Source organism: Peromyscus californicus, unplaced genomic scaffold (genome assembly GCF_007827085.1).
Source record: "Peromyscus californicus insignis strain IS unplaced genomic scaffold, ASM782708v3 Scaffold_4__1_contigs__length_199733344, whole genome shotgun sequence".
Lineage (NCBI taxonomy): Eukaryota > Metazoa > Chordata > Mammalia > Rodentia > Cricetidae > Peromyscus > Peromyscus californicus.
In genome coordinates this window covers 178239120-178296590 of record NW_026294562.1, presented here as the reverse complement: position 1 = coordinate 178296590, position 57471 = coordinate 178239120, and the positions used below count along the sequence as shown (strand labels likewise).

General features: G+C 42.1%; 1 pseudogene; it reads left to right on the top strand.

Moving 5' to 3' along the window:
- Nucleotides 1-14964: 14964 nt before the first annotated feature.
- Nucleotides 14965-52077, top strand: LOC128095151 (uncharacterized protein C2orf78 homolog; annotated as a pseudogene).
- Nucleotides 52078-57471: the final 5394 nt, after the last annotated feature.

The following is a 57471-nucleotide window of genomic DNA, read 5'->3' as shown; positions in this document are numbered from 1 at the left end:
TGTTTGTTCCAAGCTTGGAGCAGGAGGCAAGGGCAGGAATTCTGAAGGACTGTCGATGGGGGCAGTTAATGAAAAGTCCCCATGGACAGGTGGTGTCTTCATCTGGATATCCTGGGTGCAGGCCCTGCAGAGGTCTATATTCTGCAGCAGACAGAGTGTATGGCCTGAAGCTGTCAATCCCAGGGATGTCTCCATTTTCACCACTGAAAAAGAGTCAAGGAAGAAGTCAGTGCCTGGTAAGTGAGGTGCTCCCCACTTTTCAGTTCACCTCAGTACTCAGACCCCTACAGCAGTGGGGAAGGCATTCCTATGAGCTCTGCTTGAGAAGCACAGGTGGCACCTCTGTTGGAAGACTTGTGACCACTGTCTTATTTCTGGTGACCATGTGATACCATGTTTTCTCAGATGTTTGTGTTTTCCTTGGTGTTTGTGTGTTGTGTGCATGAATAGTGATCATGGGGAGGTGACAGAATTTCCTTGGGGTGTGGTCCTCCCTTTCCTTTCCCATGTCTCTGTAAGAGTGACCCTCATTTCCATGAAAGTTTGCTATCAGGCAGGTTGACTGATCCACAATTTTCAAGAACTTACCCTTGTCTTCCAACTCTCGGCATTACTCAAATGCCCTCAGTTGCCTGACTTTCTAAATGGGTTCAGGTAACCAAACCCATTTCCTCACTCCTGCAAGGCAATAATTTCTACAACCCTGGATTTCCTCCAGATCCACATTTCACAATCTTGTTATTAATGATGTGAAAATTGGTTTAAGAAGGTGAAATCTTTAGCTTGTGTTATGTTTGTAGTTTAGAACATATCCTAGTGATCATGCATAGCCTTGGATCACCTCTGAATAGCCATAGGAAAAGAAAAGGGGAGAGAGAGGGAGAGGGAGAGGGAGAGGGAGAGAGACAGAGCGAGTGAGAGTGAGAGACTGAGAGAGAGAAGGAGGGGCATGGTGAGTGGTAGAGGGAGAGAAGAGAGAAAATCTTTGCCTAACTTAGCAATGTACACTGCAGACAGAGACAAACAGAGAGAGGAAAGAGAGAGAGAATGACAGACAGACAGAGAAAGAAAGAGAGAGAGAGAGACAGAGAGAGAGAAGCTTTGCCCAACTTAGCAGTTGTACACTGTACACCGGGTATACTGGACTCTCAATGCACTTATGCTTGTAAGATAATGGCAGGGCCAGCACTTGGAATCTGTGAGTAATACTTCTTCCAGGACAGATTTAGAGTTGCACTGCTCTAGAGTCAGAATTGAACCCAGAGAAAATAAAGTGTTCCCAAACAGAAAGGCCTTGGTGTCCTACTCAGACTCGAGGAATAGATTAGCAAGGAGGTGATTGCTGTTTAATGGTGCATGGGACTGATAAGCTAGGTCAGTGATGTGTGTGTCTGTGGTTGTGTCCTTGGACTTGTCTTAATGGAGGATGGGTGCCACTCATTGCCCTGCATTGTCAGTCAATACAAAAACTGAAGATGGGGATGGTGAGCCAGGCCAAGGCTCAGCTCTCAGGACTCCCATCCTTTCTCCCTTAGGACATCCACTGCTGAAAGGTCAAACTGTGTCTGCTTTGAGTGCTGATCTCACTCCTCCCCTCCTAGCTTTACTCACCTTGAACACTGGTGTCTGGCATGTCTTGAGCAGGTGTGGGATAGTAGATGGCAGAGGTGGTGAAGGGTATTTGGACATTCATTGGCTGAATCTCCTTTGGCATCACCACCATCCCTCGTTGCAGGGCAGAGGCCTGACCCCCAGAGTAGGACACGGAGCCACAGGCCTGCAGGCACTGCCTGAGTTCTTCAGCCATCAGAGGACCCAGGCTGTTGCTGTCATTGTAATAGACCTGGCTGCCCTCCTGGTAGGAAGGTGCCAGGCTGTATCCTTGATTTGGCACCAGTGGTGGTGTGGCCTGAACAAAGCTGGCAGGTAGTACTGGATACGAGAGGACTAAGGAATTGGGATCTAAAATATTATCACCCTGGGCTGTCATAGACAAGGAGGAGAATGTGGTATTCTGGTCAATGACAGTTACAGTGAAGTCCTGGAGTGTAGCTACCCTCCTGTCAGTGCTTCCTGTGGGATCCCACTGGAGAACACCTGGATAGGAGAGTGCTGAGGCAGAGCTCTGTCCCTGGCCAGTCAGTGCAGTCACCATGGTTGTGCCAGCTGGTAAGTAGGGGTAGGCACTGTCCATGAGCTGCTGGCAACAAGTGCTGGAGTCTGATGGCAGGAGCCATGCTGAATTCACAGCTGGGGTGGAGACCCTGGAGAAGTTGCACACACTTCCTGCAAATTGTGGAGCATTCCTCAGCACAGGTGCAGAAGGCTGCAAGGCACATTCTGTCCCAAAGAAAGGTGCACGTTGGAAATTTTCTGTAGGAAGGAAGAGGAAAGTGGGAAGAACAGTGAGATGGAATCTATGTGGCTTCCCATGATGAGTTTTGTTATCTTCAGTTTGTCCTGTCTGGGAGAATCTGAGATCTATTTTCCCTCACATATCCCAAACAAATGGTTCAGAATGATTCTTGGTAATGGATAGGATGACACTCATTTGATGAGCTGCCTGTTCTTCCTGTGTGGCATGCACTTCCTAGTTAATCCACGTTGACCCTTGCTCTGACTAGACAACACCCTTCTTTGCCCTGCTTTGTCTTGTTCTCACACCTGTGTCTCAGAACAGAAGTGTTTGAAGTAGGAGAACCTTAGACAGCTTCTCATGCCTGTGCCTTTGTCCTGTTCTGTGCACATCTTCCTCTATTCAGAGAGAGAGAGAGAGAGAGAGAGAGAGCGTCTCTGTACCTAGATCAGTCTGGCCTTGAAATCACACAGACTGGATTACCTCTGCATCAGAGTGCTGGCATTATAGGTTCTTTCCATGTTCACCAGGCTTGGCTCTACTCTGAGCTTTCTTAATGAAATGATGTATCAGGATTTTCATAGATAAGAACTGTATTTAACGAAGAAACCCTTCATCATCTAGCTCCCCACTACTTTTTATGTAAGCCATTCCTTCTTATTTTTGTATAAATTCAGTACACATCCAATATGACTGCATGAATACAACCTGCTGGTAACTTTTCATGTTGGGTACCTATGTTTCAAGTGACATTTTGGGATTTCTAATGCAGTAAGGGTTCATCTCTGAATAAGATTGTTTCTTAATTAAATATTTTTCAATTGATTCTTCAATGAACACTTCTTAATTAAAAGTTGGTTAAATTGATTCTTCAATGAACACTTCCACAGTATTGTTAATTTCTTGTAACTCTCCTAGTAGGGAATCCTTGTGAAAATTCCTGCACACCCTGGTGTGTCAGTTCTTGTCCAGGGAACAACTGACTGTGGAGTACCCCGCCCATGTTGTTAACATCCAAAACTACCAACAGTTGTGGAGAATGCTGTGGAAGATGGGCTGGATAGAGTATAAGAGCCAGGGACTAGAGATGGATATTGATTTCTACATGTGATAGGAAACCATTACCTAGACTAATCTCAACAGTGTGGCTGCATAATAATGGGTTGGGATATGATAACGTCTCATGCCTTTTTATTTAATCTGTGGTTGTCTGTAACATTCAGTTCCTAACTGCCTTTGTGTACCTCCAGGGTCATATCTGCAATTTGTCCTTTTTTAATATCCATATTTTCTAACCCCAGTAAGAAAAAAAATCTAAATGTGACATTCAATACCAGATATCTCTATCATCATCAATAATATACCCATTACACAAAAATTTAAAAGTTAAGTAAAAATAAGGGAGAAGTGATGTCATATTTTTTTAATGTCTTAAAGTTTCTTTCCTTACCTGCGATGGTCGGAGGGAGAGTATCAGCAGTCCAGAGTACAATGGAGCAAGAGATTTGGTTGTCCTTGTCTGATCAGCTGACCTGAGTCGCAAGTGTGTCTGGTATCAGACAGCACTTACTGGTCACTGGTCACAGGTGACCTGTGATGATCCAAATTTGTTTACAGGCATTGCCATGGCAACCCCAAGAACCTACCAGAGTTGGTAGGTTGGGTTGGAGGGAGAATGATGTCATAAACGGGGCAGCAGCAAATGGGAAGGTGGGAATCTGAGCTAACAGATGGGATTGGTTGGAGAGGATGCCAGGAGACCAACAGTAGCCATGGAGGATGAGGTGTGTGCTAGGGAAAGATGGCAATCCTGACATGGAAGTCCCCCTTTCATGAGGTTTAGTCCAGGGTATTGGCAGAGCTTCTTATAACGATCATCAATGAAGCTGTGTCTATTCTTCCTATGAGTTGTCACCTTCCAGGAGTGAGTGTGCTTTCAGCATACACTAGACTTACAGTCAGTAGCCTTGGGCAGAAAGAGAGGACCACATGGGAGGAGGGAACTCGGGTGAGAAACTGTATCAGTTGATCTGGTTTATGAGCCATCATCATCAGTCCATGACCCAAGGAAGAGATCAAAGGCTCCATTGTGAGTTTGTTGGACAGGGCTGAGTGTAATGATATCACATTGGATGATGAACTCCAAGAATCTTCTCTTTGGGTTTCATCTCCTAGATGCCTTCCTTAATCTGTGTTGGTCCAGGTAGGACTCACATATCCCTTCTCTGCTTTTCATCCCTTTTTGGTAGGGTTTGCTTCTTGGACTAGGTTGAACCTATATCCTTAGAGTGGTGGGAAGTATCATGGTGAACTTCCAGAAGCAGTGGTCTTCTGTTCATCATGAAGATGCTTGTAAATTGGGGCTAGGGGTAGTAGCAAGCACTTGAGGGGTATCCCCTTTTGATTGGGAGCTCATCATGTTTCTCACTCTGGTCTCAGAAATGTGGTAATTCTTTTTATCTTGCCTCCCTTCTTACAGTATTGAGGATGTTTGCCATTGAGTCTGGCCGTCTTCTCTCTTCATCCACAAGTATAGTGAGTGTGACAGTTACTGAAGCTTCTTCCTCCTGGCAACAGTCTCTGCAGAATCCTGGGCTTCTAGCATTCTCTGCCATGCTTTTTTCTGAGAAAGGGCTAAAAAGAGCCTGGAACACCTGGAGGAGGAGGGCGTTTGTTGGTATGTGGTGGTGGTTTACATGAAAAAAGCAATGTAGGTGTATTTGTAAGTGTTGCAGCTGGATGGAAAGGGATCTTGGCTGTTGAGAGCCAAGGAATAGCACAAAGTGAACTTAAGCATAGCAGGATACATCCCTGCTCCAGGGAAAGCTTTCCCTAATGTAACAACCCTTCTCTTTAGGGGAATGTTTCAACCAGGGAAAGTGTTACAGTTCTGCTCTGCTCTGCTCTGCTCCACTGTGGCTCCACTGTGGCTAATGTTCACTCTCTGCTCTGCTTACTTCTGACACAAGATGGTCTCACCCAAACCTCATTCAAGTGATTATTTTCGGGGAAGAATCCAAGAGCATGACTGCCTCTGCCAGAAAGAAAAAAAGGCATTTACCAACTGAACAGGTAGAGGACTTATGTATGGCTTCTTAGTGGGGGAGTTTTTCCAGGGTGAAGCTTAGCAGGGTGAGAATTGCTCAGATTCCAGTCCCTGAGTTTGGACAAACCCAAAGATTGGTTCGATTATGTTGTGTAGGTTTTCCTGCTTAGGGATTTTTGGGTTTTTGTGCTGAGTGGGTCATGGGCAGAGTGTGTTTCTCTGACTCTGGTTTCAGGGCCAAAGTGTGTTTTTTTCACAGGCCCTTTTTACCGTTTTCATTCTGGTCTCAGGGCTAGGGTGTGTTTCTTTGGCTGATTCTTTTATCCTACAATTTCACTTAATATTTGAAAAGAAGATCAACCCATTTCCCATCTCAGTGTATCTTCAGAGACAGGAATATGATATTTTGTTTACATATGGGTAAATCTTGTGTGTTCTCTCATTTTGTTTGTGATTGTTATCATTCTCTTTGGTCATTCACTGGAGGTTTCATAGACTGTCTTATGACATGGGTGTAGTGTGCATTTATAGACATTTCTTACTCTAACTGCCTCAACAAGCACTACTATGACAGTGTCTGTCAGTCCTCATTGAAAATGACCCTGGAGCCTGTTTAGCTCTCCTCCTGCATTCACATGAGCTGTCAGCACTTTCCCTTGGGACCTCTTTTACACTGAGCTACTGCTGTAGTTTGCATTTACAAGCCCAGCTCAGTAGAACTGTTCCTGCATACAGATTGTTTCATGTTTTATAGTGCTTGGCAAAACTCTGCAATAAAAATGTCATTTTTCATAGGTGACAAGGCTGCCTATGTCTTTCACCCTTGCAGTTTCCTTCATGACTGACCAATTGTCAGATAATGTGACACATTCCAAGTGGTAATTGCTGAAATTCAGAAGGTTCATCCAGGCTCCTGGTCAAAGACCAATCTGAAAAAAGTGTCCTCTTATAGCAGCATAGACGCAAGTGAGCAGAGCATGACTGGCCCTGTGTTATTGAGAAGTCTGAGAATGGAGAAAAAATGAGAAATACATAGATAAGGTATATATATATATATATATATATATATATATATATATATATATATATATATACATATACATATATATATATATACATATATATATACACTGTTCTGTGTTTAATTTCCATCTTTTCTGTGCTTTTTTATTTTTAAACATTTGCACATTAATTTTTATTCAGTGTAATAAATAACTTCTTTTCTCTAAACTGGTTTTAGTTTCTGTACCCTCGAGGCCTTTTAATTCTTTTCCAAGTCCCCAGTTCTCAGTTGCTACTATCTTTCTGTTTGCTCTCTAGAAAAGAAAGAGCTTTCAAGAGGTAAAAAATAAATATGGTAAAATAAAATTTTGGGACAGCATCTCCAGGAAAATAAATACAAATTAATTAATTTGAAAGATGGTATCCTGCATGGGTGAAAAAATGGCACTCCCTGAAGACATATGCCTGCTAAATGCTAAGTGCCAAGGGGGGGCTTAAGCCTCAGGAGATGTTGGCCAAAAAGGTCCTTAGGACTTCCCAGAATATGAAAACTATTTCATTCCTGTTTAAGTCATGAGCCCAAAGTAGAATAATGCTGAATTGATTGAGTAGCAAGCTACGAAGGAGTAAGACTTGTCTCAAGCTGGAATCCCCTTTTTGACAGCGGACTGCCTTTCATAGACCAAGCTAGACTCTTCCATCATTTTGCGGGAGAATTGTCTGGTATTTGCTATTAGGATGTTGGCTGTTTCTCCCACATACTAAAATGTCAAGACAGATGTATACACTGGTACAGAGAAGGCAGAGTTGCGAGGTATATTCGAAATAACTCTCCGAATTGATATGTGTACACATGCACAGAAGGGAATTCTTATCTTGTACTGCAACCCACCACAAAAATCTCTGGTGACTGAGGAGTTCCAGGTCTAGAGGGAAGACAACTGCTCTTGTTTTGTTGACTGGAATGGTTGGGTAATTGAAGAGATGGATGCAGTGATAGACAGGTCTTTGGCAGTGAAGCTTTACTGTACATAGTAAAAGGAGCCATGGAGGTTCATGAAAACTTGACTTGTCATTCTAGGCATTACTTGAATTTGAACACCAGGCCCATTAGAAAATGGTCTTTCTTGATGCTAGAGAATAGAAATGGAGAGTTAACTGAAAGTAGGGGGATTCCCAGTATTTCTTCCATAGGAAATACCAATAAATTGGTGGGTATAATGTGAAGTATTCTACCCTCTCTCTATTTCAGTATGGAGTGACTTTAAACACCAACACCAGGTCTATCTCATTATCACTTTGCACATCAGTACAGATTGCAGCATTTTTTCAGGAATATCTATGTTAGCTGATCTTGCTGTCCAATAACAGAGGAATGGAGAAGGAATATGTGATGTCTACACACAACAGAACTATTTCAGCTAAAGTGATGAATATAGTCAAAGTGATTGCAGGAGAGTTCTTGTAACTCGTGATAATCCTATTATACCATATGTATCTAGTCCCAGACAAATATCTCCCAATGCTGTCTCTATATATGGATGCTAGATTACTCACATCTTCATGTTCCATTCCTGACATTGAAGGCAATGCTGTTGAGCATACGACCAATGCCTAAGATTTTTGGTGAGAATTAAGGAATGGGTAGGGCTTGGTCACAAAATTACTGGGCTCAGTATACAATGTATAGTTTTAAAAGAATGTGTTCAATGAATAGTACAATGATAATTAATGACATTGAGGATTCAATACAATTACCGCATTGTGTGAATTGCTTTAATATGAAAAGTGCTTCCTGAGCTTCTTTAATAAGGATTATTTTACAAGACCCTTAGTTTGAATACATAAAGATTAAAACAATAATTTCAAGGTTAGAAGATATCCATCCAAATGTGTTTCCACTACTCCTAAGGTGTAAAGTGAAGCACAGTAATCTCATGTCACTGTGCAAATCTGTTATTAAAACTACACAGAGAGAGTTATAAAAACCAGAGGTCTCCCCAAACCATTGCTTTCCATTATTCTTGTGTACTCAAATTTGTCCCTGTGAGGATGATTGCATACAGGTAGTAGGAACATTCCATGCTGGGTTTGTTAACATTTTCTAGATGGGTGATTCTGGACATAGCTCTTTTTAGAGCGTACACTTTTGGGCCTGCACATTAGTTGCAGGTTAGATATTGTGAAGAAAGATATACCATGAAACTCTATTTACAGGTTGAATACAATTCCTTCTTAAAAATCAGATGCCCCACTTCATAGAAGTAGAAAAACAATCATAACTTTAACATAAAAGCACTAAATATCCAAGATAGTATTAGCACTACTCATATGAGGCTAGTGATTCACAGGTATTGTAGCAAGGACAGCCTACAACTGAAACAAGGTAGATTGCCAGAAAAAAAAATGAATCTGAGTTAAGTTCCATTTGGAAATACATGTGGTTTAGTCTCTTTGGATTTTAGGTATGTTCCAAAAATGCACCCTGGAGTACACATGGCCTCTTCATCAAGTCATGCACTGAAACGTGGTTATCCACCTTACAGAAAGAACCTGGATTCCACATGTCTTCTTGCTGCATTCCTTTAGTCTCAGCCCTCTTGAGGCAGGGGCTGAGGAAGAGGCAGAGGTGGACACAGTAGGGGAGGCTGAGGTTGACATGCAGACAAAGGGAGAGGGGAAGGCAGGCGGCTCTTTCTGAGTTCAGTGTTTGCCTGTTTGATTTAGCAAGGTCCAGGACAGGCTGGGCTATGGAGAGGGTCTTTTTCTCAAGAAACTAAATGTGAGTTAGTAAATAATTGAATTCTGTTTACTATAATTAACCCTGGACAAAGATAATTACTGCCCAATGCCTCAGAGGCCAAAGTGTAACAAATTCTGATACTGTTAGAGTACAGAGTAGCACAAAGTGTTGAAGGTTCAGGAGATGCCAGTTTTCTTCTCTTCCTTCTTCCACAGTGAGTGACAGACCTTCACAGACTCCAGCATGTGCACGCTGAGGTGGGTTTGAGGCTTGTTAATTCTATCATGGCTGAGCTCCAGTAATGCCTGCTTCCTCTTGGTGTTGAGGACAGTGAATTGATGGCTTCAGCTCCTTCAGCTTTCTTGGAATTGATTTCTCTAGTTCTCTTGATCTTGTATTGTATGATTCTTAGGTCTGCTGGGCCTGCAGAGTGTGGCTTTCTGAGCTTTGCTCTCCATTTGCTGGGCCATGTTATTAATATCCCCTTTTCTGGCCACAGCACTGACCCCAGCCTCTCTTCCTCTACCATGTCCTGATATTGGATTCTGACCAGAGAAGGTATGTGAAGAGGATTAGAGCCTTTTTCTTCCATCTTCAACTGGTTTAAGGTTGTGCTGAAGACACTGTACCTTTACCGGGCTTGATCGCTCCTGATGACTATGGAGTCTTTGCATTGGGTGGCTGTGGGAACCTGGAATTGGTTTAATTCAGAGAGGGAGTTGATCATTTGGGGAGGTGAACTTCTGCCACCAGTGTAGTCATGTCTGCAAAGTCCATGCTGGAGGCCAACACACTGTGCACGTCCCAGGCTCATCCTGACCAAGACTGCTGCTTTCCCTGGTGGCATTGTCAGAAGCAAGCTTCTGCCCTAGGCTCCCAGCATCAGTGAAGTGCAAGGGATGCTGCATGTCGGGGTGTGCTAAAGGGAATAGAGATGGGTCTTGGTTTTCTTTCGTGCACTCATAGGCATCCAGAGGCATTGACATATTTGCTGCCATCTCATGCAGGTTGTCATTTTCTGTTCCAGTCATGGAGCTTGTGACAATACCAGGATTTCTGAAGGTTGTGGATGGGGGCAGTTAATGACTTGCCCAATCAATATTTGGTGTCCTTATCTGGGAATGCAGGGTGTAGGAGTAGCAGAGGTCTGTTCTGCAGCTGAGGGAGTCTCTGGCTTGTGGTGTGATTCCCAGGGAAGTTTCCCTTTGCAACACTGAAAAAGAGTCAAGGAAGAAATCAGTCCCTGGTAAGTGGGATGCCCCCTCCTCTCAATGCACCTCTGCACTTAGGCCCCTACAACAGCTGGATGACATTGTTCGGATCTCTGCCACAGCTGCAGATATTCAGAAACATCAGTCTGAGTTGAGTTCCAGTTGTAAACACATTCATTTAAGTCTCTGGGAGGATTTGGGGTAGGTACCAAAAATGCACCTTGGCTTACACATGTCCTCTTCTTCCAGTCATGCTGGGAAACCTGGATATCCACATAGACAGAAAGAAACTTGATTCCATTTAGTTTGTGGGAGCATTTCTTTAGTCTCAACACTCTTGAGATAGGGCCAGGATCAGGGGTAGGTCCAGGGCTATTTTAGAGGCAGAGGCCGAGTCATAGGCAGGGGTAGAGTTAGTGACAGAGGTAGAGGCAGTCTGATGTTAGTAAGTTCAAGGCTAGCCTTACCAACATAGTGTGGTGGTATTGTGTTCCCCAAAATATTGTGCACCATAGTAAACTTATTTAGGGTAAGAGAACAGAACAGCCACTAGATACAAAGGCTAGAGAATGGTGGCACTCATTCCTTTAATCCTAGCATTCCAGAGGCCGAAACCCCTCTGGATCTCTGTGAGTTCAAGACCACATTGGAAACAGCCAGACATGGTGATACATGCCTTTAATCCCAGAAAGTGAGCCCTTAATCCCAGGAAGTGAGGGTAGAAACAGAAAGGTATATAAGGCATGAAAACCAGGAACTAGGCTGCTTAAGCATTCAGGCTTTCGAGAAGCAGTTCAGCTGAGATTAATCTGGATAAGGGCTCAGAGGCTTCCAGTCTGAGGAAACAGCATCAGCTGAGGAATTGATGAGGTGAGGAAGCTGTGCCTTGTTCTGTCTCTCTGATCTTCCAGCATTCATCCCAATACCTGGCTTCAAGTTTGTTTTTATTAATAGGACTCTTTAAAATTCATGCTACAACATAGTCAGTTCATTAACATTCAGGGTTATGGAGAGAGAACCTGGTTCAATAAATTAAAAGCAAATTAATAAATAAATGAGTTATATTTCCTATGTGTCACCCTGTAAAATGAAATGCCAAATGCCTCAGAGGTCATAGTGTGAGTAACCCTGATAGTATGAGAGCACAGAGTATGCGAAAGAGTTGAATGTTCACAGACAGGCCAGAATGGAACAACACACCAGCCACTCAAGAAATCCTGGCTGTAGTTGACAGATGGTCTCTCAGGGAAGTAAAGCATTTGTTGCCAGAATAAACAAACAGTTATTTGAGAGGAGGTCCTAGAGAACAGGAGGACATCTTTGCTATTGCTACCTCAGTAGGATGATTAATATCTAGATTATTTAGAATTAGATAAAATACATAAATCATAAGAAAGAAGACAACCCAGGTAGTAAAGGACAAAGAAAAAGACAGTCCTCCCCAATTTCATAAAAAGGAGAGTGAGGACATACAAAGGTTCAGATTGAGGAGGAATTAAGGACATACATGTGAACCTCCTAGATGCCATCCAAGGCCAACTAGAAAAGAAACGACAGCCACCACTGAGAGAGTTCACAGAAAGGAATGCTATACAGTGCTGGAGGGGATGGGAAGTTTTCCTGCCTGATTGGAGGTCAGTGTGGCAGGTCCTCCAACATCCAAAACCTGGACCATCACATGGTACATATATGCCTTTCCAAAGAACTCAATATATTAGAGATGTACTTTCCCATCAATGTTGACTGCAGCACTGTTTGGAGAACAAACGTACTGTCCAACAGCATTGCCATGGGTGAAGAAAATGGGATGTCTGAAGAAAGTAAAGTGTTTTCAGCCATAGGGAAAATGAAGTTATGTTGTTTGCAGTATGTGGATTCAACTCAGGCTCCATGAGATGGCTAAGTAGATAAGAACACTGGAGTGATTGCAGAATCCCCGGGCTTGCTTCAGAGCACCTCCTGGTGGCTTTCTAACTCTCTTATTTCCAGACCCTAGAGATGATGCCCTTTTCCGGCCTCTGTGGGCACTCCACACATGTGGTCCACATGAATTCAGGTGGATGACACACAGACTAACACACATGCAAAATAAATTAAAGTATTTAATGGATGAATTCAAAGATGGAAACAACTTGAGATAAACATAGTTATGAAATGAAACTCTTCTCAAGAAGATGGTCAGCCTTATATATTTTCTCTTTAAGGTGGGTGCTTGATAGTGTATACATGGAATCCTGTATTTCATTTCATGAAATTTCAGAAGGAGATTTGTCCCAGACCCAGTAATGATTAAAGGACTGGGGTTAGTGGTTTTAAATGGGAGGAAGTGTGGTGAGAACAGGAGTGTGTTTACTATAACAGTATACACTATAGGAAACATACCAAGTTCAAAGACTTTTATTTTATTTGAAAATAAAAGTCAAAGAGAATAATTACTTTTACCTTAAATAAACACTACCAGTGATTTATAGTATATGATATATTTATGTAACACATATTTCTAGTTTGGCAACATGAATAGTAGCAAAGGTATGAAGAAAACATCAAACCCTTCTATATATACTTACTCGTGGATGATATAACTGACTTTAGTTTCTTCAGTCACTTTTAATGTCTTCAGATATTTACAAGTATAGAAACTATGTCTGACAGTTATATATATAAATGCTTGCATCTACCAATTAGTCTCCTTAACTACATATGTACCTACTTATCTACACATTCACCCAGATCTTTAAATCCAATGTATAAATGTATAAGTGTATCTATATCTCCCTTTGTCTATGTTGAATAGTACTGTGTTCCAAAATCTAGGCCACAACTTACATGAAATAGCCAAAATAGTAGAAATTTCCATATCCTTCTGCCTCTGAAGGAAAGGCTGTGGTTTTCCCAGAGAGCATTCTCTCTCTCCCGTTGAGCCTGCCTCTTCATGGCCTCCCACTCTGGTCTCTGCTCTTCTGTGATTGGCTGTCAGATGACTGGCCCTGGAATGTCGTTTCCTCCATGGAATTGGTTGGTGGCTGAAGTCTTGCAGTAGATATTGGATTTGAGGCTTGGGAGATGATGGGGCCTTGTTCTTGTCAGCAGAAGCAAGCTCCCTCTGTAGTGAAGTGTGAGATGATGCCCTGTGGATTCTGGCCTACAGACAGCTGGCTGAGGCCTGGGACAAGACTGGATGGGGTTGGTTATGTTAGCTCATGTGGCCCTGGTCACAATGGGCAGAACTGGTTTGTCAGAGGTCAACAAAGAAGTGCTGGCAGGAGTTGTTTGGGGTGGCTTGAGTATGGTAAGCTGAGCCAAGTGGGAATGAGGCCTCACAGGGTGTACTGCAGGGGGCCTGCGTGAAGCCAGGGAGGGAAGCTTTCTAGAAACCAGTCTGGCTTGAGGCTTGTCCAGGGCTGGGAAAGGCAGAGGTAGTAACTTGACCTTCCCATGTGGGGGCAGCTCATAGTGGGATGGAGAGAGCTACTTGCAAACACTGCTCTCTGGTCTCTGAGCATTGCCCATCATTTTATCAGGGCCTCAGCCATCACATGGCACATCCTGTAGTGATGTGGTGCCTGGGTGTGTTCTGGGATCTTTGTTGCACTTGAAATTTAGCAGAGCCTTGGTGGATGAGTTGCCAGTTTTTTTCTCACTCTTCTTTTCCAGTGTGTGAAGGACCTGCATGGAGCATGTGCTTTCTGAGGTGAGTTTGAGGCTTTTTAAAGCTGTCGTGGCTGAGCTCATGTATATTTTCTTCCTCTTTGTCTTGGGGATGGTGGGCTTCTCTTGTGTCTTGACTCTGTGACTTGATGGCTTCAGCTGCTGTATTTTGCTGAAATTGTTTTCCCTAGTCCTCTTAGTCCCATCTTGCCCCTGCACCCTAGTTACCCTGGGCCGGCTGGGTGTGGCTTCCTGAGCTTTGCCTTCCAAATGTTTGTTGTTCATGTTCTCAATAACCCCTTCACTAGCCGCAGCATTGGCCCCAGCCTCTCTACCCTCCACCAGGTCCTGGTGCTGGATTTGGGCCTGAAGAGCTCCATGAAGCAGATGAGATAATTTCTTTCTTGCTCACCTGTTCAGAAAGTCCTATGATCCTGGAGTGTTCTTGAAACTTATTCCTCCTGATGACTGTGGAGTCTTTCGAATGGATTCCTGTGGGATTTTCCCAGTAGTCTAGGTCAGTGAGGGAGTTTAAGAATTGAGGAAGTTGAATATCTGACAGCACTGTAGTCATGTCTTCCAAGTCAATGCTTGAGACCATGACACTCTACAAAGACCCAGGCTCTCCTAGACCAAGGCTATTGCTTCCCAAGATGGCATTATCAGAAGCTGGGTTCTGCCTTAGTCTCCCATCATCAATGTAGTTCAGGGGCTACCGCATGTCTGGGTGTGCTAAAGGGAGGAGGGATGAGCCTTGGTTTTCTGTACTGCCCTCATAGGCATTCAGCAGCTTTGATTGCTCAGCAGTCATCTCTTCCACATTGTTATTTTCTGTTTGTTCCAGGCTTGGAGCTGGAGGCAAAGAAGGAATTCTGAAGGACTGTGAATGAGGGCAGTTAATGTCCTGTCCCCATCAACAGATGGTATCTTCATCTGGGTATCCTGGGTGCAGACATTGCAGCAGTCAGGACTCTGTAGCAGACGGAGTTTCAGGCCTGAAGGTGTCAATCTTCAGGCTGTCTCCATTTCCACCACTGGCAAAGAGTCAAGGAAGGAGTCAGTGCCTGGTAAGTGAGATGATCCCCTCCTTTCAGTGCACCTCAGCACTCAGGTTCCTTCAGTAGTGGGCCAGGCATTCCTATGAGCTATGCTTGAGTAGCAATGGTACCACATCGGTTTACAGACACTTAGTAACTACTCAGTTTTTCCTGGTGAACATTCCCTGTCCTGTTTTCAGAGGAGTGTTAATCTAAGTATTTCATTGTTATAATAGATCACGGCCCCAAAAATTCATAGCTATATTAGCCACATATGGTTTTAATTTTCCTCTCTGTCCTTCTGGACATATACATTCAAGCGATCTTGTGCTTTGTTTCACTTGAGATAATGTTCCAATCTCTAACAGCTGAATATTTACCTCCTGAAGCAGCCAATTTGGATGCCAAAATTCTGGTGCAATTATTGTCACATCTGCACCTGTGTCTACCAAACCATCCAAAAATGTCATTTATTCCTATTTTTAATATTGGTCTTTGTTCATTTATAAAATTTTGCCAAAAAATTTGCTTCATGGTTTCACCTGAGTTTTCTATTCTCTCTGCCTCAACTGTTCTATCACCCTAAGCAGCCTGGTTTATTCCAATAAGCATTTCGTTATTTAATTGCTCTGAGAAGGGGTTTCTTCTACGATGGCAGGAAAGGTCAGAAGTGAATTTTCTGTGGGGGCCTGCATGAGGCCCCTCTGGGAGTTTCCTGAGGACTGAGGCAAAGGATTACCTTGTCTGTCCCTTGTTGATCTGCATTCATTGGTCCAATGTTTACCCTTACCACACCTTCTCCATAATCCTGAAGGGAGGGATATTCTGTTGCCATTGTTCCTTGAATAAACCTTCTTTCTAGGAATGCCTTGTTTATATTCCCTTTTCAAATGACCTTCTTTTCCATACCCAAATCATATGACATGTTTCCTCAAAACTTTTGTAATTGCTTCTCTTATCCACATATGATCATGGTCATGAGACTGAACATGGCCCCACGTTGGGTCCCAAATGTAGACAAATTTCTAAACAGTCTTATTAAATAAGAAACACAGTGCCAAATACAGGGGTAAAATCCATAGAGATCAGAGTGATAGCCACCAACTAACCTTAGCTCACCACGTCGCTGTAGCTTCCCAAGAGATACTTTTCCTGTGTAACCTGTACGTTTATTGCCTTGCTGTTTTGCCTTTTCATTGGCTCTTAACCCAGCCACCTCACTTCTTCATCACTGCCTCTATATACAGACCTCCAGGTCTCTGTGGTTGGTAGTGGGATTAAAGGCATGTGCCACCATGCTTGGCTATGTCCTTGAACACATAGAGACTGTCTGCTTGTGATCAGATTAAGGCATGTGCCACAACTGCCTGACTTCTGTTTATGGCTGTCTATGACCTCTGATCTCCAGGCAAACTTCATTTATTAACATACAAATAAAATATCACATTTCAGCACAAATACAATATCACCACACAGCTTCCCTCCTATAAGTGGTTCCTGTGGGATCCCACTGGAGAACACCTGGATAGGAGAGTGGCAATGTAGGCTTCTGTCCCTGGTCAGTCAATGCAGTCACCATGGTCATGCCAGCTGGTAGGTAGGGGTAGACACTGTCCATGAGCTGCTGGCAACAAGTGCTGGAATCTGATGGCAAGAGCCATGCTGAACTCACAGCTGGGGTGGAGACCCTGGAGAAGTTGCACACACTTCCTGCTAAGGGCGTGGCATTCCTCAGCACAGGCTCAGAGGGCTGCAGAGCACATTCTGTCCCAAAGAAAGGTGCACTTTGGAAATTTTCTGTAGGAAGCAAGAGGACAGTGGGAAAAAATGATGAGATGGCAGCTTTGTAGTTTCCTGTGGGGAGCCATGTAAGGAAATGGGACCAAACAAAGAAACCCATTCTAACCTGGAAATCAGAGCTAGTGAGAAAAACACACCCTGGCCCTGGACACATGCCAGCAAAAGAAACACTTTAGCTCTCAATACAGAACCTAAGAAACATATCCTGACCCTGATACCAGAGCAAAAGAAACACACTTTGTCCCTCAAATCAAATTCAGTGAAAGAATATGCCCTGGCCCTAAAATTAGATCCAAAATGCTTAAAAGAATTAATGAGAAATTCCACCCACCCTCTGAGACTGCAACTGTTCCCTGAGACAGAGCCTGCCACCACCCAATTGGACTAAAAGGTTAGTCTTTATCCTCATACCTGAACACTCCAGCCCCTAGGCTTTGGGCCCCTGGGGCACAACCCTACATCCCCACACCACCACCCATTGCAGTTCCAGTTACAGTCCAGTGGGCAGACAGACCTCCTGCAGGCAGGTCAGACTACCACCATCCCCTGTCAGGCCCTGTAACCTACAAGCCCCACCTCACACAAATCCCACCCACCTTCTGAGACTGCAACTGTTCCCTGAGACAGAGCCCGCCAGCACTTGATTGGACTAAGAGGTGAATCTTTATCCTCATACCTGAACACCCCAGCCCCTTGGCTTTGGGCCCAGGGTCACAACTCTGTGCCCCCACATGACCACCCATTGCAGTCCCAGTTATAGGCCAGTCAGAAGGCAGACCTCCTGCAGACAGGTCAGACTACCACCATCCCCCATCAGGCCCTGTAACCCACAAGCCCCACCTCACTCAAATCCCACCCACCCTCCGAGACTGCAAGTGTTCCCTGAGACAGAACCTGCAGGTGCCAGATTGGGCTAAGAGCTACTCCCTGACATAGAGCCCACAAGCACCAATTGGACTAAGAGCTGCTCCTTGAGACAGAGTCCACTGGCACCAATTAGACCAAGAGCTCCCACTGTACCAAGAGAGGCTCCCTCAAGACAGACACCACTTTTACCAAGTGCAGAAAGAGATGGGTAGACTCCAGTGCAAAAATAGAGTCAACAACATAAAAACCAATATGGCACCATCAGAACCTACTTCAGCAAGACCTGAACATCTGAACACAGAAGAAAGAGAAGGAATTGACCTTAAAATGACCTTAAGAAGATGATAGAGATCTTTAAAGAGAAAATGAAAAATTCCCTTAAAAAATTCGAGGAAAAGTCAAACAAAAAATGGGAAGAAATCAGTAAATCCCTTGAAAGCCAAGAGAAAGCAATTAAACAAGTGAGGGAAGCAGTTCAAGATATGAAAACTGAAATCGAGACAATAGAGAAGACACAAACTGAGAGAATGGTGGAAGTGGAAAATATGAGTAAATGAACAGGAACTACAGATGCAAGCATAACCAACAGAATGCAAGAGATGGAAGAGCAGATCTCTGGCATTGAAGATAGAGGAAATAGAATAATCAGTCAAAGAAAACACTAAAGACAACAAAGTCATCACCCAAAATGTCCAGGAAATTTGGGACACCATGAAAAGACCAAACCTACGAAGAATAGGGATAGAAGAAGGAGAAGAACACCAACTCAAAGGCACAGAAAATACATTCAACAAAATCATAGAAGAAAACTTTCCCAACTTAAAGAAGGAAATGCTTATAAAGATTACAGAACATCAAATAGACTGGATCCAAAAAAATGTCCCCTCACCACATAATAATCAAACCACTAAACATACAGAATAAAGAAAAGTGTTAAGAGTTGCAAAGGAAAAAGGCCAAATAACATATAAAAGCGGACCTATAAAAATAACACCTGACATCTCAATGGAGACCCTAAAAGCCAGAAGGTCCTGGACACACATTATGCAGAAACTAAGAGACCATAGATGCCAACCCAGACTATTATACCCAGCAAAACTCTCAATCAACATAGACAGAGTAAACAAAATATTCCATGATAAAACCAGATTTAAACAATATCTTTCCACAAATCCAGCCCTATAGAAAGCACTACAAGGAAAAATCCAACCTAAGGAAGTTAGATACACCCATGAAAACACAGGCAATAGGTAGTTCCACACCAACAAATACTAAAGAAGGGAAACATACAACACTACCTCCAAAAAATAACAGGAATTAGCAATAACTTGTCATTAATATCCATTAATATCAATGGTCTCAATTCACCTATAAAAAGACACAGGCTAACAGAATGGATACAAAAACAAGATCCATCCATTTGCTGCATACAAGAAACACACCTCAACTTCAAAGACAAACACTGCCTCAGAATAAAAGGCTGGGAAGACTTTCCAATCAAATGGATTTAAGAAGCAAGCTGGTGTAGCTATCCTAATATCTAATAAAATAGACTTCAAACTAAAATCAATCGAAAGAGATCGGGAAGGTCATTACATATTTATCACAGGGAAAATCTGACAAGATGAAATCTCAATTCTGAATATTTATGCCCCAAATAAAAGGGCACCTACATTTGTAAAAGAAACATAACTAAAGCTTAAATCACACATCAAACCCCATACACTAGTAGTGGGAGACTTTAACACCCCACTCTCACCAATGGACAGGTCTGCCAGACAGAAATTTAACAGAGAAATAAGGGAATTAACAGACATTATGGCTCAAATGGACTTAATACATATCTATAGAATATTCCACCCTAACACAGAAGAATATACCTTTTTCTCAGTACCCCATGGAACCTTCTCCAAAATCAAGCACATTCTTGGTCACAAAGCAAATCTCAACAGATACAAAAACATGAAATAACCTCCTGTATCTTAATTGACCACCATGGCCTAAAGTTAGATTTCAACAACAACAAAAATTACATAAAGCCTACAATCTCATGGAAACTGAATAATGCCCAATTGAATCACCAATGGGTCAAAGAAGAAATAAAGAAAGAAATTAAAGACTTCCTAGGATTCAAAGAAAGTGAATGTACAACATACCCAAACTTATGGGACACTACGAAATCAGTATTAAGAGGAAAATTCATAGCACTAAATGCCCACATAAAGAAGTTGGAGAAATCTCACACTAGTGAGTTAACAATACATCTGAAAGCTCTAGAACAAAAAGAAGCAAACTCACCCAGGAGAAACAGATGCCAGGAAATAATCAAATTGAGGGCTGAAATCAATAAAATAGAAACAAACAGAACAATACGAAGAATAAATGAAACAAAGAGTTGGTTCTTTGAGAAAATCAACAAGATAGATAAGCCCTTATCCAAATTAACCCAAAAGCAGAGAGAGAGCATCAGAAATGAAAAGAGAGATATAACAACAGACAACAAGGAAATCCAGAGAATCATCAGGTCATGCTTCAAGAACCCGTACTCCACAAAATTGGAAATTCTGAAAGAAATGGATGATTTTCTGGATAGTTACCACATACCAAAGTTAATCAAGACCAGATAAACTATTTAAATAGACCAATAACCCCTAAGGAAATAGAAACAATCATTAAAAGTCTCCCAACCAAAAAAAAAAATCCCAGAACCAGATGGTTTTAGCTCAGAATTCTACCAAATTTTCAAAGAAGATCTAATACCAATACTCTTCAAATTTTCCCACACAAGAGAGACAGAAGGAACATTACTAAACTCTTTTTATGAGGCTACAGTGACATTCATACCCAAACCACACAAAGATGCAACAAAGAAAGAGAATTACAGAACAGTCTCTCTCATGAACATTGATGCAAAAATACTCAATAAAATACTGGCTAACCGAATCCAGGAACACATAAAAAAAAATTATCCACCATGACCAAGTAGGCTTCATCCCAGTAATGCAAAGATGGTTCAACATATGAAAATCTGTCAATGTAATACACCACATAAAAAAACTGAAATAAAAAAATACATGATCATCTCATTAGATGCTGAAAAAGCCTTTGACAAAAGTCCAACACCCCTTCATGATAAAGGTCCTAGAGAGATCAGGAATAAAAGGCACATGCCTAAACATAATAAAGGCAATTTACAGGAAGATAACAGCCAACATCAAATTAAATGGAGAGAATGTCAAAGAATTTCACTAAAATGAGGAACAAGACAAGGCTGCCAATCTCTCCATAATTATTCAACATAGTACTTGAAGTTCTAGCTAGAGCAATAAGACAACAAAAGGAGATCAAGGGGATACAAATTGGAAAGAAAGAAGTCAAACTTTCACTATTTGCAGATGGTATGATAGTATACATAAGTGACCCCAAAAATTCTACCAGGGAACACCTGCAGCTGATAAACTCCTTCAGTAATGTGGCAGGATACAAGATTAACTCAAAAAAATCAGTAGCCCTCCTATATACAAATGCTAAATGGGCTGAGAAAGAAATCAGAGAAACATCACTCTTTAAAATAATAGCCACAAATGATATAAAATACCTTAGGGTAACTCTGACTAAGCAAGTGAAAGACCTGTATGATAAGCACTTTCAGTCTCTGAAAAAGAAATTGAAGAAGGTATCAGAAAATGGAAAGATCTCCCATGCTCATGGATAGGTAGAATTAACATAGTAAAAGTGGCAATCTTACCAAAAGCAATCTATAGATTCAATGCAATCCCAATCAAAATCCCAAAACAATTCTTCACAGACTTGGAAAGAATAATACTTAACTTTATATGGAAAAACAAAAAACCTAGGATAGCTAAAAGAATCTTTTACAATAAAGCCACCTCTGGAGGCATCATGATCCCTGACCTCAAGCTCTATAGAGCTACAATAATAAAAAAAAACAGCTTGGTACTGGCATAAAACCAACACATGGAGCAATGGAATCAAATTGAAGACCCTGACATTAATCCACATGCCTATGAACATACAAACAAAGAAGCCATAAAAGTACCATGGAAAAAAGAAAACATCTTCAACAAATTGTGCTGGCATAACTGGATATCAATGTGTAGAAGGCTGGAAATAGATCCATATCTGTCACCATGTACAAAACTTAAGTCCAGGTGGATCAATGACCTCAACATAAATCTGGTTGCACTGAACTTGATAGTAGAGAAAGTAGGAAGTAGTCTTGAATGCATTGCACAGGAGACCACTTCCTAAATATAATACCAGTAGCACAGACTCTGAGAGCAACAATAAATAAATGGGACCTCCTCAAACTCAGAAGCTTTTTTAGAGCAAAGGATGTGGTCAATAAGACAAAATGACAGCCTAGACAATGGGAAAAGATCTTCACCAAGCCCACATCTGACAAAGGGCTGGTCTCCAAAATATATAAAGAACTAAAAAAGCTAGACATCAAAATACTGAACAATCCAATTTAAAAATGGGCTACAGAGCTTAACAGAGAAATCTCAACAGAAGATTCTCAAATGGCTGAAAGGCATTTAAGGAATTGCTCAACATCCTTAGTAACCAGGGAAGTGCAAATCAAAACAATTCTGAGATACAATTTCACAACTGTCAGAATGGCTAAGATAAAAAACTTTGAAGACAGCTTATATTGGAGAGAATGTGGAGCAAGGGGAACACTCCTCCACTATTGGTAGGAATGCAATTTTGTACAGCCATTCTGGAAAACAGTATGGTGGTTTCTCAGAAATTTGCGAGTAAGTCTTCCTCAAGACCCAGTTATACCTCTTGGGCATATTATAGCCAAGGAATGCCCAATCTTACCACAAGGACACATGCTCAACTATGTTCATATCAGTATTATTTATAATAGCAAGAACCTGGAAACAACCTAGATGCCCCTCAACTGAAGAATGGATAAAGAAAATATGGCACGTATACACAATGGAGTACTACTCAGCATTAAAAAAATGATATCTTGAAATATGTAGGCAAATGGATGGATCTAGAAAATATCATCTTGAGGGAGGTAACCCAGACTCAGAAGGACAAACATAGTATGTACTCACTCATAAGTGGATACTAGATGTGAGGGAAAGGATGGCCAGACTCCAACCCACAGCTCCAGAGAGGCTAGCTAACAGGGAAAGACTCTAGGAGGGACACATGGATGGCCCAGTGAAGTAGAAGTGGATGAAATCTACATGAGCAGACTGGGAGTGGGGGTGGTGGAAGAGGACGAGTGCAGCATGGGAACATAGGGAAATGGGAGGGTCGAGCTGGAACAGGGACAGAGTGGGAGGACAGGGAGGGAGAGATCATGACAGATGAGGACATCATGGGAATAGGAGGAGGTAGGGTGCCAGGGAGGCTTTCAGGAATCCACAAGGATGACTCCACCTTGGAATGCTGGCAGTGGTCTAGAGGGTGCCTGGACTGGTCTACTCTGGTGACAAGTCTAGTGAATACCGTAACTGTCATCACAGAGCCTTTGTCCAGTGACTGATGGAGGCAGATGCAGAGATCCACAGCCAGGCACCAGGCTGAGCTCCAGGAATCCAATCGATGAGAGAGAGAGAGAGAAGAGGGATTCTGCAGGTGAGAGACATCGAGATCATGATGAAAGGACATGCAGAGATGACTGGCCACACTAGTGGGATCCCATGAACTGTGGACTAGTGGCTGTGGAGCCCCCATGGGACTGGACTAGGCCCTCTGGATATGGAAGACGGTTGTTTGGCTCGAAGTGTTTGGGGGGCACCCAGGCAGGGGGATCGGGATCTGTCCCAGGTACATGAGGAGGCTTTTGGGAGCCTGGTGACTGGTGTGATGCCTTGTACAACCTTGGTGCAGTGGGGAGGGGCTTGGACCTGCCTAGGCTCAGTGTGCCGGGCTCTGCTGACTCCCCATGGGAAACATTGATTTGGGGGATGTGGGGATATGGGGTGGCTTGGGAGGGAGGGCTGGAGGGTGGCAGGAGGGAGGAGGTGGGAATCTGAGAGTGGTATGTAGACTGAGTAGAAAAATTACATAATAAAGAAAAATGAAAAAAACAAGTAATGAACAAAACACAGTTTGGCCCTGAAACCAGAGCTAGCTCTGCCAGTGAAAGAAATATGCCCTGGCCCTGAAATTAAAGCCAACTCTGTTCTTGACCAATGAAACCAAATAATCCTTGAGCAGGAAAACAAATCAATCTTTGAACAGAAAATATCTTCGGAGAAATTCTTCCCCTAAAAAGTTCCTCTGACTATTTAGTTGTGAGTTGTTCTTTCTCATCTTGGCAGAGGCAGCCATTCTCCTGGAAAACCTCATTCTGTGGTGGTATTTTACTTGTACTGAAATGTGATTTTAATTGTATGTTAATAAATAAAATTGTCTGGGGATCAGAGCTATTAGAGCCATAGCAAGTGCATGGCGGTGGTGGCGCATGCCTTTAAGGACCTGGAGGGCGGTATATTCAGACAGTGACGAGGCAGTCATGTGTTTGGGTTTACAACCAATGAGAAGGCAGAACAGCTAGACTATATAAAGACATACACACAGGAAGTAGGCCCTTTTCAGAGAGCTCTCTTGGCTGAAGAGGATCGCTGAATCAGGAAGGGTGAGGCCCTTAGCTCTGACCTCTTGGCTTTCTTCTCTGAATCGGCTCTGTGTTTCTTATTCAATAAGACAGTTGGTTATATCTACATTTGGCGCTCAACATGACAAGAATCCATTAAAAACTGCTTAACTTGGCTTGGTGGCAGGTCCAGTTTCCCGCCAGGGCGGCCGGCAGGTCCTGTTTCCCACCAGGGCGGCCGGCTCCCTAGCCGGGCCCAGGTCAACTTGGCCTCAGGCCGGACTAACCTTGAAATACTTGCTTAAAGCCAGTGCTACAAACAACTCAGGCCTACCTTGCTGAACAGGGCCCCTGCCTGTAAAGCCAACGCACATGGTTGGAGCTTAAGGTAGCCAGAGCAAAGGCTTGACTAGGCTCAAGGGGGAACATGGGAACACGTGGCTGGATTCAAGCTCTTAGGCTACTGTTCTTGCCTGTTCTCCCCCCACCTCTCTCTGTATTCACACCTCGGACACTAGGTGGCTGTTTTGAAATTCCCTCGGATTGGTACTGTACTACGAGGACTTGGTAAGTCACTTAACATATCAGATATTTTAAAGGAAACTATTTAAAAGAGAAATTTTTTTCCACATTTAAAAAAAAGTGGGTTTTCTGTGTTCATTGGAAGAAAATTGGGCTTTGTTTGCAATTTTAGGCAGTCTGACAATGGAACAGCTATATGAGAAGATTAATGTTGATCGAATTATGCATTTTATTACTATGCTTATCCTCATTTTAGTATTTAAAAAGATAGTTAATTTAAGTGCCAGGGTGACAGCTTTAGAAAAACTTGTTAAACCTGTAAAAACTCAGACAGAAGAAACTAACAGTGAAGTTGCTTCAAGATTGGATCATACGGTTACAGAAAGAAAGCCTGTTTTCACACAGTCACCCTTAGTTTGTCCAGTAACAGTACAGCAGTTGCCTGATCAAATGACTACACAAAATATTTGGGGTCCAATTGAAATGTTAGATTTACGAAGGTTTAAGGAGGCAATAGTATCTTATGGCATGCATTCCCCATATGTAAAGCAAATGTTAAACTCTTGGTCAACATATAATAGGATTGTACCACAGGACTGGCGGGAGCTGGCACAAGCTGTTCTTGAACCCAGTCAAAGGATTCAGTGGCTAACTTGGTTCAAGGATGAAGCTAAAAACATAGAAAAACAGTGGAGGGATAAAGGAATACAAGTCTGCCAGGATCAGATTATTGGAGAAGGTCAATATGTTTCAGCACAAACACAATGTTTATATGATGTCCAAACCCTAATTTTATGTCGAACAGCAGCCTTGAATGCATGGGACAGAGTTGAGGAACCAGGAAAAAAAAACTGAGTCATTTACAAAGGTTGTACAAGGCCCAAAAGAATCTTTCACAGATTTTTTACAAACACTGGCTTCAGCAGTAAAGAGAATGGTCCCGGATTCAGAAGCTAGTAAGATAATAATTGAATCTTTGGCCTTTGAGAATGCGAATGCAGCATGCGAAACAATAATCAGGCCGTTAACGGCAAGATCTGCACCTTTGGAAGATTGGATTAGAGACACAGTTAATGTTGAAGCTTATGAGCATGATGATACGTGGGTAGGAGAAGCAATTTCAAAAGGTTTGAGGAATGTTAGATGTTTTGGATGTGGAAAGCAAGCACATTTGAAAAGGGACTGTAAACAGGTCATTCCTAGAAACAATGTTTCTTCAAGGAACAATGGCAACAGAAGGCCCCTTCCTTCTGGAGTATGCAGAAGGTGTGGTAAGAGAAAACACTGGACAAACGAGTGTAGATCAACAAGGGACAGACAGGGTAATCCTTTGCCTCAGTCTTCGGGAAACTCCCAAAGGGGCCTCATGCAGGCCCCAATAGCAAATCCAGTTCAAAACTTTCCTGCAGTTGTAGAAGAAACCCCTACTCAGAGCAAATTAAATAACCAAATGCCTATTGGAATAAGTCATGCTGGTCAGGATGATGAAACAGAGAGAATAGAAAATTCAGGAGAAAACATAAAGAAAAATTTTTGGCAAACTTCTATTAATGAACAAAGACCAAAATTATCGATAAAAATAAATGGTGTTTTGTTGTCTGGTCTGGTAGACACAGGTGCGGACATTACCATAATTGCACCAGAATTTTGGCATCCAACTTGGCCTCTTCAGGAGGTAAACGTTCAACTATTAGGAATTGGGACATTATCTCAGGTGAAACAGAGTGCAAGATGGCTCGAATGTATAGGTCCAGAAGGACAGAGAGGAAAATTGAAACCATATGTAGCTAACATAGCTATGAACCTGTGGGTCAAGACTTGTTGCAACAATGGAATACTCAGATTAACATCCCTTCAATCTCAGAAACAAATCATAAACTAGCACATGTTTCTGAGAGAAATATTAGAAAGCATTATTCTGAGTGGTCACCAGCCATCCATATTATACAAGAACAGGGCACAGCAACTGATGATCTTCCAAAAATAACAATAGCTCTACCTTTAAAATGGTTAACAGACAAGCCTGTATGGGTCCAGCAATGGCCTTTAACAACAGAGAAACTCCAGGCTTTAGAAGAGCTGGTAGAAGAACAGTTAAATGCTCAGCATATTGAGGAATCAACTAGCCCTTGGAATTCTCCTGTATTTGTTATTAAGAAGAAATCTGGTAAATGGAGAATGGTAACAGACCTTAGAGCAATTAACAAAGTAATTCAGCCAATGGGCTCTCTACAATCTGGAATTCCTTTGCCTACTCTGTTACCAAAAGGATGGCGTCTCATAGTTATTGATTTAAAAGACTGTTTCTTTTCAATACCCTTACAAGAAAAAGACAGAGAAAGATTTGCTTTCACAGTGCCTACTTATAATAATTCTCAACCGGTTAAAAGATTTCAGTGGAGGGTCCTCCCACAGGGAATGTTGAATAGCCCAACTCTGTGCCAATATTTTGTACAACAGCCATTGGAAGTGATACGTAAAAAATTTCCTAAATCTGTAATTTATCATTATATGGATGATATTTTGCTAGCTGACTCAAATGCAGATACTTTAGAAAGAATGTTTGAAGAAGTAAAGAAAATTTTGCCTTGCTGGGGATTACAAATTGCTCCTGAAAAGATACAAAGAGGAGATTCTATTAATTATTTAGGATATAAAATAGAGCTACCAAAAATTAGACCCCAAAAGGTGCAAATTAGGAGAGATAGACTACAGACTCTTAATGACATTCAAAGATTATTTGGAGATATTTCTCATCTACGAACTATTGTTGGGGTAAAAAATGATGAACTGCATAATTTGTTCAAAACCTTAGAAGGTGACAAGGACTTAAATAGTCCAAGAGAATTATCACCTGAAGCTGAGAAAGAATTGGCCTTGGTAGAAAAGAAAGTACATGAAGGGCACGTGGATCATATTGATCCAACGCTGGATTGCATTTTGGTTATTTTACCTTCTAGACATTCTCCTACAGGAATATTAATGCAGAGGGAAGATATTATATTAGAATGGATATATTTACCAAATAAACCAAATAAAAAATTAAAAACTTATGTGGAAAAAATCTCTGACTTGATTTGGAAAGGAAAATTGAGACTTCGTCAATTAGCAAGAATAAACCCAGCAGAAATTGTCGTACCATTAACTAAGGAGGACATTGAAAAATTATGGACAGAAAGTGAACCTTGGCAAAGAGCTTGCAGTTAAATCAAGACCAGATAAATTATTTAAATAGTTCAATAACCCCTAACGAAATAGAAACAGTCATGAAAAGTCTCCCAACCAAAAAAAAGCACAGGACCAGATGGTTTCAGTGCAGAATTCAACCAGATCTTCAAAGAAGAGTTAATACCAATACTCTCTAAATTGTTCCACACAATAGAAACAGAGGGAACATTACCAAACTCCTTCTATGAGGCTACAATTACCCTGATTCCTAAACCAAACAAGGATACAACAAAGAAAGAGAACTACAGACTGATCCTCCTCATGAACATTGATGCAAAAATACTCAATAAAATACTGGCAAACAGACTCCAAGAACACATCAAAACAATTATCCACCATGATCAAGTAGGCTTCATTCCAGGGATGCAAGGGTGGTTCAATATACGAAAGTCCATCCATGTAATACACCATATAAACAAACTCAAAGAAAAAAATCACATGATCATCTCATTAGATGCAGAAAAGGCATTTGACAAAATCCAACACCCCTTCATGATAAAGGTCTTGGAGTGATCAGGAATACAGGGAACATAGCTAAACATAATATCGGAAATTTACAGCAAGCCAACAGCCAACATCAAATTAAATGAAGAGAAACTCAAAGCAATTCCACTAAGATCAGGAATGAGGCAAGGCTGTCCGCTCTCCCCATACTTATTCAATATAGTACTTGAAGTTCTAGCCAGAGCAATAAGACAACATAAGGAGATTAAGGGGATACAAATTGGAAAGGAAGAAGTCAAGCTTTCCCTATTTGCAGATGACATGATAGTATATTGAGCGACCCCAAAGATTCCACCAAGGAACTGATAAAGCTTATACACACCTTCAGCAACATAGCAGGATACAAGATCAACTCAAAAAAATCAGTAGCCCTCCTATATACAATGGACAAAGAAGCTGAGAAGGAAATCAGAGATACATCACCCTTTACTATAGCCACAAATGACATAAAATACCTTGGGGTAACACTAATCAAGCAAGTGAAGGACCTATATGACAAGAACTTTACGTCCCTGAAAAAAGAAATTAAAGAAGATCTCAGAAAAGGGAAAGATCTCCCATGCTCATGGATAGGCAGGACTAACCTAGTAAAAATGGCAATCTTACCAAAAGCAATCTACAGATTCAATGCAATCCCCATCATAATACCAACACAATTATTCACAGAACTGGAAAGAATAATACTCAGCTTCATATGGAAAAAGAAAACCCCAGGATAGCCAAAAGAATCCTGTACAATAACACAACCTCTGGAGGCATCACGATCCCTGACTTCAAGCTCTACTATAGAGCTACAGTAATTAAAACAGCTTGGTACTGGCATAAAAACCAACATGTGGACCAATGGAATCGAATTAAAGACCTTGACATTAATCCGCACACCTATGAACATATAATTTTTGACAAAGTAACCAAAAGTGCACAATGGAAAAAAGAAAGTATCTTCAACAAATGGTGCTGGCATAACTGGATATCAACATGTAGAAGGCTGCAAATAGATCCATATCTATCACCGTGCACAAAACTTAAGTCCAAGTGGATCAAGGACCTCAACATAAATCCAGCTACTCTGAACCTGCTAGAAGAGAAAGTAGGAAGTAGTCTTGAATGCATTGGCATAGGAGACCACTTCCTAAATAGAACACCAGTAGCACAGACATTGAGAGAAACAATCAATCAATGGGACCTCTTGAAACTGAGAAGCTTTTGTAGAGCAAAGGATACGGTCAACAAGGCAAAGCGACAGCCTGCAGAATGGGAAAAGATCTTCACCAACCCCACATCTGACAGAGGACTGATATCCAGAATATATAAGGAACTCAAGAAATTACACATCAAAATGCCCAACAGTCCAATTAAGAAATGGGCTATAGAACTAAACAGAGAATTCTCAACAGAGGAAACTCAAATGGCTGAAAGACATTTAAGGAATTGCTCAACATCCCTAATCATCAGGGAAATGCAAATCAAAACAACTCTGAGATACCACCTTATGCCAGTCAGAATGGCTCAGATCAAAAACACTGAAGACACCTTATGATGGAGAGGATGTGGAGCTAGGGGAACTCTCCTCCACTGCTGGTGGGAATGCAAGCTTGTACAACCACTTTGGAAATCAATATGGTGCTTTCTTAGAAAATTGAGAATCCATCTCCACCAAGATCCAGCTCTACCACTCTTGGGCATATACCCAAGGAATGCTCAACCACACCACAAGAGCACTTGTTCAGCTATGTTCATATCAGCATTGTTTGTAATAGCCAGAACATGGAAACAACCTAGATGCCCTTCAACTGAAGAATGGATAAACAAAATGTGGTACATATACACAATGGAATACTACTCAGCAGAGAAAAACAATGACATCATGAGGTTTACAGACAAATGGATGGATCTAGAAAAAAATCATGGTGGGTGAGGTAACCCAGACTCAGAAAGACAAAGATGGTATGTACTCACACATAGGAGGATACTAGATGTGGAACAAGGATGACTGGACTGCTACTCACACCACCAGGGAGGCTACCTGGAAAACAGGACCCCAAGAAAGACACGGGGATTGCCCAATGACAGAAAAATTGAATGAGATCTACATGAACAGCCTGGACATGTGTGGGGATAGTGAAGGGCGAGGGTCGAGGAAAAGAGAGCTTGGGGGAGCGGGAGATCCCAGCTGGATCAACAACAGAGAGGGAGAACAAGGAATAGGAGAACATGGTAAATGAAGACCACATGAGAATAGGAAGAAGCAAAGTGCTAGAGAGGTCCACAGAAATCCACAAAGATACCCCCACAACAGACTGCTGGCAATGGTCGAGATACAGCCCGAACTGACCTACTCTAGTGATGGGATGACCAAACAGCCTGATTGTCGTGCTAGAAACCTCATCCAACTACTGAGGGATCTGGATGCAGAGATCTATGGCTAGGCCCTGGGTGGATCTCTGGGAGTCCAATTAGCGAGAATGAGGAGGGTTTATATGAGCGAGAATTGTTGAGATCAAGGTTGGATAAAGCACAAGGACAAATAGCCAAACAAATGGAAACACATGAACTATGAACCAATGGCTGAGGGGTCACCACCTGGATCAAGCCCTCTGAATGGGTGAGACAGTTGATTGGCTTGATCTGTTTGGGAGGCATCCAGGCAGTGGGACCGGGTCCTGTGCTCATTGCATGAGTTGACTGTTTGAAACCTGGGGCCTATGCAGGATTGCTTGCCTCTGCTTGGGAGGAGGGGACTGGACCTACCTGGACTGAGTCTACCAGGTTGATCTCAGTCAACAGGGGAGGCTTTGCCCTGGAGGAGGTGTGAATGGGAGGTGGGCTGGTGGGAAGGTGAGGGAGGCGGGAGGGGGAGAATAAGATAATCCCTGGCTGATATGTAGAACTGAATTGTATTGCAAAATAAAAATAAAAAAAATAAATAAAAAAGAATATAAGCTTGCAAGAAGTATCTAAGGTAGTCTTAAAACATGTAGTAATAAGCTTGTAAGAAGTAAAGATGTTAGTCGTAAATGTAAGTTTAAATAAAAATATAAGTAAATAAATAAAGGTTCTAGTTGAAAAAAAGATGAAAATAAGAAGTAAATAAGAAATACATTTGCTAAAGTAGTTCCATAGTTTCCTTAAGGAGTATAAGTAAGTAGATGTGAATACGTTATACGTGAGTTTGTAAAAAATGTAAATGTTAAGTGTGAATCTATGCTTAATCTATATGGAGAAAGAACCTGAGACACAGGCAAAGTAGGCAGTCTGAATGGTCTCAAAAACTCCAGAAGCTGCTAAGAAGTGAAGAATGGCAGACACCAGAGCCACAACAAGGCATCTGCAGCTGAGATCTGTGGAAAATCAACGCAACATATAAAAACCTGAGCTAACATAAAAAATGGTGCAGTTTAAAATATTACTGTACCTAAAAAAGGTCTCTGGCTTGAGAATAAAAGTTGCAGAGACACTTGTTTGAACTAAAATTGTTAACTGCAAAAAGTTTTGCTTGTAAAACATCTCTTCATATTTGGAAGTGAAAGCCTGATACCAGAATTTGCTTTTTTTGAACTTTTTGAACTTAAAAAAAATGAGATAAAAGTACAAAAAGACTTTTGTTATAGATTTCTTCATATTTGGAAGACTCATACCAGAATTTATTATTTGAATTTTGGTACTTAATAAATGAAATGAACAGTAGAGATTTCATTTTGATGGGACAATTTTGAGTTTACTTATAGTAATGACCTAGGAACAGTTTGCTAGAATTGGGTTAAAAATGGAACTGTTTAAATGAAGAAATTTATTGTTTCTACCTAGAGTCAAGATGCAGTTTTGTGTATGCATATATGCTTTATTAACTGGTGATTCATGAACTGTTTTATGGAACTGTTTATGTAAAAATGGAATTACTTATGGAACTGGTTTTGTGTTATAAATGGAACTGTTTAAACAGAGAAGTTTGGGTTTTCTTTTTTTTTTTTTTTTTTTTTTTTTTTTTTTTTTTTAATTTATTTTAATTTATTTTGCAATACAATTCAGTTCTACATATTGGTCACGGATTCCCTTGTTCTCCCCCCTCCCGTCCCCCTCACCTTCCCCCCAACGCCCCCCCCATTTGTGTTGTTTCTTTTTTTTTTTTTTTTTTTTTTCCCCTTTTCTATTTTAATAAAAAGGAAAAAAAAGAAAAAGGTTATAACTAACAAAAGAAAAACTATATACAAAAGTACAATGACTATATACAATATATACAAGTAATAAATGTCTAAACAATGTCTAGTCCATTTGTATTTGACAAATTCAGAGAAAATAATTTCATTATCTATCCTATTTTGTTAAGTCCAAAATGTATCTAATTCACTTTCTATCCTAATTAATCTTCAACTATAACTAACTAACCTTCAACTATAACTAACTAATCTTCAACTCCCTCAGAGACCCAAGAAGGAAATAATATTAGCTAACAAAAATAAAAACAGAAAGTGCATGCAAGCAACTTCCAAAAAATTTGTGAGTTGACAGAAACAGCCAGCTGCCTGGACAGTCACCTGAGGTTTCTCCACAGTGTTGGGGCATCATCTTCAGCCTATAGGCTTAGCATATCTGACAGACTCATTTGTGAAGTAGGATGTACACAAGGTCGACAGTTCAACCTCACATTGGGTGAGAGCAGTCCATGTACCAGAAACACCTGAATTCCACTAGTGTCATGTCATGATTCAGGATTTTAAATTCTGGAAATTGTTGTTGATTTTTTAATTCAGCTGTCCATTCTTGGCTGTGTATATATGGCTTCATCTTAACATCCCGTTCTTCTCCACATCCCTCTGTCAAATGCCAGTTTACTATTGCGAGGCGTGAGCTTAGTTACTCTTCAAGAATAACTGTTTCAGCTGCTGTTCCATTGCACATCAGAAGCCATCGGCCCACTGCCTATTCAGCTGCCTTCGAAGAAAAGGGCACTGTACCTTTTCCAAATTGCGAAGGCCACTTCAGGGATGGTGCCATATTGTCCTGGCCTCAGAAGATGCCTTTTGATAAAGCCATAACCACACTCGTTTTGGCAAGAATCAGTAGTCCTTTGTTTCATGTCCTGTCTGTCCATTTTGTCAGCAGTTGATTCAAGGATACTTTGTTGTCCAGTGGCTAACTTTTGCCACAATGAAAGTTAACTCCATATGCAGTTTCTTCAATGCCCATATTTTCTCTGAAGTAGATTGGTACTGCCAGGAGCCGACATGTCTCATAATCATAACAAAAAAGAAAAATTTTCTAAGTTATTAAAACATTTTAAATGCCATATTCTGTAGATCTCTGAAGGGTTTGAAGATGACCTGTCTAAAATATATCTGCTCAATTTTTAAAACATATCTAATATGACTACAACTTCTATTGTAATGTCTAACTACTAACTTTCATTTCTTTTTTTTTTTTTTTATTAATTTATTTTGCAATACAATTCAGTTCTACATATCAGCCACGGATTCCCTTGTTCTCCCCCCTCCCGTCCCCCTCACCTTCCCCTCAACACCCCCCCCCCATTCCCATCTCCTCCAGGGCAAAGCCTTCCCCACAGACTGAGGTCAACCTGGTAGACTCAGTCCAGGTAGGTCTAGTCCCCTCCTCCCAGGCCGAGCCAAACAATCCTGCATAGGCCCCAGGTTTCAAACAGCCAACTCATGCAATGAGCACAAGATCTGGTCCCACTGCCTGGGTGCCTCCCAAACAGATCAAGCCAATCAACTGTCTCATCCATTCAGAGGGCCTGATCCAGTGGGGACCCCTCAGCCATTGGTTCATAGTTCATGTGTTTCCATTCATTTGGCCATTTGTCCCTGTGCTTTATCCAACCTTGGTCTCAACAACTCTCGCTCATATAAACCCTCCTCATTCTCGCTAATTGGACTCCCAGAGATCCACCCGGGGCCTAGTCATGGATCTCTGCATCCAGATCCCTCAGTAGTTGGATGGGGTTTCTAGCACAACAATTAGGGTGTTTGGCCATCCCATCACCAGAGTAGGTCAGTTCAGGCTGTCTCTCGACCTCTGCCAGCAGTCTGTTGTGTGGGTATCTTTGTGGATTTCTGTGGGCCTCTCTAGCACTTTGCTTCTTCCTATTCTCATGTGGTCTTTATTTACCATGGTCTCCTATTCCTTGTTCTCCCTCTCTGTTGTTGATCCAGCTGGGATCTCCCGCTCCCCCAAGCTCTCTTTCCCTCAACCCTCGCCTTTCATTACCCCCACTCATGTCCAGGCTGTTCATGTAGATCTCATTCCATTTCTCTGTCATTGGGTGATCCCTGTGTCTTTCTTGGGGTCCTGTTTTCCAGGTAGCCTCCCTGGTGATGTGAGTAGCAGACAAGTCATCCTTGTTTCATGTCTAGTATCCTGCTATGAGTGAGTACATACCATGTTTGTCTTTCTGAGTCTGGGTTACCTCACTCAGGATGATTTTTTCTAGATCCATCATCCATTTGTCTGCAAACCTCATGATGCCATTGTTTTTCTCTGCTGAGTAGTATTCCATTGTGTATATGTACCACATTTTGTTTATCCATTCTTCAGTTGAAGGGCATCTGGGTTGTTTCCATGTTCTGGCTATTACAAACAATGCTGATATGAACATAACTGAACAAGTGCTCTTATGGTGTGGTTGAGCATTTCTTGGGTATATGCCCAAGAGTGGTATAGCTGGATCTTGGGGGAGATTGATTCCCAATTTTCTAAGAAAGCGCCATATTGATTTCCAAAGTGGTTGTACAAGCTTGCATTCCCACCAGCAGTGGAGGAGAGTTCCCCTAGCTCCACATCCTCTCCAGCATAAGGTGTCTTCAGTGTTTTTGATCTTAGCCATTCTGACAGGCGTAAGGTGGTATCTCAGAGTTGTTTTGATTTGCATTTCCCTGATGATTAGGGATGTTGAGCAGTTCCTTAAATGTCTTTCGGCCATTTGAGTTTCCTCTGTTGAGAATTCTCTGTTTAGTTCTATAGCCCATTTCTTAATTGGACTGTTGGGCATTTTGATGTCTAATTTCTTGAGTTCCCTATATATTCTGGATATCAGTCCTCTGTCAGATGTGGGGTTGGTGAAGATCTTTTCCCATTCTGTAGGCTGTCGCTTTGCCTTGTTGACCGTATCGTTTGCTCTACAAAAGCTTCTCAGTTTCAAGAGGTCCCATTGATTGATTGTTTGTCTCAGAGTCTGTGCTACTGGTGTTCTATTTAGGAAGTAGTCTCCTATGCCAATGCGTTCAAGACTACTTCCTACTTTCTCTTCTAGCAGGTTCAGAGTAGCTGGATTTATGTTGAGGTCCTTGATCCACTTGGACTTAAGTTTTGTGCACGGTGATAGATATGGATCTATTTGCAGCCTTCTACATGTTGATATCCAGTTTTGCCAGCACCATTTGTTGAAGATGCTTTCTTTTTTCCATTGTGCGCTTTTGGCTTCTTTGTCAAAAATTATATGTTCATAGGTGTGCGGATTAATGTCAGGGTCTTCAATTCGATTCCATTGGTCCACATGTCGGTTTTTATGCCAGTACCAAGCTGTTTTTATTACTGTAGCTCTATAGTAGAGCTTGAAGTCAGGGATCGTGATGCCTCCAGAAGTTGTGTTATTGTACAGGATTCCTTTGGCTATCCTGGGTTTTTTGTTTTTCCATATGAAGTTGAGTATTATTTTTTCCAGGTCTGTGAAGAATTGTGTTGGTATTTTGATGGGGATTGCATTGAATCTGTAGATTGCTTTTGGTAAGATTGCCATTTTTACTATGTTAGTCCTGCCTATCCATGAGCATGGGAGATCTTTCCATTTTCTGACATCTTCTTCAATTTCTTTTTTCAGGGACTTAAAGTTCTTGTCATATAGGTCCTTCACTTGCTTGGTTAGTGTTACCCCAAGGTATTTTATGTCATTTGTGGCTATAGTAAAGGGTGATGTATCTCTGATTTCCTTCTCCGCTTCTTTGTCCATTGTATATAGGAGGGCTACTGATTTTTTTGAGTTGATCTTGTATCCTGCTATGTTGCTGAAGGTGTTTATAAGCTGTATCAGTTCCTTGGTGGAATCTTTGGGGTCGCTCAAGTATACTATCATGTCATCTGCAAATAGGGAAAGCTTGACTTCTTCCTTTCCAATTTGTATCCCCTTAATCTCCTTATGTTGTCTTATTGCTCTGGCTAGAACTTCAAGTACTATATTGAATAAGTATGGGGAGAGTGGACAGCCTTGCCTCGTTCCTGATTTTAGTGGAATTGCTTTGAGTTTCTCTCCATTTAATTTGATGTTGGCTGTTGGCTTGCTGTAAATTGCCTTTATTATGTTTAGGTATGTTCCCTGTATTCCTGATCGCTCCAATACCTTTATCATGAAGGGGTGTTGGATTTTGTCAAATGCCTTTTCTGCATCCAGTGAGATGATCATATGGTTTTTTTCTTTGAGTTTGTTTATATGGTGTATTACATTGACGGACTTTCGTATGTTGAACCACCCTTGCATCCCTGGAATGAATCCTACTTGATCATGGTGGATAATTGCTTTGATGTGTTCTTGGAGTCTGTTTGCCAGTATTTTATTGAGTATTTTTGCATCAATGTTCATGAGGGAGATCGGTCTGTAGTTCTCTTTCTTTGTTGTATCCTTGTTTGGTTTAGGAATTAGGGTAATTGTAGCCTCGTAGAAGGAGTTTGGTAATGTTCCTTCTGTTTCTATTGTGTGGAACAATTTAGAGAGTATTGGTATTAACTCTTCTTTGAAGATCTGGTAGAATTCTGCGCTGAAACCATCTGGTCCTGGGCTTTTTTTGGTTGGGAGACTTTTAATGACTGTTTCTATTTCGTTAGGGGTTATTGGACTATTTAAATAGTTTATCTGGTCTTGATTTAACTTAGGTATGTGGTACCTATCCAGAAAGTTATCCATTTCTTTTAGGTTTTCCAGTTTTGTCGAATAGAGGTTTTTGAAGTATGACCTGATGATTCTCTGGATTTCCTCAATGTCTGTTGTTATGTCCCCCTTTTCATTTCTGATTTTGTTGATTTGGATGCTCTCTCTCTGTCTTTTGGTTAGTTTGGATAAGGGCTTGTCTATCTTGTTGATTTTCTCAAAGAACCAACTCTTTGTTTCATTAATTTTTTGTATTGTTCTCTTTGTTTCTATTTTATTGATTTCAGCTCTCACTTTGATAATTTCCTGGCGTCTATTTTTCCTGGGAGACTGTGCTTCTTCTTGTTCTAGAGCTTTCAGGTATGCTGTTAAGTCTCTAGTGTGAGATTTCTCCAACTTATTTATGTGGGCATTTAGTGCTATGAATTTCCCTCTTAGTACTGCTTTCATAGTGTCCCATAAATTTGGATATGTGGTGTCTTCATTTTCATTGATCTCTAGGAAGTCTTTAATTTCTTTCTTTATTTCTTCCTTAACCCATTGGTGATTCAGTAGGGTATTATTCAGTTTCCATGAGATTGCAGGTTTTCTGTAGTTTTTGTTGTTGTTGAAATCCAACTTTAGACCATGGTGGTCTGATAGAACACAGGAGGTTATTCCAATTGTTTTGTATCTGTTTAGATTTGTTTTGTGGCCAAGTATGTGGTCAATTTTAGAGAAGGTTCCATGGGGTGCTGAGAAGAAGGTATATTCTTTTTTGTTAGGATGGAATGTTCTGTATATATCGATTAAGTCCATTTGAGTCATGACATCAGTTAAGTCCTTTATTTCTCTGTTAAGTTTCAATTTGGGAGATCTGTCCAGTGGTGAAAGTGGGGTGTTGAGGTCTCCCACTATTAACGTGTGGGGTTTTATATGTGATTTAAGCTTTAGTAATGTTTCTTTTACATATGTGGGTGCCCTTGTGTTTGGGGCATAAATATTCAGAATTGAGACTTCATCTTGGTGGATCTTTCCTGTGATGAGTATGTAATGCCCTTCTTGATCTCTTTTGATTGATTTTAGTTTGAAGTCTATTTTGCTGGATATCAGGATGGCTACACCCGCTTGTTTCTTAAGACCGTTTGATTGGAAAGTCTTTTCCCAGCCTTTTATTTTTAGGTAGTGTCTATCTTCGAATTTGAGATGTGTTTCTTGTATGCAGCAGAAAGATGGGTCCTGCTTTCGTATCCATTCTGTAAGCCTATGTCTTTTTATAGGTGAATTAAGTCCATTGATATTGAGGGAAATTAATGACCAGTGATTGTTCATTCCTGTTATTTTTTGGTGGTGATGTGTGGGTACTTCTATACGTTGGGGTTTACTGCTGTGGCTTTATCTGTTGCCTGTGTTTTCGAGGGTGTATCTGACTTCCTTAGGTTGGAATTTTCCTTCTAGTGCTTTCTGTAGGGCTGGGTTTGTGGATAAGTATTGTTTAAATCTGGCTTTGTCATGGAATGTCTTGTTTACTCCATCTATGGTGATTGAAAGTTTTGCTGGGTATATTAGTCTAGGTTGACATCCATGGTCTCTTAGTGTCTGCATTACATCTGTCCAGGTTCTTCTGGCTTTCAAAGTCTCCATTGAGAAATCGGGTGTTATTCTGATGGGTTTGCCTTTATATGTCACTTGGCCTTTTTCCTTTGCTGCTCTTAATATTCTTTCTTTATTCTGTACGTTTAGTTGTTTAACTATTATGTGGCGAGGGGACTTTTTTTGGGGGTCTAGTCTGTTTGGTGTTCTATAAGCTTCTTGTATCTTCATAGGCATTTCCTTCTTTAAGTTGGGAAAGTTTTCTTCTATGATCTTGTTGAATATATTTTCTGTGCCCTTGAGTTGGTATTCTTCTCCTTCTTCGACCCCTATTATTCTTAGGTTTGGTCTTTTCATGGTGTCCCAAATTTCTTGGACATTTTGGTTCATGACTTTGTTGGTTTTAGTGTTTTCTTTGACTGATGAATGTATTTCTTCTACTGTATCTTCAACGCTAGAGATCCTCTCTTCCATCTCTTGCATTCTGTTGATTATACTTGCATCTGAAGTTCCCAATCGTTTTCTCAGATTTTCTATTTCCAGCATTCCCTCTGTTTGTGTCTTCTTCATTTTTTCTATTTCCCTTTTCAGGTCTTGGACTGTTTCCTTCATTTGTTTCATTGATTTTTCTTGATTTTCTCTCAGTATTTTATTGTTTTCTTCCAGGACTTTATTGATTTCTTCTAATTTGTTTGCCCTTTCCTCTAGTTGTTTACAGCGTTCTTCACATTTTTTTGTCTTTTCCTCTACGCAAGCCTCTAGCTTCTTCATGATGTCATTCATAAGGCTGTTTTCTTCTGCTTCTTCCAATTTCTGATGTTCAGGTCTAGGTGTTGGAGGAGGGCTAGGGCCTGGTGATGCTGTATTGCTATTCATTTTGTTGTATATGTTTCTGCCTTGACGTCTGCCCATCTCCTTGTGGTTCGTTCTTGGCCTTATCCGCACACTTGGTTCAGACAGACCAGTGTTCCAAAAGGGAAGTCAGTGTTCCAAAAGGGAAGTCTGGAGCAAGATGGGAGCTGGGGGCCGGCCTCTAAGACTCAGGAAGAGGCTTGGGGCTCAGGCGGATGGGCGTGGTGGCAGGGCGTGGAGACTGCAGGGTCTGCCAGGGGTCTTGTAGAAGGGGATCCTTCCCGGTGGGGCTAGCAGGGAACCTGCCCGGTGGCCAGAACCTGGGGCCGAGTTGGGCAGGTCTTCCCTGGAGTGGCTGGTGCCCAGGGATGGGGTCTGGGGCAAGGAAGGGTACTCACGATTGTTCCAAAAGGGACGTCCGGAGCAAGATGGGAGCTGGGGGCCGGCCTCTAAGTCTCAGGAAGAGGCTTGGGGCTCAGGCGGATGGGTGTGGGGGCAGGGCGTGGAGACTGCAGGGTCTGCCAGGGGTCTTGGAGAAGGGGATCCTTCCCGGTGGGGCTAGCAGGGAACCTGCCCGGTGGCCAGAACCTGGGGCCGAGTTGGGCAGGTCTTCCCTGGAGTGGCTGGTGCCCAGGGATGGGGTCTGGGGCAAGGAAGGGTACTCACGACTGTTCCAAAAGGGACGTCCGGAGCAAGATGGGAGCTGGGGGCCAGCCTCTAAGTCTCAGGAAGAGGCTTGGGGCTCAGGCGGATGGGCGTGGGGGCAGGGCGTGGAGACTGCAGGGTCTGCCAGGGGTCTTGGAGAAGGGGATCCTTCCCGGTGGGGCTAGCAGGGAACCTGTCCGGTGGCCAGAACCTGGGGCCGAGTTGGGCAGGTCTTTCCTGGAGTGGCTGGTGCCCAGGGATGGGGCCTGGGGCAAGGACGGGCACTCACCAGTGTTGTAAAAGGGAAGTACGGAGCAAGATGGGAGCTGGGGGCCGGCCTCTAAGTCTCAGGAAGAGGCTTGGGGCTCAGGCGGATGGGCGTGGGGGCAGGGCGTGGAGACTGCAGGGTCTGCCAGGGGTCTTGGAGAAGGGGATCCTTCCCGGTGGGGCTAGCAGGGAACCTGCCCGGTGGCCAGAACCTGGGGCCGAGTTGGGCAGGTCTTCCCTGGAGTGGCTGGTGCCCAGGGATGGGGCCTGGGGCAAGGAAGGGTACTCACCAGTATTCCAAAAGGGACGTCCGGAGCAAGATGGGAGCTGGGGGCCGGCCTCTGAGTCTCAGGACCCGGCCTCTGAGTCTCAGGACGGGTTTTCTAACTAGGCTTGAGATTGTATTCAAAAAAATTTATAAAGAAAGGAAGAAATAATATTCCTTAGTCTACTTAATTTAAAAAATATTTTCTTATTTGAGTGGATTAATGGTTTGTTAGTAAGAAATGCAGGGGGGCATACTAAGATTAAAGTGTAAAGAGTTTTATTATGAAACTGCTTTTGGATGTTTTGCTAAAAGTTTTCAAAGTGTTAATGGTTAGATTGAGAATATTGCTTTTCAATATGGGTTTGTAGGAATTGTGTAAGTTTGGATTTTTCTAATTAGGTTTGAGATTTTGTTTTAAAAAATTATAAAGAAAACGAGGAGTTAGGAGTGAATTAGGGTTGAATGTATGTTTGCAGAAATTATGTTAACCTATTGATAGTAATACACCCTGGTTTTGTGAAGTTAAGGAAATATTTAAGTTTGATGTGAATACATCAGAAGTTTTTCCTATGTTCTGTTAGCAAGAAAATTCAAATGATTCTATTAAGACTTAAAGTTGTAAGCCTGAGAAAATTGTTAACTATATATAGCACCATTTATGTTAATTCAAATGGTTCTGTTAAGAAGAGTTTGCTTTGAGTTGTAAGACTGGGAGAATTGTGACTACGTATAGCAATATTTATGTTAACCTATTACTGGTAATGATGAAATAAGGGATTCTTTAAGTTTGCAATTGCATATTAAGAGCTTTAGGTTTAGAAAGGGCTTGATGCAGCTAAAGAGAGCTGTAGTCACCTTGGACCAAATCCAAAAGAGAAATGCCATTTTTATCTTCCTCTATTCCCATACTGAGAGGTGTAACAGCTATGGAGATTGCTGTAACCATTAATAACAAGTTATTTTTATATATTAAGAAAGGGGGACCTGTAGGAGCCCATTGTCAGGTTCCTCATGGCTTTACCCAGCAGGTCCTCATAGAGAGGATGATTAGGACCAGGGGCCTGAGTGCAGGTGTCTGAGATGGTCTGCACTTGGCTGTGCTGGGGGGAGGTCTTTTGCTCCACCCCCTTGGCCTCTCTATAAATACCCTGGGGCAGCGACAGTCAGGGCCCATTGGAAAAGGTTCCAGGCCCTCTCGAGGCTATCCTTTATTTCCTATCTGTTTATCTCTGCAATCTGAATCCTTCTATTCAATATTTCCTGCTGCTCACACTCAAGAAAACTCTGGGGAGCTGTGGTGTTGGTGGGTAAATGCCCCACAGACCTGAAGATGACCTATGCACTGAGGAGAGAGAACAACACCCCTATGAAGTCAGGGGACGTAATAAACTGCTCTACAAGAGTAAAGAAGCAAATGAATGTTTGGGCATTGACAAACTGCAACATCATGGGAAGCAACGGTCACCCATTATTCTGAACTCTGAATGAAATGGGGTTAACTATCTATGAAAGTCTCAAGGCCATGCCTGATGGGAACCCATGTAGGCTGCCTGCAAACATTCTCTTCACTCTCTAATGCCCAGATCCAATCCCACAAAATCATCCTGAGTTCTGTAACACTTACAAACCTGGCCTTCTGACACATGCTACTCTATAAGGTGGATCTCACAGATATATCCCTTGGGCAACAATTAGGAAGAAGGGAGAACAACAACACTCATTCAATCCTTCCAGTCTCATCCCTGCTCCATTGCCTAGGATAACAACCCACAGACAAACTGAGCATGAACATTTTAACCTGGTGCCTACATGGAGCCTTAACTCCTACAATCAAGGGTTGTTGGTGTGAGAAGGTATTCTGCAGGTTGATGAACGAGAAATTGGAAAACCAACAGAGCCACAAATCCTTTGGCCTAATCTGTCTTGCCTGAAGACAGATTACAGTGGGGCAATGGTGACACAGAACATGGTGGAGGAGCCAATCAATTTCTGATTTAATTTAAGGCACACCCCACAAGAGGGAAACCATACCCAACACCACTTGTCTAACAAAGAACCAGAAATGAGATAGCCCAGAGTCTTAGGCTAAGGGCAGACACTACTCATCTAAATATAAAGTCAAAAAATTACCAATCAGTGTATGTATTATAGCTATTAGCTTAGAATATCATGGTACTCTGAACTCAGAGAACAAATGGTTCTCTGATTCATGTGCCAGCACTCACAACCCTTTCCTCCCACTGGGTAGCCATGTTCAATTTGGTAAAAATAAGTGTACATTCATCTTATTTTACTTTATTTCATCATATTTGGTTGTTATCTCTTGAAAACCTTTTCTAAAGAGGGACAGAAAGGGAGTAGGTACTGAGAAGTGGGGACTTGGAAAAGAATTAGAAGGAGTGGAGGGTGGGGAAACTAAAATCACTATAGGTTGTTAGATGAAATAAGTTCATTGTTACATTGAAGGAAAAATAATATGCAAATATTTAAAATTAAAAATACAGAAATTATGGGAATTATAAACAGAACATAGTTCTATCTATCCATCTATCTATCTATCTATCTATCTATCTATCTCTATCTACCTATTTTTCTCTTGTTTTCTCTCTACTTTCAGATTTCTCAATAACACAGGCCCAGTGATGTTCTACTCATTAGGGTCTACGCTGCTACAAGAGGACACTTTTTTCCTGAAAGGTCTACAACCTGGAACCTGGATGAACCTTCTGACTTTTAGTCATTGACACTTGGAATGGTGTCACATTATCTGACAAGTGGTCAGTCATGAAGGAAATTGCAAGTGTGAAAGAAAGAGGCAGCCTGCTGGCCTATGAAAAAGGACAGTCTTATTGCAGAGTTTTGCCAAGAACTACAAAACATGAAACAATATGTATAGAGGAACAGTTCTACTGAGCTGGGCATGTAGCTGCATGCTACAGTAATAGCTCAGTGTAAAGGAGGTCCTGAGTGAAAGTTCTGACACCTCATGTGAATGCAGGAGGAGAGCTAAACAGGCTGCAGGGTCAATTTCAGTAAGGATTGACAGACATTGTCATATTAGTACTTTTTCAGGCAGTTAAAATAAGAAATGTATATAAACATGTACTATAAACATGCCATAATACTGGCTAAAAACCCACCAGTCAATGACGGAAAAGAACGAAAACAATCTAAACCAAAATGAGGAAACACAAGATTTCCCCATATTTCAACAAAAGATCACATTCCTGTCTGAGAAGATACACTGAGATGAGAAACTGGTTGTTCTTTGCCATACATACAGAAGAAAAATAAATACTATGTTTTTTCATGTCACCCAGCACCCAGTACCAAAACATGTCTTCTTTCTCCAGGTGTTCTACTCTCTTTATCCTGATCTCAGACTCACACTTGGCAGAGAATGCTAGAAGCCCAGGATTCTGCAGAGACTGTTGCCAGGAGGAAGAAGCTTCAGTAACTGTCACACTCACTATACTTGTGGATGAAGAGAGAAAACGGCCAGACTCAATGGCAAACATCCTCAATACAGTAAGAAGGGAGGCAAGATAAAACGAATGCCCACATGTCTGAATCCAGGGTGAGACACACAGTGAGTTTCAGAATAACAGGGGCTACAGAGACTTGCCTATCTCAGGAAAATAAAAGTCAAGAAGGAGAGAAAACATCCAGAGGTATGCGAGTCTGGGCAGCAAAAGAGCAACAAGTTCGAAAAAGGTAACATGTGCAGCAAGGTTCACCATTAGGCCCTCAAGCATTTGCTTCTATGAACAGCATCCAATTACAAGCATCTTCACGGTAAACAGAAGACCACTGCTTCTGGAAGTTCACCATGATTCTGCCCACCACTGTAAGGATACAGGTTCACGATGGTCCAAGAATCAAACCCTACCAAAAAGGGGTGAAAAGCAGAGAAGAGAGATGTGAGTCCTGCCTGGGGCAACACAGACTAAGGAAGGCCTCTAGGAGAAGACACTCAAAGAGAAAAGTCTTGGAGTTCATCATCCAAGGTGCATTCAATTCACTCAGTCCTGTCCTTCAACACAGTCACAAAGGAGCCCTTTGATCTCTTCCTTGGCTCATGGACAGATGCTGACAGCCCATAAATCAGATCAACTGAAACTGTTTCTCACCTGAGTTCCCTCCACCTAGGTGTTCACCTCCTTCCTGCCCAAGACTACTGACTGTATGTACAGTGCTTGCTGATGGGACACTGTCTGCTAGAAGTTGATACCTCAAAGAAACAGTAGACACAGCTTCAACATGGAACCTTATAAGAAGCTCTGCCAATACTTTGGAGTAAATCTCATGGGAAGGGGGACTTCCATGCCAGGATTGCCTCTTTCACTAGCCCACACTTCAGCCTCCATGGCTACTATTGGTCTCCTGGCATCCTATCCAACAAATTCCATCTTTTAGCACAGAATCCAACCTTCCCATTGGCTGCTGCCCGGTTTATGACATCATTGTCCCTCCAACCTTACCACCACCTGGTAGGTTCTTGGAGTTTCCATGGAGATGCCTGTAAACATATTTGGATCATCACAGGTCACCTGTGACCAGAGACCAGTACCAGACACAATTGCCATTTAGGTCAGCTGATCAGACAAGGACAACCAAATTTCTTCCTACATTGTAGGGTGGGTTGCTGATACTCTCCCTCCGACCATGGCAGGTAAGGAAAGAAACTTTAAACATTTCTTTTGATCACATCTCCCCTTATTTTTACTATTCTTTTAAATCTTTTTTGGGGGATACCATTTATGCTGATAGTGATATCTTGAATTGAATGTCACATTTAGGTTTGGTTCTGACTAGGTATATGAGCTTGGACAGACAGTTTAATCTCAAGTGTTTTCCATCAACCTCAGGGGATGAGAGTGTCACTAATTCTGGGCTCTGTACTGTCAAGTCTCAAAAGGCAAGTGAACAGGGAATATAATCAGGCCCTTCATGACGATACTAAATTCAAGAGACACAGGAACATGAACAAGATGTGCAGAAATCTAGCATTCCTTAACAAGAATGGGACAGACTCCCTCGCATACTATTTCCCATTTATTGTTTCAAGTTCAGGGCTGCTCTAAAAGTAATGTTCACACCAGGAATGGTGACACACACTTGTAATCACAGCATGTAGAGATTGAAGGGATGAAGTTCAGTTCAAGTGTAACTTGGTCTACACTGGCCTGTCTCCACATTCACTAAAATAAATATTAAAAATAGACAAAGAGAATGGCTGCCAAGTTTGGAGTTACTTGGACTTCTCTTATTAAAAAAGGAAACTGACTTAGAGGGCATGGATTCTGAGAAGGCAGTTAATGTAGTGGAAGATATGTTGAGGGAGTTATATGTAAGACAGACACACAGGAAATTGGGGAAGAAGAAAATAAAGTACGAGGAGTGAGAAAATATAGACATACAAGAAGGCACACTGAAGAGTGTCCCTGGAGGCACACTAAGGTAGTTTGGAACAGAATGTTGCAGACAACCACAGATATTAAATCAAAATAACAAAGGCATTGCATACATTGTACATATATACATTTTATAATTCCCAAGCCATGTACAGACAACCACACTGTTAAGATCAGTCTGAAAAAAGGTTCCATGTCACATACACAAAACAGTATCCTGCTCTGTTTCCAGCCATCCAGTTAAACTCTGCACCGTTCCTATTGTCATATGGGCACTGGTGGTGTTGGATATTGACAACTGGGGCTGGACACTCTGACAGACAGTTGTACACTGCACTATGACAACTGGCATGCCATTGTGTGGGAGCAATTTTCACAAGGGTTTCTCACTAGAAGAGTTATAAGCAATTAACAGTTACTGAGCAACTGGCAAAAAAAATTTGTCCCAGAGTTATATTGAGAAACAATCTAATTCAGATGCAGTATTCATTAGAAATATCAAGAGGACACACTACACAGGTGCAAACAAGACAAAAATGTTATCAGTTGGTTGTATTCATTGAACTCATGTACCCATATGTGTTTAAGGGTTATATAAATAGCAAGAGGACATTAATTATAGAAGGCATGGGACGGAAACAGTAGGAGTTAAGAGGAGAAAGGGATTCTTAGCTTAAATGCAGTGCTTATCTATGAAATTCCCGATACATCATTATTGTAAGAAAGCTCAGAGTAGAGACAAATCTGGTAGACATGGCAAGTAAGTTCTGCACTCTGGAGGCAGAGGCAGGCAAGTCTGTGTGATTGCCAAGGCCAGACTGATCTAGGTAGAGAGACCTTTTCTCTCTACATAGAGAAAGATCTGCACAGAACAGGACAAAGGCACAGGCATGAGGTTCTCCTTTAAACACTTCTCAGACACAGGTGTGAGGCAGTACCACAGCAAGTATCAGAACAACACAAAGCAGGGCAAAGAAGGGTGTTGTCCAGTCAGAGCAAGGGTCAATGTGGATCAACTAGGAAGTGCATGCCCACACAGGAAGAACAGGCAGCTCATCAAATGAGTGTCATCCTATCCATTACCAACAATCATTCTGAACCACTTGTTTGGGATATGTGAGGGGAAATAGGTCTCAGACTTTCCCAGACAGGTCAAACTGCAGATAATAAAGCTCCTCATGGGAAGCCACACAGATTCCATCTCACTGTTCTTCCCACGTTCCTCTTCCTTCCTACAGACAATTTCCAAAGTGCACCTTTCTTTGGGACAGAATGTGCTCTGCAGCCTTCTGCACCTGTGCTGAGGAATGCTCCACCCTTAGCAGGAAGTGTGTGCAACTTCTCCAGGGTCTCCACCCCAGCTGTGAGTTCAGCATGGCTCCTGCCATCAGACTCCAGCACTTGTTGCCAGCAGCTCATGGACATACCTACCCCTACTTACCAGCTGGTACAACCATGGTGACTGCGCTGACTGACCAGGGCCAGAGCTCTGCCTCACCACTCTCCTATCCAGGTGTTCTCCAGTGGGATCCCACGGGAGGCACTGACAGGAGGGGATCTGCATTCCGGGACTTCACTGTACCTGTCATTTACCAGAATACCACATTCTCCTCCTTGTCTATGACAGCCCAGGGTGATAATATTTTAGATACCAATGCCTTATTCCTTTCCTATCCAACACTGTCTGCCAGGATTGTTCAGGCCACACCACCACAGTTGCCAAATCAAGGATACAGCCTGGCACCTTCCTACCAGGAGGGCAGCCAGGTCTACAACTATGACCTCAATATCCTGGGCCCTCTGATGGCTGGAGAACTTGGGCAGTGCCTGCAGGCCTGTGGCTCTGTATCTTACTCTGGGGGACAGGGCTCTGCCCTGCAACCAGAGATAGTGATGATGATAAAGGAGATTTAGCCAAAAAATTTCCAAACACCTTTCTCAACCTCTGCCATCTACTATCCCACAACTGCTCAAGACATGCCAGACACCAGTCTTCAAGGTGAGTAAAGCCAGGAGGGGAGGAGTGAGATCAGCACTCAAAGCAGATACAGTTTCAACTTTCAGCAGTGGATGTCTTCAGGGAGAAAAGATGGGAGTTCTGAGTGCTCAGCCTTGGGTGTGGCTCACCATCCCCATCTTCAGTCTCTATAATGACTGACAATGCAGGGCAATGAGTGGCATCCATCCTCCATTAAGACATGTCCATGGAGCACATCATAAACACACATGTCACTGACGTAGCAAATCAGTCCCATTCACTGCAATCACTTCCTTCGTAATGAATTGCTCAAGACTGTAGAGGACACCAAGGCCTTTCTGTTTGGGAACACTTTATTTTCTCTGGGTTAAATTCTGACTCTAGTGCAGTGCAAATCCAAACCTGTCCCAGAGGAGGTATAACTCACAGATTCCAAGTGCTGGCCCTGCCGTTCTCTTACAAGCATAAGTGCATTGAGAGTCCAGTATACCCAGTGTACCAGTGTACAACTGCTAAGTTGGTCAAAGCTTCTCTCTCTCTCTCGTTGTCTCTCTCTCTCTGTCTCTGTCTCTCTCTGTCTCTCACTGTCTCTGTCTCTGTCTGTCTGTCTGTCTCTCTCTCTCTCTCCCCTTTGCTTTGCTATGGTTATTCAGAGGTGAGCCAAGGTTATGCATGATCACTAGGATATGTTCTCTACTACACAGTCACACCCAAGACTAAAGATTTCACCTTCTTTTTTTTTGGTTTTTTTTTTTTTGAGACAGGGTTTCTCTGTGTAGCTTTGCGCCTTTCCTGGTACTCACTTGGTAGCCCAGGCTGGCCTCGAACTCACAGAGATCCGCCTGGCTCTGCCTCCCGAGTGCTGGGATTAAAGGCGTGCGCCACCACCGCCCAGCTAAGATTTCACCTTCTTAAACTAATTTTCACGTCATTAATAACAAGGCTGTGAAATGTGGAGCTGGAGGAAATCTAGGGTTGTTGAAAGGATTGCCTTGCAGGAGTGAGGAACTGGGTTTGGATACCTGAACCCACTTAAAAAGCCAGGCTACTGGGGGCATTTGAGTAATGGCAAGAAGTTGGCAGACACAGGTAAGTTCTTGAAAATTATGGACCAGACAAGCTGCCTGATAGCAAACTTCCACGAAAATGAGGGTCACTCTTACAGAGACATGGGAAAGGTAAGGGAGGACCACACCCCAAGGGAATTCTGTCACCTCCCCATGATCACTATGCATGCACACAACACACAAACACCGAGGAAAACACAAACATCTGAGAAAACATGGTATCACACGGTTACCAGAAATATGACAGTGGAAACAAGTCTCCCAACAGAGGTGCCGGGCCGCCTGTGCTACTCAAGCAGAGCTCATAGGAATGCCTTCCCCACTGCTGTAGGGGTCTGAGTACTGAGGTGCACTGAAAAGTGGGGAGCACCTCACTTACCAGGCACTGACTTCTTCCTTGACTCTTTTTCAGTGGTGAAAATGGAGACATCCCTGGGATTGACAGCTTCAGGCCAGACACTCTGTCTGCTGCAAAGTCCAGACCTCTGCAGTGCCTGCACCCAGGATGTCCAGAAGACACCACCTGTTGATGGTGATTGGTCATTAATTGCCCCCTTTGATAGTCCTTCAGAATTCCTGTGCTTGCCTCCTGCTCCAAGCTTGGAACAAACAGAGAATAACGACTTGGATTTGATGACAGCCGATATATCAACTCCTCTGGATGCCTATGAGGGCATAAAAGAAAACCAAGACCCATCACTTCTCCCTTTAGCACATGCCAACATGCAGCAGGCCCTGAACTACACTGATTCAGGGAAGCTAAAACAGAAGCTTTCTCCTGACAATGCCACTTTGTGAAGCAGCAGCCTTGCTCAGGAAGAGACTGGGATGTTGCAAGGTGCAATGGGCTCCAGCATGGACTGTGCAGACTTGACTACACTGGTGGCAGATAGTCACCTTCCCCAACTCTTCAACTCAATCACTGAAATGTACCAATTAGAAGATCCCACAGCAACCCAATCCAAAGACATCAGGAGGGATCAGGCCCAGGAATGCTCTAGCATTATCAGTGTACCTGTGGACCAAGTGAAAGGCCAGAAAGCCTCTGAGATGCTTGATGGGTCTCCTCAGGCCAGAATCCAGCTCCAGAACCTGGTGGAGGAAGAAGAGGCTGTGGGCAGTGATGGGTTCAGTGAAGGGGCTATTGACAACATGCCTAAGCACTTGGAGGGCAAGGCCCAGAAAGCCACACCTAACATGTCCAGCAGAGGTAGGGTTCAGGGGAAAGACAAGACCAAGAAAACAGAGGAGCTGAAGCAGTCAAGGTACAGGATCAAGGAGGAAGAAAACACCACCAATCCAAAGAACCAGAGGAAGAGGAATCCACCCGAGCTCAGCCATGACAGCTTTAAAAAGCCTGGAACTCACCTCGGCATGCACATGCTAGAATCCGTGCAAGTCTTTCACCCACTGGGGAAGAAGAGTGAGAAGAAAACTGGCATCTCCTCCTCCCAGGCTCAGCTAAACCTCAATAGCAACAAAGATCCCAGGACAGGCCCAGCTACCACATCCCTTCTGGATGTGCCATGTGATGGCCGAGGCCCTGGTAAAACCCCAAGCAATGCTCAGAGACCAGAAAGCAATGCTCACAGGGAGTGTCCATCTCCATCCTAGTATGAGCTGCCCCCACCTGGGATGGTCAAGTTAGTACCTCTGCCTTTTCCAGCCCTGGACAAGCCACAAGCCAGACTGGTTTCTAGAAAGCCTCTCTCCCTGGCTTCACAGAGGCCCCCTGCATTATACCCTGTGGGGCCTCATTCCCACTGGGCTCAGCCTACCACACTCAAGCCATCTAAGCCAGCTCCTGCCAGCACTTCTTTGATGGCCTCTGACAAGCCAGTTCTGCCTATTGCTACCAGTGCCACACGAGCTAACATAACCAACCCCATCCAGTCTTGTCCTGGGCCTCAGCCAGCTGTCTGCAGGCCAGTATCCTACGGGACATCATCTCACACTTCACTCCAGAGGGAGCTAGCTTCTGCTGACAAGAACAAGGCCCCATCAACCCCCAAACCTCAAATCCAATATCTACTGCAAGACTTCAGCCACCAACCAATTCCATGGAGGGAAGTCCACATTCCAGGGCCAGTCGTCTCACAGCCCATCACAGAAGAGCAGAGACCAGAGCGGGAGGCCATGAAGAGGCAGGCTCAACGGGAGAGAGAGAATGCTGCCAAGTACACCTCTCTGGGCAAACTGCAGCTTTTCCTCCAGAGGGAGAAGGATATGGAAATTTCTCGATATTATGGCTATGCAATGTAAGAGCAGGCCAGGTTTTTAGAGCAAAGTGCTTTTCAATGTGGATAAGAAGAGATATAAATACCAATACACATGTATACAAGGAGTTTAACAACTTAAATGAAATGTATAGATACATAGGTCCAAATGTAGTAATACAGATGACTATGTAGATATAGATGGATATACAAAATGTCTATATTCACATATATTTGAGTACTTAGTAAAACTCCCTAAAAGTCTTAAGTCTGTTATTTCATCTGTGAGTAAGTTGTCTTTCAATATTTATCTTAACTTTGATAATTTAATTTTTACATTTTCCAAGTACAATATCATAATCTATATGAAATAAAACTCACAAAATACTTTTTAAGTATTAAATCAATTAAATGCTCTAGTTGTATTAAAATTATTTTCCTGGAGTTTTTCATTCACGGGACATGGTATGCCTTAAAGCACATACTGAGCATTGAGCACACTTCCTCTTTGACCACAGTCTGACCATTTCTCACCTCTCCCCACAGCACTTAGACATCATTTTTCTGCTACAGAGCTATGCCTCTAATTTCATGAAACACATACATAGGATTTCATTTATGTAAATATAATCTAGGAACCATATATGAGAGAAAACATGGACAGTTTACTGTGCCTGGTTAATTTATATGATAATCTCCACAGATTTGTTTCCTTCACAAAGCATAATTTCATTCTTTTTATGAATTAATAATTTCCCAACGTGTTAATACATCACATTTTCTTTATACTTTTCTCTGTTGTTGACACTCAGGCTATTTCCCTAATGTTGCTGCTGTGGACTGTTGCAAAGGCTATTTTTGGTGTCAACCTGAATACATGTGGAATTAGTTAACTGGGTACAATGTGAGGGATTATTTTTTCATTAAAAAAATATTAAATCATTTGATGTAGAAATATCCAACTTTAATCCAGATCTTTTGAGATGGGAAGATCTGCCTTTAGTTTGGGCAACACCTTCTGGTGGCAGCCTATATGAAGGACATGGAAGAAGGAAGCTCTTTGCTCTTTGCTCTTTGCTTGCTTGCCCTTGCTCTTGCTAGCATGTCCTTCCTTCACTGGCATTAGATCTTACTTCTTCTTTGGGATTCCAGAGTATGCTGAAGACCAGCTGAGATATCCAGCTTCATAGACTGAACCACTACTCCACTCTTGGACTTTCAGTTGGTAGATATTCATTGTTGGATTAATTAGACCATAGCCTGTAAGCCACTCTAATAAATCCACTTTCTATATATAGAGAGATGGATAGATTGAATGAGTCTATCAGTTCTGTTCCTCTACAGAACCCTGACTAGTATAATTCTGCTGTAATCAATATTAATGTGCAGATATGTCCCGAATATAATGAGTTGAAATCCTTCTTGTAAATACCCAGAAATAGTATAACTGGGTCATGTGGAAGATTCGTTTTTATTTTTTTTTAAGAACCTCCATTGTGATTCTGCTGTGTGGTGATTCTAGAAAAGAGCACACATGGACACTCTTATGTCTGAATAGAAAGTCTGTATTTCTGTCCAGCAGCTGCATGGGAAACCTGCACAAATCATGCAGCCCTGAGCCTCACTGCCTCTGGTCTTTCAAGCACAAAAACTATATCCTGTGTTGACATGCTTTACTGAGCAAGAACAGTTAGCAAGAAGCAGAACTATAGAAGCCAAAAAAAGGGCAAGGCTAGTACATTTATGGGCTTTCCTGGATCCTGGAGCTATCGACTTTGTCTTTTATGTATTAGGTCTTTGTTCCCATTTCTGCAGGTGTTGGGGCCTACATGCTGGGTTCTGAGGTCAGAATGATGCCTCCAACATAGTGTCCATTGTGCTGACATCTGGGGGCCTGTTACAACCCCTGTACCTGATGTAATAACTTATATCCTCACCATTGACATATGTTTTTCTTCAGTTTGTGTTCTTGACACCGTTTGTCATTTCTTGACTTAATTAGTGTCATTCTAAATCAAGTGAAATTAATCTCAATGTAATCTTAATTTAGACTTCTCTGACAATGAACATGTGTATGTGTGTGTGTGTGTGTGTGTGTGTGTGTGTGTGTGTGTGTGTGTGTGTGTTGGCCAGGTGAATTCCATCTTTTGTGAACTATCTTTTAATTCATGAGTTACTATCTAGGATGTTTTCTGTTAACTTTTTAGTTCTTTGCACTCCAGATAGTAATCCTCTATCAGATTAGAGACCTAAAGACTTTCTTCCATTCTATGGGCTGCTTCCTCACTGTTTCTCTTGCTTGGCAGAAGACTTTTGAGTTTATGAGGTTCCACTTGTCAATAGTAGGCATCACCTCCTGAATGGAAGAGGTTATTATCATTCATTGTTTGGTTCTGTATTAAAAGTGTTTACTTTTTCCTCTAACAGTTTCAAGCATTGCATTAAATTCTTAGGAGCATTTGGACTTGAGTGTAATACAGAGTAAGATATAGGAATCTAGTTTTATTCTCCTACAAGTGAGCATACACTTTTCCTAGCAAAAACTGTGATTCTGTTTTTTCTGCAAAGCCTATGCTTGGTATTTTTGTCAAAAAAACAGTTCTCGGTAGCTGTGTGGGCTTATATCTCAGTCCTCTATATACCATTAATGGATGTGTCTGTTTTTGTGCCAGTGCTATGCTGATTTTGTTACTGTTGCTCTGTAATATCACTTTATGTCAGGACTGGCGATATCACCACCATTAATGTTTTTGCCCAGTATTAATTAAGTTATCTAGGGGACCTTGCGGGTCCATACGTGACTGTTCAGAGTTTTTCCTACACCTGGGAAGGCTGGTATTCGGGTTTTGGTGGAGATTACTGTTCAACTTACAGACTGACTTGATAGCCATTTTCACAATATTAATTCTTGCCATCATAAGTATGGCACAGTTTTTAGCCTTCTAGTATCTTCTATGTTGTTAGTTTAGTGACCATGAGTGACTTTCACCAGTTTCTATAATGGAAAGGTTTTCTTTCTACTTCAGTTATGGCAGAGTCTTGCTAGCTACAGTTCAATAGGTCACAAGCTGTCTTTCAGAGTATGAAATAGTATTCAATATCACATTTGTTTCATATAGTTAGTATTTTGAATATATGTTTACCTGGGGAGACCTTTCATTGCATTTATCTCTTTGATATTCATAGTAATAAATACCTCCTGTGCATAAACTGGAATATCTTCCCCAAGATTTGAGACAGTTTGTTATGAGTTTATTGAAAATGCATTTAGAACAGAATTCTCACCTCTTTTCCATGCTCATGATTTATAGAGTTGGGGTCTTAGTGTGATTTCTATTGGTGTGATAAATAACATGACTGGCTAGTTTTATGTCAACTTGACACAAGCTAAAGATATCTGAGATGAGGGAATCTCAATTAAGAAAATGCCTCCACGTTTAGTTATTCAAACATCCTTCCTTTTGGCATATTGTTAATGAATGTGCTGGATTCATTTATGTCTTCAAAATATTAAAAATCAATTAAAACATTGATTCCAAGAAAGCAAAAGAAAGAAAACGCCTCCATAACATCAGGCTGTAGGCAAGCTGTAGGGCATTTTCTTCACTAGTGATGGATGGAGGAGTGCCCAGTCCACTGTGGATAGGGCTATGCCTGGGCTGGTGGTCCTGCAATTTACTAGAGAGCAGACTGAGCAATATGTAAGGAGCAAGCCAGTAAGTAGCACTCCTCTGCAGCCTCCGTTTCAGCTCCTGCTTCCAAGTTCCTTCCCTGATTCCTTCAATGATGGACTATGATGTGGAAGTGTGAGCCAAATAATACCTTTCCACTCTGACCTGCTTTTAGTCATGGTTCAGCATCACAATCATAACCGTAACTAAGAAAGAAACGGGTACCAAGATCATGCGGGTATTGCTGTGACAGATATGACCTTGTTGGTTTGGGAAGGAATGTAGAATGACTCTGGAACTCTGGGCTAGAAAAGCCTTTAAATATTGAGGGCTCAGTTGGCTGTTCTATGGGAACTTGGAAAATAAGAATGTTGAGAGCAGTACAAACAATGGAGTCCTGGCTTGTGAGGTTTCAGAGGGAAATAAAGACTTTTCCAGCTCATTTGTATGAAGAATCTGTGATGTCTGGACAGCTGGAACTGAAGAATCAGCTAGGATTAACAAGAGACCAGAACCACTAATGTAAAACTTTTGCTTTACTGGAACAATTGATGCTGGAGCTGAGAAATTATCAGTTATTGCACCATTGAGGTGAAATCTCTGGGTAAGTGTTTCCTCAGAGTCAGCACACAGAAGGTGTGTTTCAGAGGCTAACAAGGTTGAACCTCATGCTGGCAGCCAAATTTGTTAGTGTAAGAGTCTCCTGGGAGGTACTGGTTTTAAAGGCATGAAGGGGTCATAGAGAAAAGTTGAGGCCGTGTACCATGAAGAGAGCCCAGGAGAAGCTATTGGAGAAAGCACAGCCCACTTGCAGCAGAAGATGCCAGTATTTTAGATACCAGTACCATGATACCACCACCAAAAACAGCAGCAGTGGTTCAGTAGAGCTAGCCTGAGCTTAGAATCTATGTTTGATGCAGATGGCAGAGCCAGAGAAGTGACACAAGCCTTTTAAGAGAACCCCAGAAGATCATCATTAGATCCCAGACATTGGACATTGTGGTATTTACATAGTTAGTTTGGTTGGCTTTGGCCTGGTTGTGACTGTGCCCTAGTTCTTCTCTCTTAAAGTAAAAGAGTAACTTTTTTTTTATTTTACAGAAGCCCACAGTTGAGACTAAAATTTTAAAGAGATCCTGGAGTTTTACAAAGAATTTGGATTCTAAAAGAAAATTGGGCTATTTTAATGATACTTTATTTGAAGTTTTTAAGAGCCAAGGCATTCTTAAAACTTGGAATATTTTATATTGTGACATTAATGTTAATGTGAGATCTTGGAGATGAATAAGAAAGAAAAAGTTATAACTTTAAACTGATGTGTTTGTGTGTCAAGACAAGGGGTCAATTGAGTCGACTAATTTATCTCAACCTGACTCAAGCTAAAGTCATCTGAGAGGAGGATCTTCCATGTTCCTGGCCTGACTTCCTTTAATGATGGACTATGATATGGAAGTGTAAGCCAAATAAACCCTTCCCTCCACAACCTGCTTTGGGGCACAATGTTTCATCATAGCTAGAGTTACCCTAACTAAGACAATGATCACAGCAACTTGGGGAGAAAAGGATTTATTTCATCTTACAGCTCACAGTCCATCATTGAAAGAAGCCAGGGCAAAGGAACTCAAAAAGGAACCTGGAGGCAGGAACTGAAGCAGAGACCATGGAGGAATGCTGCTTACTAGCTTACCCAATGAGCATTATTACAGTATCCGGGACTACCAGCCAAGGGGGGGCAATGCCTATAGTGAGCTGGTCCCTTCCACATCAATCATTAATCAAGAAAATATCCCCACAGACTTGCTTAAGGAAATCTCAATTGAGGTTTCTCTTCCTCAATAACTCTCACTTGTGCAGAGTTAACAAAAACCTAACCAAGACAATGGGTGTCATATCATCACACAGACCTCAAATGTCCTGTTTGTACCAACTTATAGACCTCAAACTTTCTGCTTTCCCATCCCATGGAACCCAAGTGTTCTGTTTATCATCCTACCTATTTATTGTCATCATGGTCTGCAAGTCTCACTTCCTCCCCTGTCCTCAGGCCCTGATACAGTGATCTCCCTGACTCATTCTTCAGCTGAAGCTTTCCAAGG